The 72,089-nt window shown below is 40.8% G+C and overlaps 1 protein-coding gene and 1 long non-coding RNA gene across 2 annotated transcripts; one reads left to right on the plus strand and one right to left on the minus strand.

Annotated features, from left to right (window-relative positions):
• Positions 1-4,292: 4,292 nt before the first annotated feature.
• On the plus strand, positions 4,293-34,255 carry INO80C (INO80 complex subunit C). Its single transcript, XM_079300271.1, has 5 exons — positions 4,293-4,508; positions 24,327-24,437; positions 27,336-27,447; positions 29,153-29,220; positions 33,564-34,255. The coding sequence occupies exons 1-5, from the start codon at positions 4,380-4,382 to the stop codon at positions 33,693-33,695; spliced, it is 552 nt and encodes a 183-aa protein (XP_079156397.1). The 5' UTR covers positions 4,293-4,379; the 3' UTR covers positions 33,696-34,255.
• Positions 34,256-44,462: 10,207 nt separating this feature from the next.
• Positions 44,463-51,559, minus strand: LOC306799356. Its single transcript, XR_013773588.1, has 3 exons — positions 51,396-51,559; positions 50,761-50,866; positions 44,463-46,027 (listed from the first exon to the last, which is right to left on the minus strand). It is a non-coding gene; the product is annotated as an uncharacterized lncRNA (long non-coding RNA).
• Between the last annotated feature and the right edge of the window lie 20,530 nt (positions 51,560-72,089).

A 72,089-nucleotide genomic window follows, 5' to 3' on the forward strand; every position in this document is an offset into this window, starting at 1 on the left:
AATAAATACACAGTTCCAGATACTAGCCTTTTCCTTTCCATGGAGCAGAAGAACACCCATGCATTCGGACCAAAAGCATCCAGCACATTTCCTCCCAGGAAGCCTGAATGTGTCAGTCAGGAGGCCTCCCACCACAAGCAGCCACTCCACTGGGCCAGCTCACCGGTAGGAAGAGCTGGCACAGCTCTCCTCTTGCTGGGAAGCTGTGCTTGGGGCTGGGGCAGGGAGCAGCTCTGACTCACACGGCTCCTGGGGACCTTGCTCTCTCCACTCTGCTTATCCTAACTCATGCTGAATATATTCCTGCTGGCTTTCCAAACATTTCTTTCTTCTCCCAGCACATTCTTCCTTCATGAAAAAAAATTGAATCTTAAGTCATGAGGCACCTACCACCCTTCACATGCCTCAAAAAGCTTCACACTGTACTAAACCCCTCTGCATGATGAGAAAATTATCATGGTCAATTTTCATCCAGCCAAAAAGTAAAAAATAAACCTCAAAAACCCAAACCAAACAAAACCTCACCACACAAATATGGGATAGGAGCCTGAGATCATCTTCCCTAATTCAGGAGATACCTGTATTTTGCCACAAATATTACTAAAAAAGTACCAGGGACCTTTCCAGCTCCCTAAGACTTTTACAAACAGGAAGGTTGGTGACTGTTCACATCAAAAACATGCAGAGTTGTTGCTGAGCTGTATTTGTCTTATTAGCAAGGTAGCATATAAAAATATACCTTGCAGTACCAGTAAGGGAAAGGTTTTCAACTCTAGCCAGATTCAAAATTAACAGCAGGAAGTGCCTTGTTGCACTTAGCCAGGTTAGGAGTTGCAATTTCCACTTGTTCAAATGAGCCCTTGTCTGTATCCCAAAGTGAATGCTTATTTGTGTAACAGTAACCCAGTAAGATATATATGACATTTACTCAGCAGAAAAACACCTCTTCATTTTCAGCAGGGCTGAACAGCCACTCAGAGGAGTGGGGAAAACGTACCATGCAACTCCATAGCCCTTCTCTCATCCCTAATTGTATTACTCACCCCCAGCAGATCCCAGAGGGTCATAATCAGTGGCACATAATCAGGGTCCAGTTGAAGGCCTGTCACTTGTGGTATCCTCCAGGGTTCAATACTGAGCCCAGTATTGTTTAATTTGTTCATCAGTGACTCAGATGAAGGGGCAGAGGCCTCCTCAGCAAGTTCCCTGGTAATACAAAGCTGGGAATAGTGGCTGATACCCCAGAGGGCTCTGTAGCCCTTCAGAGGGACCTCGACAGGATGGAGAGATGGGCAGAGAGGAACCTTGTGAAACTCAACAAAGGCAAGTGCAGGGTCCTGCACCCAGGGGGGATAACTCCAGGCACCAGCACAGGCAGGGGGCTGACCTGCTGGAAAGCAGCTCTGTGGAGGAGGACCTGGGGGTCTGACAGACAACAACCCAACCATGAGTGAGCTCTCCATGAGCCACAGACAAGAAGGCCAATAAGATCCTGAGGAGCATTAGGAAGAGCATTGCCAGCAGGTCAAGGGTTCCTGCCCTTCTACTCAGCCCTATGAAGGCTGCCTCTAAAGTGCTGTGTCCAATTCTTGGTTCCTCAGCACAAGAGAAACATGGAGCTCCTGGAGCAGGTGAACATCTCTGAGGAAAGGCTGAGGGAACTTGGCCTGTCCAGGCTCAAGAAGAGACAGCTGAGAGGGGACCTCATGAATGTCTGTCAGTACCTGAAGGGAGGGTGCCAAGATGATGGATTCAGGCTCTGCTCAGTGGTGCTGAGCAATAGATAAGAGGTAACAGTGAGAAACTGATGCACAGGAAGTTCCACTTGAATATGAGGAAGAACTTCTGTACCATGCAGGTGCCTGAGCACTGGAACAGGGGGCCCAGAGAGGGTGTGGGGTCTCCTCCCTGGAGATACTCAAGAACTGTCTGGACACAGTCCTGTGCCATATTTCTGGGATGACCCTGCTTGAGCAGGGAGGTTGGACCAGATGACCCACTGGGGCCTTCAGCCTGACCCATTCTGTGATTTTGTAAAGCACTTGGTACAGTGTAAAATTCTGTGTAAAATACTGCAATACACGTGGGCCTTGTGATTTTTTAATAAACCAATTGATAAAAATGGGTACAGATAAGAAAATGCCTGGCTAAGCACTATTTAAAAACTTTCACTGATGCAGCACGTTAAATCTCTGCATGATTCACTTGCATTAAAGATGCTCCCCTCAGTAAAAACAACCAGTGATAAGGTATGCTTCCTATTTAATTGGGCATGCCTGGGAGCTGAGCACACAGCATGTGCGTGGGAAAGGGATGGGACCCAGCCCTGGGAACAAGAAAAGGCTGACTAAGATAAGATCAACGTTTTGAGCACACAGCAAAGCAGATCTGGCTTTATCGAGGGACACAACTCCCCTGTGATTCCCAGTGCCCCTGCTAATTCCACACTCAGGTCACCATTTTGAGCATGCTGTCAATTGAAGCAAGAAAAAAATGCAAACTGCAGAGCACGCACAAGCCTGAAACATTCACTAAAGGCAAATGCAATCCAGTTTACCAGTTGGCTTTGTGGTACTGCTGGCAGCCTGTGTGCTCAGACAGAAAGACAGCAACTACAGTTGGGAAGGAGAATATGGGACTTGGATGTTTGTACAAGGCCCTACTTATGCCCCTGGAAAGCAAATCTTGTCCTGCTTTTCTGCTACATACACAGGTGCCTGGAACACAGCCTGGAAGTCCAGGCTTTTGTCTTCAACTCTCTTTCAGGCCACCTTCAAAGTTTTTGTTCTACACAGCACTGCCTGGCACCCCTACTGTGCCCAAGCTCAGTCCTCATTACAGCACCGTCTACAAACGTGACCTAATTTTTATGCCTGAATATCAACTTCTTGGACCTCTGCCTCCCCACAAGGCATGTGCTGGGACAGGACTGCTTGCAGCTGCAGCTGGAAACCCAGCAGACTGGCACTGCACAGCAGTAGCTCAAACAAACGTGGCAATAAGTTGACCAGCATGTTGAATGCAGGTGCATGCGAGCACAAAGCTCAGAAGATTTCTCAGTCATTAAGCAGTTTAAGAGCTGTGCAACATCACCTCATCACCAACCACTTGTCTGGGGCATGGTGTAAAATAGCACAGACAGTAAGAGGACTGCAAAAACTCTTTAGAGCACAGTCCAAATGCCCTCAAATCTATTCTAGTATGTTTCTCCAGTGCAAAATTATTCCAGATCCCAAAAAGAGGAAAAACCACTGGACCAGGCCACTAGCAATGCCAAAACATTGTAAAACAAAACAAATCTTTAGAAGTATGAATTACCGATACAGGCAATAGGTATCAGCCAGCTGTAGTTATAGTCTGAAAATTTTCATGTTAACTGTAGCAACTTGCATTTTGAAAGGTTACACAGTTGGAATCATAGAATTGTCAAGGTTGGAAGAGATCTTTAAACTAAGTCCAACTGTCAACGACGCACCATCTTTGTAACTTCTTAACACATTACCCAGGGCCGGATCCAAGCACTTCTTAAAATACCTCCAGGGATTGTGACTCCACCATCTCCTTGGGAAGCCTATTCCAATGCCTGACCACCAAAACAGTAAATTTTTTCATTCTAATAGCTAATCTTAATCTCCCCTGTCTCATCTGAAGGCCACTTCCTCTGGTCCTCTCTCTGCAGTGGAATAGGCAGACTCCACCTCACCAAGGCTCCTTTCTTTCAGGGAGTTGCTGCAGCTCAGCGTGGCCGATCACACTGAGCGCTGGTCCAGCTTGTCACAGTTCACCATCTGAGAGCCAGGGAGCAGCTAAACCCCTCCGCAGATTTTATCGAGGCAACTGGGAAAAAGCCGGACACATCTGAGACTCGCACACCATTCTCATCGCACGAGGGCCTTTCACACAACCTTTATCTCGCCTTGGGCAGGAACAGCGCAGCGTTCGCATGGAGCACACCGAGCTCCAGCGCTGGCACGGCGCGGGGACACGGGGACACGGCCCAAACTGCGGCCCGCGCTCCGCCGCTGCCACGGCGCCTTTCCAGGCCCGCTCATCCTCTACGGTGCGAAACCCTAGACCTCGACACACTTTGCTACCCCCCACGCACACGGGCTACCCCGGGGCCGAGGCTGCCACCGCAGCCAGGTTTCTAAAAAGGGGCCCACGACACCGCAGGGCAACGAGGAGGCTGCAGAGCTGCTTCCTACGAGTCTCGCCCCGAGCTCGAAGCCGGGCAATCCCCGCTCTCCCTCAGCGTCCCCGACCAGGCCCGGGCGGGGGTGGCGGAGCCGCGCCGCCGCCACTGCGCATGCGGGGCGGCAGCACGGCCACGGCAGCCAGGGAAGGGGAGCGTTGCCGGCCCGGGCGCGGAGCGGGGCGGCATGGCGAGCCTGGTCCCCGCCGCCGCCTCCTCTCCCGCTGGCGCCGCGGCCCGCGGCAAGAAGCGCCCGGCGAGCCCGGGCACCGGCCCGGCCAAGAAAAAGAAAGCGACAGCGCCTGGCGGCTCGCAGGTAATGGTGAGATGGGGGCGGCCGGCGCGCATGCGCGGTAGCGACTGCCTTTCCCCGCCCTTTCCCGCCGTGCTGGAGCGGGTCCCACAGCCCCCTCCCGCCGGGACCGGCCCCGCTCCCGGTACCGCGGGTATCCCGGGACACCTCCACCTCCCGCCCCTCTGCCTCCTCCCCTTCCGTCCCGCCGGGAGCTGCCGAGCCCCCTGCGGTGACCCCCGGGCGGGCGGGGCCCTTCAGAGGTCGGGTCTGCCGGGCATTCCTTCATCCCGCTGTGGCGTGGAGGTCGTGTCCCCTCCCTGTGCCCAGCTGGACCGGTGGCGTGCTTCTCCTCCCTTCCCCGGCCGGGTGTGCGGCCGGATGAGGCAAAGCTTATCCGGGATGCCGTGGGAACTGCGTTTGTGACCACCGAGATAGCGTGTTTGGTGACACAGGTGTGCGGTGGCGCTTCCTGACCAGGCCGCCCTGCAGCTCTGTTCCTGCGCTCGCCTCCAGCAGAGCCCGTGCCCCGCTCCGTGCGAACCCCCGGACACCAAACTCTGACCCTGCGAGATGCTGATTCTAGTGCGGGGCAGCTGAGCTGTGGTGGAGGAGTGGAGGAGGAGTGGAGGAGGGACTAGCGCTGGACAGAGCTTCAGCAGCTTCTAGATCTGCTGTGTGCCTTCTCTCGGTTGGACTAAGTGGATGGATAGAAGAGTTACATGAGAAATGAAGATGTAACCTCAGAGCCTGAGTTCTGGGGAGCAGGGTCAATCAGGGAGGGAGAAGGGCTATTAACGTCAGTTTATCCTCAGTTCCAACCCTCAATCCCAGTGGGTGGTGCAGCCTCATTTTCTGCATTGTGTGACACCAGCACCCATCCCCATTTGATGTCATCCGCCTCTTGATGATGAGGTGCAGGTCACACCAGAATATTCTGGTGTAGGTAACACCAGAAATAAGCAATCACTCAAACCATCCTGTTCCTCATCTGCCTCTTAATGATGGGATGGCATCTCATACTCCAAAATTAAGTCCTGGAATATGTTCAGAGTCAGCGTGCACATGGCGTCTGTATAGACTTTAGATGCTGTTATGTCTTGGAAATGGCAGACTCCTTACTTCCCCCTAGAAATGATTCTTCTGGGGAATATTTCATGAGCTATAACAGTAGCATAGCTACAAAGTCTGCCCTACTGCTAGTTAGGTTGCTTGTTTTCACATGAGCCACCAGATCAGGGGAATGCTTATGCATTTTTCAGCAATCTTCTCTGCAGGCAAATAAAAGCCATGGTGCATGCACGAGAGCACAGACAACAAACTCTTCCTCATTTGAGTGATGCTCGTTTTCACCCTGTGGCAATTACATGGCTTCTTTTCTGGTGGCTTATCCTAGGATGGAGTACACACCATAGTGCTTAATGTTGCTAGCAAACTGCAGCACAACTATGAAAAATTACTGCCTGACATGATCATGTTTGACAACTTTTTCAAGGTGTGATAGAGATCATGATCTGGGTTTTCCAGTGTGGAGTGGTCTGCTCTGTGCATGTGTGTATGTTTGTGTGTGTGTCTGTATGCAGGCATAAAGCATTATATATTGATATATAGCTTAAATGTGTATAAAATAATTTATACTTAAAAGACTTCCCCACACCCTTCAGCCTCTAGAACCGTTATCCAAAGTTCACACCAAACTTAAGCTTGTGGACAGCTTCCAGTGTTATGAGACAATCTATGATTTCTTACTCAAACTGGGTTTCAACAGTGTGTGATAAACAGTTTTTGTAATTCTTCTCACAAGTCATTTCAGTGGAGAAAGAAGCAATTTCTCAACACTACATCCAAGTCATTGTACGCATTCATTGACTTCAGCAGTGCTGAAGATCAATCCCACAAGGAAAAGAAAAAAAAGGCCTCAGAAAATGTGTGACTTCAGGAATAGGACAAGAAACATCTTATTCTAGCAGTCTCATTCACTGTTGCTGGCTAGCTCTGGAGCAGAAATGAAATGGGGGCTCTGCATATTTTGACTTACAAATGTTGATTATGTTATAACTCACTAGAACTTATCATGCCATAGCTCAGTATTAAATGGTTTGTGTTTTAAGTAAACTGACATTATTTCCTTAGTTAACTAGCAATCTACAGGTAAGAGAATCCCTACTGAGAAATTTAAAACGACTTGCAGGGGTCAACTTAGATCTGGGGACCTTCCATTGTATTAAGGAGTAACTTCTGCTGAGAACCTTGTGCTGGCCTACGTGAAAATACACTTCACATTGTGCCAGCTGTGAGCACGCCCACGTCTCTGATTCCATCTTTGTGAATTAAACAGAAAGGGATTGTTGTTAGTTCTGCAAATTGCATACTTAGTTTTTCTCTCATGTGCTCTATGTCACAAGCACCTGTCACAATGCTCACCCTGAAAGACACGCTGGTCTGGTAAAACTGGAAATTTATAGAACGTGTTCATTTCTTTATATAACAAATTTACTTAAGCATAGCAATGTTAACAATTAGTTTGAGTAACTGTGTATATCCTAAAAGAAGGCACAATTATCACACAGCATACAGATTTTTATCAACCCCATTCTGATTTTGTTTCTCCAACATGTGAATTGCTATTTTCTCTAAGATACACCTTAAGAACATTACCAAAAATCATTCTTCCATCTTTTTTTTAAGAGCATTGTGCTAATAACACCAAAGTCATGGGTTCAATTCCCATAAGGGCCATTCACTTGAGAGCTGGAATTGATGATCCTTGTCAGTCCCTTCCAACTCAGGACATTCTGTGTGATTTGTGTGAGTTACAGACCCCAAGGTATTGAGTCATATTTGTTTTGCAAGCACATTGCTCATAGGGCTTGTCAGTCATGTCTACAGAAGGAGACACATGCTTTTTGGACATCATGCCTGTATTTACCAAATGTAATAGTAAAAGTGAGTTTACAGGAAAGCATGATTGCAAATTGATTACTTCACTTTCATCAGCATTACACAATTATTCCTCCCATGCTGTTGTGCCACTGCTAAATACCTCAGTCTTTGCTGCAGCCATGTTGAAGATTATTATGTGTATTAAATTGTAACATTAATGTGTCAAAAGCAGTGCTGTGTAGTGATTTACACACCACCATTCCCTTAGGTATCCCTGCCCAGTGGTTCCCAGTAGCTGCTGATTCAGCTCCATCCCTGGCTCTTGTGCAGACTTGTTTCCAGGTCTCTTGTCTCATTAATTGCTTTCACTTAACCTGGGACAGAATCTTTGATACTGATCTTAAAATGCCACCAGTTGCTCTACCTTAATGTTCACACCATTATTTTTATAAATTATACTGCAACAGGAAGCTTTTAAAAGAGTGTATTCTAGATCAAGATGTTAAGTAGTGAAGTAAAATGCTTTTCCATGACAGCTAAAATCTTTAAAGACAGAATTTGCAATAAGATAGAAGAATGATTTGGAAAAAATGTTCTGATTTTATCATGTGAAAAATTAAAGAGAGAAAATATGCTAAATAATATGGAAAACTAAATTTGCTTACATTATTTGTGAAATAACTTGAGACTTAAACTGGTAAAGTATTTATATTGATTTTATCTATAATTATTATTATTGCAGCAGTACTACTGATATGTCTACTTAATGCTTCCTGTATTTCTTGTTCTATGCTTAAAAGCAAAAACTATGCAACATTAGAAAACAAAATCAAAATGGTTTAGTTACTATTCTGTTAAACTCCTCTAATGCACCACACAAAAATAGAGTGACTCTAATACAATTAGAACTCCATTTTTAATTTAAATATATCTATATTATGATGTTTTTATCTCATAAACTGAAGAGCAGCAGATTTCACAGTTCTGATAGACAGCTGTAAGTTCAGCAAGTGGACTTAAATAGATACATATTAACATGGTTACTGTTATTTACTCAAAAGCTGCTCACTAAAGGCAGGGAGCTTGTCCTAGCACATAATCAGCACAGATTTTGACCCTAAACATCAGGAAATTTAATCATTTCTCCTGTTATGCTATTTTACCAAGCTTCACACTCTTAGTAGGAAATCATCGAATCAATTTAAAAATAAAATTTTTGAAAGAGCCCATTTGTTCTGGCTGTTAGTTCTTGAAAATTGAGGTTAGGGTGAATGAGTTTAACTATAGCATTGGCAAATACCAATGCAGCTACTGAGCTGAGCTGCTGCTGTCACCATATTCTGGGACAACCTCTTAGAGGACCTCCTTCAGTGTGGCACAGTATGACAACTTTCTGAGTGAAAATTAAAAATTAACTAGTTACCACTTGACACCTTATTTACTGCAATTAGTATGTTACCAAACTTATTCTATTTTAGTATTATTCCATGTCAGACTTTCTGCTACAGAAAAGCATGATTCTCTTTTGTAGTTGGAAATTTAATAAACAAGTAGCATTTCTCAGCAATCCACCTGCCCTGAATGATTGAAGGAACCTGTCACAGATTATTAGTGGGGAGATATAAGTACGTATCTATTTGCCAGTTTATTAAAAAGCTACCATGTCATTATGCTCTAGACTACAGTTTTTGTTTTAAAACATCTCTCATCCTGTAAGATTGTAACAGTGACAAAAAATATACGAAGTTAACCAGTGAAGCAGTTCCAGTCTGAAGCTGCTGCTTGCCTGGAATGATGTCTTTAAAAGATACAATGTGTTCCCACAAGATGTTAATTCAAACCTAATTAAATTGATTTAAATGACACTTCCATGGGATAAAATATAGATGCCATGATATATTGCAGTTGATTGCTAGTTACTGATAAAAACTGCTAAGGTAAATGAGCTCTTTGAGTTCAACCACTTGCACAATTATACCAAACCCTACCCAAGAGTTTTGGCTCTTACAAAACTAGCAGCCAGTTCAGAACAAACTGCCGTGTTGTAACAAGAGCTTTAGCAGGTAGCATTTCAATTGGCAGGGTTATCCCACACATATTAACATATCCTGGCACCACAGTGCATGTCACCAGGCCACAGAGCAATGAAAATCCCCCAGACCTGCAGTTCTCAGAATGAAGCTCTCAGAGGATCACCACTTATATCTAATCCTTTCAGACTCTGCACCACAAAGATACTTCTGCAACAAAGCTGGTAGTGAATAGCTGGAATACTCTTCCCAAAATACATCTTATTTTCAGGCAGTCCACTAAGGAGAAACGGGATTATCCCAAAGCACCCGTTTTTGTCACTTGCACATTTGAAGTTAAATCTGTTAAAGAACCAGAATTCTTTCAGTCCCTGATGGGGAAAAATGGTAATTAAAAGACAAAAAGCAGATTTTCTACAGAAATCTGGCAAAATTTATGTGTGTTTTAAGCTTAGCTTTATTTTAAAAAGGGATTTGCTTTTATAGAGCAATCTAGGTTAAAATGGAAACTGTCAAAACAGAGCTAAGAATTAACTTTGCTTGACATTTATCACATTTTGAAGGCTTCATATGATCTGTAATCACAAAAGTATGTGAATTTTTAAACCAGCCTATGCCAATCTCAGAGAATTACCTACCTCCCCCAACCAAATGTGAATAGATTTTAGTTTTAGAGTAAACACAGATGTGTTATGTTGTAGAAAGACAAAAGCATATGTGTGTTGCCTTTTACTATGGGCATCAGTTTGCTGGTGTCAGGGTTTTTTACCCTTCTTCACTTGTCCTAGCAGACAATTTTAATCTCTCCCTTAGCTAACAGAAAACGGAGTCTTACTGTGATCATACATAGTTTCAGGATTCATAATAAACATTTAGGAAATTTAGGAGACTTAATAAAGATAGTTCACCACTTCTATCATAAGGAGATAAAATAGGATATATTATTCTTTGAAGGAGAAAGAGCAATCTAAAATGCCTTATTCATGTACTTTAGCATGAAATTTTCTCTGAGAGGTAGCACCCCTAAAAATGATGTCAGAATCCAGTTAGTGCTGTAAAAAAATCAGATTAGCAGAAGACAATTTGCAAACTTAACTATCTAGATATTGCAGACATGAAGAGGTTTTGGAATGTTTTTTACATTTTTCTAAAGTGCAATAATTGTGTTTGATAGTAGCTTCAATTCTTGCTGTAGCAAGGCATTGATGGTTATATCAAGTATATATTGTATCCATTTATTCACTGTGTTCATTTTGGTTTAGAAAGACTAATATAAACATTAATTTACTAGCCAGGAACGGTTGTGAACATATTTTTCAAACAAACCAAGAAAACAGAATGGAGAGATTGGCTATTTATTTAAACCTGCAAAAAGCCATAAAAGCTGTGACAGACATACTGTGTTGTGAAGTATGCCTGGCCCTGACACAAGAATTCATATCCATTAACAGCATGTCTTGCCTCACTGCAAAGCACACCTGCAACTTTAAGGGGTTCAATTAGGCAAATTTATTAGTTTCTCATTATCACACTCCCAGGCTCCTCCTATCTTCTTCCCTCTTTTCCACCTCCACAAGTCTCAGCTGCCTACATCATGCCAGCTTTGGCTTTCCTCAGACCTGTTCCCACTGATAGAGGTCAGCAGTCAGGACTTGCCAGACATTCCCTCTCTCCTGGAAGCTGCATTGCCTCCTGCACTGGTGAACTGGTCTGATTCACAGGGAAATCCAACAGCCCTGGGGTGTAGCACAAGGAAGAGGCACGACCAAGAGGCAAGGAAAGCCACTTTTCCACTACAAGCAACCTACTTCATGAGTTTACATACTCTTAATTCCAGATTTCATTAGTTGACTGTAACAGACTAAATGAAATGCTCAATCCAGTGTCCCTGCCTGCAGGAAGGACTGTCATTGCTTGTCTGTCAGCCTCTAAGTCCCTCAGCTGATTCTACTAACTGAGATGCCACCAAAATAAGCTATCAAGAAATATGTACTAGTCCTAATTATACTTCTCCCTGAAGATTTAGGCAACTTGTTCTACTTGGGGTTCAGACTCATGAATGTCTGCCTTTTTGAAAGCGGGTATTAAGTCTTTTCTTTCAAAAGTAGGGAGCACACTTATTCACTGATACTTGATTTTTGCATCTTCTGCCCTCCACTTGAAGTTACCTGTTCCTGCCAATGCCTGAAGGGATTCAAACCCTCTTTTTCCCAAGCACACCCTAACCACTGGACTAAAAGCAGGTCTAGTGTGGGAGTGTGGAAAGGTTGTGTGGGAGCCAAGGAGGGAGTTTTTTGTCTGTTCCAAAGAGAACAAATCCACAGTTTGGTAATGAACATGGTTATTAGAATAATCTGCTTATGTGTTTTAGGTCTTTATTTCTGTTACATGTTTTGTCTTATGATAATTTTAATACAAAATATACAGTTGTGTGAATAGGGATCAGAAATAATTTCCTTTCTAAACTCCAGGTAAAAAGTAAAATAGTCGTGCCATCTAATAAGATGTTTACATTGTAGTAAAAATGCAGTACTGTTAATTCAAGAAACAAATTTGAAATGGATAGAAGGAAGCTCTTGTGAGTAATACATACTTACACTATAGACAGAGGCCATCAAGGGTGAATATCTGTAGCTATATGTCTTGTAATTGTCCTGCTCCAGAATGTAAGTACTGGCTGACTCCGGAAGAAAAACTTGCTGATTAAAAGACCCTGCTGTGGATAAGATGTATTTTTGAGAATTAAAAGAGAAAATTCCTTTTATAAAGCATTGTAGGGCACTGCTGGGATTTACCACATAAAATGACTCCTAGTATAATATTTGCCTTTTTATAATTTATTAGAGAAATATGATTTGTTGTGTATCATATGTCCTTAATTTTCAGTAAACACACAAAATTCCATGCTTCTGTGTACAACCTATCTAATATATCTACCACATAAAATCTGATGTAATTTAAAAAGATATCTCATTTTGCAAACATCCACAAGCCTAGAGGTGAAACCTTCTACAGAGTTTTAAGCAACTTTAGTTTCTGAGTTTCTGCTCTCAGACTGGTGACATGCTTGTAGCTTTACTTACCTCAGTGTTCATAAGGATGCAGTGCACTTATCATGACAGCCTTATTTATTGCTTCATCAGATTTTTACTTTTCTGAGTTAATAAAGAACAAGAAGAAAAGCAGGAAAGGCTGAGACACCTATGATAGTATCTACATAAATTAGACAAGGTTTGGAGGTGTGGCTAGTGTCACTTAAGCAGTATAGCTGGAAAACACAAATCAAATTTCGGGCATGTAAGTATTTTTTCATATTTGAAACAGCAACTCCCCAAGCTAAATACAGAACTACTGCTTAGAGTTTGGTTAGATATGAATCAAGGAGACTATATTTGAAGAAAAGGTTATTGGCATCTCAGGGGTATAGGGGATGTTCATCAGGCAAGGGAGAAGGTGTTGTGAAAATACTCATCATTTAGGATAAACGAGAAGGCAGTTAAAACCCTCTAGGAACCTGTGTGAAAGTTATGTGCCATAAAAGTCTGCTGAGTCTCTGGTGTATTGATATGCAGTCCATCCAGAAGCTTGTCTTAATTTTCCAGATAAACAGGTACATTTAATAAAAGATGACTCCTCTGTCTAAAAACTTTGTTACATTTATGGCCTGAAATCATCAGGACTACAGCAAAATACTGTTGAATTGGAACATGCAGAAATTAGGGCAGTAATTAATGTGAAGTTGCATGACTGCCTGTGACCAGAAAAGCTCCTTGTTCTAGAACCTGTATTTTTTATTTTATGAGATATAGATTTCTAGCCAGGGAGATGGAGAGCTGCACGGAGAGTTGTGCAATCTCTGTGCTTGGAAGTGTTTGGGGCTTGCTGGGGGAAAGCCCCAGGAATATAGTCCAAGGTCAGTTTTGACCCTGCGTGGAGCAGGAGGCGAGCTGGTGGCCTCAGAGACCCCTTCCAGCCTCAGTGATTCAGTGTTACTGTGTCAACTTCCAGATGTGTGATTATGTGACTAAGATGGGTGTGTCCTCTCCCTAAACAAACAGTCCGACACTCCTGTCCTAGGCAGGTTCAAACATGAAAATTACCACAAAAATCAATGACTACATTTGGACTATTAAGTTTCCCTATACTGTAACAATGGTTATGTTTTAGTAGAAGTGCTCTTTCCTTGCAAGGACAGTGTTCTGACAGCAAAATCAACTGTTAAAGCCAACAAGCTGGAACAGAAGAGGGCCACTTTTCCTTGATGTATGCACAGTATGTTCAGGCTCCTCAAACCAAGTAGTAATCTGGAAAGACCTTATTCTTTAAGTTTAATATCTTTATTTACATAGTCTAGAACTAGAAGTGCTAGTTTGAGTCTCACATTAATAACCTTGAATGTTCTCAAGTCAGAAATTCCATTTTTGTTAAACCTATTTGTCGCAGCCAGAATTGCCTTTTTTTACAGATACAGACTTGCCCTTTTTATCCTTGTCCTCTTTTTTTTTTATCTGTCCAAAAGATTTATTTTTCTATTTGCTGAATAATTAATTGTGGGAAATGTCTCAAAATAGGATCCTGTTAAACTCACCTCAAAATGTTAAATATTATGTTTCCCTCTCACCTACAATTGTAAATGTGATACCAAAACTTCACTAATTCTAATGTAGTGGGAAATCAAGTCTTTTAATAGTTTTGCTCTATTTCAAGCAAAAAAGGCAGTTAGGATAGAAGTTTATTTGAAAACATGGAACTGTCTGGCACTTTTCAGATCTGCTGCAGTTCCTCAACTTCAATATATGGTATTGAGCTGAAGTGCCACAGAACTTGCATAGCTGAGTAAACAACCACCTACTTGTACAAATGTTTCTGCAGAAATATTTCAGAAATTTGCCTTCAAATTAGCTCTACCATACAATTCTCTCTTCCCTTTTCCTCTTGAGCTGCCTCAAAATAGCCTTCAAGAGATACTTACATTACCTTATTTTCATCTAAATTAGAATTTGCCATATGTTTATTTTCTTTCAGTTGTCAGGGCTTTTTTTCTATTAACCAGTTAAATGTAGTTATCCATAGGATAATGTACATACAGTTTTGTTGAGTATGGGAGACTAGTGTGCTATTCAAGGTTGGAATGGTTAGTAGTGAGTTTACTAGGTAAAAGAAAGTGAATGCAGTATTCAGGGCATGTGCAACCAGATTTTTTTTTTTTGCCCCATAATATGAGACAAACAATAAAGATTACAGATTTAGCTTGAAGAATTTTAAAATCTAAGGTATAGTTTCTTTTCTTGCCTTCTTTGCCAGACCTTTAGAGCTCCTGATAAAATTACTGCTCTCTGGTACATTGTGCTTTTGATAACTTCTTGAAGATTTGTAGAAAGAATGTTGTTATTCTCAGCTCTTGTAGCATTGCAATGTTCCATAGATCAGTGTACCTAACCTTTGTCTTTTTAACATGGTGTTTCAGTATGGCAGTCTTAAATACCTGAGCACAAATTGAAAAACCTTCTAAGTAACTTTAGACTGCAATGCACCATGGCAGAAGTAGTGTGGTTAGCAGAACAGAGATAAAACTAGAATTTTTATATACTTAAAGTGACAAGAAAGACAGAATCAATTGCTAAAATGTGCAAAAAAATAGGGAAAATGGAAAAGTAAAGTTTTGTTTTCTGTATTGGTTTACCTGGTAGTCCATGACATTTTGAAGATAAAATTTAACTGTTATAATCCAGGTGTGTTTTTTCCTAAGCAAAATAGAGTAGGAGCTCTGAAAGATGTACCCTGTTTTCAGTTGAAACTATTTAATTGCCTTTCCTTGAAGAAATGTTTGACTTTTCTTTGTTACTCAAGTGTTACTTCTCATCAAAATTGATAATGTTCTATAGAATAAGCTACAATCAGGAAACTGAGGGTTTTTTTGGTTTGGTTTTTTTTTTTTTTTTTCAGAATGAAATTACTCTCCCATCAATCATAGGAGCTGATAACTTTTTGCTTTCCTTGTCCTTGGTTCAGTCATGTGTAGATGAATGGACTTGGATCCTTCTCCTGCCTTGGCTGAAGGCTGTTACTCGGCACAGGGATTCTGGTATGCTCCCTGAGCAGCATTACAATGTTAATGGCACATGAGCATATTGTAATCCTCCACTCTTTTCTCCACAAGTACTTTGACCTTAACTGTTCTGCATCAATTGATGTATTTTAAACTTGAAGATGCAGTTTAGCCAAAGTCCTTGACTGATTTTTTTCTGATAGATAAAGGAACATTCTGGCAGATTTTTATAAAAATTCAATTGTGATTTACTGTAGTCTTTTTTTGCTAGTATGCTTCCATCCATTTTCAGTCTTAAAGCCCATCAATTTAGGAGACGTTTTTTATTTATAGGGATCAAAATATTCTGTTATCTAAGCTCACTTTTACCCTTGATGAAAGTATGACCCAACAGGTGCTTTTGGATTTTAAATATACTGAAACTTTTAGCTCTTGGGCCACTTCAGCAATGCCATTCAGCTTATGTATATTAATTTGTTCAAGTTACAATTTTCCTAATAAAGAAAACTGTCAAACTTTATAAACAAGGAGTAATCCCAATCCACCAAATGAAATCTAAAAGTGAAAGATCCCTTGCAATTATTTAAGTCGAAGGGAGCTTTGTGGCAAATGCAAATTAAGCCAGGCTTTTCTGGGATACTGTGAAGCTATTCACAGTTGTGTCCCAATTACATTTTATTTCAGGCTTTTCCCCATAGGAAATAGTAATTTTTTTCCCCTTTAAATATCTGTAAAATATAAAACTTTGCCTATCATAGTACTTAAAAGTCTTTAAATGGGAAAGCATGTTTGGCATTTGAAATCTCTTAAGAATAAATTCAAGCTTTTTACTGAGGCTTGTTCATCTTTTTCTGTGTTTGACCATTTAATAATTTTGAAGAGAAGAAAATTAACTAGAGTTTTTTCTTTTTTTTTTTCTTGTTTTTTTTTCTTTTTTTTGTTTTTGTTTTTTTAAGTGAGCAGTACCATTATGAAAGGAGATCTTGTGCCATGAAATTGCTATGTCTTTTCCCCCCAGGTTTTAAGAAATGCTTGAGAGGTAGGGAATGCAATTAAAATCTTATTCTCCCTTTGGTTGCATTTTTAATTTGAATTCTAACCCTCACACATCATAATAGAGCTTTGCATTAGGGTGTTTTATACCTCTATCAAAGTGACTAAAGTAATTAGTATTTTATACATTTTGGTAAGTATTTTGTCACTGGACCCACCAGTGCAGGTGAATGATAATGGTTTGAAGCTCAGGCACTGACAGGACCCTAAATGAGAATGTCGCCTTTTAATCAAGAACACTTGGAGTCTGTGGTATTGAAATGCCCTACAGAGAGCATAGAAAAGCCATCCATCACTTTGTGACAGTCCAATCTTTTAGTGCATGAGTAAAATTTTATTCAGCCTTTCTGAGGCAGTTGGAATGTGAGATGTTTAACTCGACTCAGAACAGCAGAAGTTCGAAAGCATGTCGAGATTGCTATCTGGGCAGCTTATGTGTCTTTGTGTATTATCTTTATTTATTTAAATTGCAATTCAAACATTTTCCATGTCCTGCTTCAAACACCTTCCCCCGTACTCTTATATACCCAATAGCAGAGATTATATCTAAATTTTTGTCATATGTTTGGAGTCAATTTGCACAGTTGATTAACTCTTGATGCTGAGTGGAAATGCTCAGCAAGTGAGAGGGAAAGGCAAGTTTTGTAAGTCTTGTACAGGTAAGTAGCTTGACACATAACTCAAATCCTCTGGGAAATGGTTAGAAGTGCATTTAGTGACAGATGTACTTGGAATTGTAAACTATTATTATAGTCATCCAACAATCTAATTTCAAGCTTTGTGCTGTTATGCTTGTTTTTAACAGCCCTCTTTCAGCTTGCTTTATAAGTGAAAACAGCAGTAGCATCTGAGGACAATGTGGTAATTTAAGCAAAAATATTTTTGTTGTCAGGCCTTTGGGATATTTACTTGTGATGTCAGTGGAAGCAGAAAGCTATACCAGGACCCTTGTCTTTTAAGATGAGTTGACAGTGATGAAACCCACTGGCTTAAATGGATTTACTCCCAATTTAAACTGTATACATAAATGACTTGCCAACCCTAGTAGCTGCTTGAAATCAAGGACAATGATCTGCACGGTACTTAATAGCTGGATACTGCTCAGGATTTTGGGTTTTTAAAGTAAATTCAATTTTTCAGTGCCCCAGGGAACAAAATTTGCTGTGAATATGCAAGATTAGCATGTGGGTTTTTTATTTTATTTTTTTTCCTTCTTGGCATTTGAACATTTTCAAGCTGAAGTATTTTTTGTCCTATGGCAAAATAAGGTAGGACCTTCTGTGAAGGGAGGACATTCCTAAAATACTACCATGTACCTGAATGCTGAGAGAGAAAAGGCTGGGGAAATTGTACTGGGCTGCATTTTAGAGAGTGGAAAGGAAGAGGGAAAAAGTTTTTCCTGCTGAATCCAAGAACCAGTAAAATGCAGCCAAGTAAGAAGATATGTTTATGCATCTTACTGAAAAAGTCTTTTCAGCAAACACTTCTGTCACAGACATGGATAGAATTAATATTTTTCTAGACACTATTTCTTCAGTCCTGCATTGTTACTGAGTCTTCATTAAGTTTGATTTCAGAAATGTACCATGATTATAATGTTGGCAACGAAGAAGTTTTTAACCATCATTTTAACTTGAGCTTAAACACATCTAATTCTGACACCTTTCTCAGTGAATTATTCCCAGCAATGTAAAGAGCTGCATTTTTGTCTGCCAGAGGGTACATATTCAAGTTTTAATGGCCCCTGTCATGTCATCATGCAAAGTTAAATGATTTAAATATTCAGGATGTGCAAGAGCCTGGGCCAGCCTTGTTACAGTGAGAGCTAATATATTAATCAAACAGCTTAATATATGTTCCAGTATGAGCAGTATTAGCTAGCACTCTGTTAAATAGCTGACATTCAGGATCTACTCCCAATTTTAAAAAGTCTGCTCATATCATCACTGCTGTCATCTAGTGACATTTGTGCTCTGTTTGCACATGGCATTCTCACTCACTGTAATTGTCTGCTAGTGAAAATACAGGTATTATCCATTGATTTTATAAATCACCATTTTCTTCCCTGGCTGCATGCCACAGCTGTCATGATATCACAGAACTTGCACATAACTAAAAACCAAATAAGTTGCTACAAGTTGGATATTGCTACTTTAGAAGTAACCTACTACAGGAATAATTAGACACAGACCATTATTGAAGCTGAATTAAAGCAAAATTGTAGTAGTATTGTGATTATGAAAATGAGCTACTAAAAGAAAGTAAAAGTAATTTAAACTATTTATTGAATTTCACATAGAAAGGTTGAAGATAAGTGGGTTCTTCAGTAAACTAGGTGCTTGGGTTAGACCCCTCTAATTACTCATTTTTCAATACTGACATGTAACCCTCATTTCAGAAGTACTGAATGCAGAAACAAAACCAAATCTAAATCCAACATGTGCAATCACCTTCATCTACAATTCCTGTACTCAATATATTGTCAAAACTAACAAATGAATGATTTGTACAGAGAGAAACAGTATTTCCAGTTTGTTTTTGCATTCTTAAATTTGAAACTCCCTTTCCAGTTCTCATAGAATTTATTTATGCATTTAAGTTTTGATTTACCAACACACTGTTCAGTTACTGCCTGGTTTTAGCATGTAAAACTGTTAACACTTAGTGAAACTAGGCACTGATGGTCATAGTATACCTTCAGTGATGTGCAAATCCAGGTTTTTTCTAAGCTGTGAGATGCGTGGTATGCAGTGACAGGATGCCAGAAATGCACCTATTTACATCTTTTACTTTATGTTTCATATTTTCAAGGGTTCTTTTATACATAGTAAAATCCTATTAATCTAAAATGATAAAAAAATGTTATAGAATATAATCAGAAAGTAAACAGGTAAAAAATTTTACTTCAGTGTATATCAGCTATATACTGATATATGTATTCTGATATATACTGATGTTGCACAGTTTTAATCCTTGCTGGGGGAATTAAAAAGAAAAAAAAAAAAAAAAAGAAATTATGAGTGAAAAAACCACTTTCATAATAAGCTAATTTCACCTGGTATTTAGTGCAATTGCAGACACACATCCAAACCCCACAATGCTGATTCCACCTAGAAATAGCCAAAACAAAGAAATCAGCTTCCATGGTCTACAAGTATTGCTTGTCCTCTCTAAATAAAACCAGACAGATGGCGCAGTCTTTGGAAATCATGTGAAAACATCTGCGGTAGGGAATTTGGAACAAAATATATACAAAAAATTAATAGATCTACCAAAACCAAATACTGAAAGTAGTATGTGAATAGGCAGCCTCCCAGTCTGTTTTCTCCCAGTACAGACAGTGTATACACCAGGGTCCAAACTAGGCTCATTCCTGGGGTTTGGCTCTACTCAAAAGAAACCAGTGTGAAGGTTGTAAAGCTTAGGTCAGGTCTCTTCCTCAGACTTGGCTGCTCCTAAAACAAACTTATTAGGACTCCCAAGTGTTTGTTGCAGGTTTTCAGTCTCAAATATTTGCTACCAAGTCCTTTGCCATCTTCCTCCCTTGGGCCACTGTCACCCAGTCCTTGGACGTAACAGGGAAGGCAGTGTTCCACCCAGCAGGGATGCTCTGAATACTTGATAGATGGTCTTGTGAAAAGAACTGCAAAATAGAAGCTCATCCCCTCACTATTTCTCTCGTCTTTCCCAGGAGGGATAGAGGTTGCCAACTTGCCATACTGTGGTTGTAGTTAAAATTCAGCTGAAGTACATAAACACAACTTTACAGACGAAATAAAATTGCACAAGTGCTCCTGTAAGATATATTTAACCTGCTGCCTATGACTTCCAATACATGCCATTCCAGTCAAGGTTGCTCAGTGCCTTGGGGGTACTGGGAGGAGGAGAAGAACAGAGAGGGGTAACATGAGAAGTGGCAACATGGACTTCAGTGGGGCTTGATAGCCCCAGAAAGAGGTGCTGGGAGAATGAGTTACTGATGGCTTAGCTGCAGTCTTTACTGCAGTGTTTTTGTCCTTGTTTGAGGTAAAACTAGCATAAGCATGTTCAGCTGTACTGACGTCACATCTTTGTTTTTTCCCATGGAGGTGTACCCTGTAAATGTAAAGCCACTCCAAAATCTTTGTTGCTATAATCTTCAACAGAATATGGAGAAAAACATGCTGCTTAGTGACTAATGTAGCACAAATTCCCTGTAGCCCTAGTTACATAAACTACCATTTAAAAGACACAATTTAGTTATAAAGTGCATGTTAAAAGCTGCTCTCTCCTTGAAGTATATGTTGAATTCGCCATAAAGATTGTTTACAAGATCAGTTAAAAAGAAACTTTAAAGAAGTTTTTGAGCGTTTCAGCCCATGGTTGCACCTTCTTTTTAGCCTCACAGCAAAGCATTTGGGATTATCCCAGGAGTCTGAGAGAGCGGCTCAGTAGGGAAAATGTGCTGGGGATGGGCTGTGGATTGGGCAGGAAGGGGAAGCTGCCCCACACGTGACTGGGGGTTACAGCACACATTGAGCAGAGCATGTTCCCTGGTGACAGACACTTCCTCACTGTGCTCACGACACCACCATCACTTCACAAGACTACAAAGGGCATTTGAATTCTTCCTGTTTGTTTGTCCCAACACATGACAGTGAAGAATGAACTGTCTTCCAATCTAAACGACCAAGAAAACAAGCACATTTGTGAGAGATTTGTTCAACTGATGTTAAAAGTTAAAGATTACCTTTACTGTGAAGTAATTGTTCACTGAGGAATCTCTTTTCAGGCTGTAAATAATGGTTTGTATTATCACTGTATTATTCACTTTCAGGAAACATGTGTTTTTAGAACAAAGTTAGATCAATATCCCCTGTCTTTAAAAAACTTTCAGAAAACAAACCTGAAAAATTATATGATGTTTCTTATGCTTTAAATTCTGACATTTAAAACATAGGCCAGAAAGATTTGTAGATTCTGGAGGCACTATCAGTTTGTGGCTATAAAGCTGCTGAGTATATCAGCTGAGACTTCTGCAGGCTGCACAGGAAGAGCTTTTCAAAGCTCTGCACTGCAGAGTTCATGCCTCTGTGCAATAGCACATTATTTGGGAAGCAGTGCTTCTGCTCAGCTCTTTAATGTTTTTCCAGAAAGAAAAGCACATTAGCTGAGTGTTTCCCTGCCATGGTCCCATTGCTAAAAACCAGAGTTTTCATACAAGCAGTACTGAATGAGGGAACTGGCATGCTCTACAGTACATCTTTATCTCAGTTCCCACCATTTTACTGGAATCTTAATACTCAGTCTTATTTGCTTCCCAGTCTGTCACAGAGCTCTGAAATCATGGTATCAGCTGCATGCCTCAGTGGTATGAACTGCTTTACAACCCTGCACCCTTTTGACAGGAATCCACTGCTCTCAAACTGTCTGTGACAGATCCAGAGGCTACTGCTGGCATTATGTCTCACTGGCACTGCAGGATGGCTTGGGTGATCCCATGAACCTGATGCCTTGATGGGCAACCATCCCTAAAAACAGCAGTTGCTGCTCTAGATCCTGCTGCCACCATGCAAGGGATACTGGTACCAACAAAATCAACATGTCTTGTAATGAGAATTAGCCCAAGTCTTAGCAGCTCTAATACCTGAAATCCCTTTGGAGTTGGTATGGAAAAGAAATTACACGTAGTATTTACATTCAGGAATTGTCCTACCAGGAACAATTCGTTACTTTCCCTCCCACTGCACCAGCAAGATCAACACTGAATCCACACAGAAGAAAAACCACTGAAGGCAGTGAGGGTGTGAAAGTATATCCAGCTGCAGAAATTACAGACTGTATGTATGAGGAAATTTCTTCCCCTTTACTATTTAACTATTTTTATTAGCTGAATCTCAAAGTACTAGTAACTGTTTTGAGATACTGCTGAAATACTACTCAAAGCCTGTTTCATAGAAACCAGATACTTAGGAGAAGATCACTGAAGGGGCAAAAGTGATAAAGTAATTATCTGTAGAACTGGATTTAAAACCGACCAGATGGTACCAAAGAAAAGGCAAGAATGCTTTGAAGAATAAATCTGAGTGCTGATTCTTCCACTTAAGAGAATTTACACTGATAATGAGCAGTATCAGAGATAATGAATTCATGAAAAATAATCTTGTATCTCAGGCCTTGTCTTTCTCAAAGCTGCTAATATTTGCTGCTGAAATCTGAAGTGCTGGAAGCATGCATGTACAAGAATATACTTTGAAACCTAGGAACCCAGTGTATAAAGCCACTTTACTCAGGATTGATGAAGATATCTTCTCTGCTCACTGCCACATAATGTACATGTTTCTAAACATCCATCTGCATTTGTTCTGTTTCTCTGACAGTCACTGCCTTTTAATGTTTTCTGTCCTCAATGGAAGAATCAAGTTTAAGCTACAGGCTTTAATGTTGCTTCTGCTAATGTTATTACTGCCTTATCCTCTGTAATATGAACTTACAGAGGACTGTGTTGCTTTGAAAACAGATTATTTCTATTCATATTTAAATTTTAGTAAGGCACTAGAAACACTGCTTTTTTTACTTTATGCTTCAAATATTAAAGACCTCTCTTTGCTATGTTGAAAACAGTTACTGAAAAATGACTGAAGTATTTCCCCTAAGAAGAGTTCAACTTGCCTAGTCTCTAATCTTGTAATTACTTTTGCATGTATTAAGAGTAAAAACACTTCCCTTGAAGTCACATGGAGAAGGATATGCTAAATCATGACCTTTTTTCATATAGTCCAGTTTGTGGAGGTACTCCAATAAGCTACAAATAATAACAGTCCCTTTTTTAATACTTAGATGAGTATTGGAGCAACACAAAAGGTTTTTACAGGAAAACACTTTTTTTCCCCCAAGCATTATCTCTCTAAACATAACATAAGAGAACATTTTAACCATCCGCTCAGTAAATACTGACTTAGCTTTTAGTCAAGCTGTTACTCCAAGTCAAAAAAAAAAAAAATCAAGGTATGAATTCCTATTGACTAAACTATCAAACCCAGTGGCAAAATTTGCACTTACTTTGGGGTAGATGAAGGTTTCTAGAAAAGAAACATTTATGTATGTAGCATGGGCTAGTTCTGGTAATCTGGAGACTTATAGGTCACTGATAAGTTTAAAAAAAACCCCATAAACTCAGCTGTGCAGAATTATCAGAAGATTTCTTAATTGACACACAACTTTTTTTGATTTTCAGTCACACACCTCTTTTCTGACTGCTCTTCCTGCTAAATAAATAAACAAACCATAAAGAAAACCTAGAAAATACTAACTAGCACCCATGTAGATTTTGTGAAGCTTGCATATAAAAATATTATATTAAAATACTTTTTTCTCAGTCTTCACTCAAGCACCGCTGGCGCCAAGGGTGAAGAATAAAATGATCAATTAAATTTTCTGTAGAAAGTTGATGAAAGGCCTTTTTATAAATGGTATATATTCCTGTTAATACTTTCTATAGAGTATTCTAAAACAGATCCAATGTACATTTCTGCTGGTTTTGGTTGCACATGCTGTCTTGCACTTTATAAAGTGAGATGAGGTGGTTTTCATTAATACTGCAATAAAGCCTATGCGGTTTTTACTCAGAGGGCCACTCTATTCCCCTCCTTCTTTTTGTGTGTCAGTTGTAAATTGATTGAAAAATACTCTGTTTCATGCTTCCCCGCTCTTGGCATGCAACCTCTTTAAAGATTCAAAAGAGAAAGGAAAGCTAAAAAGGCAACAGGTAGGTAATAGAGCAGATGGCTCCATCTCCAGTTAAACCTGCTCAGGGTAACAAGCAGTAAGATTGTATTTTTTCTGCAGAGTGCAGGTGGAGAGGCTGTGAGTGAAAATAAATTTCTGAACACAGACTCCAACACAGGATCAGTGGAAACCACTGCCAAGCCGTTACCATTTAAAGACCCAAACTTCATCGTAAGTATATTATTTTAACAATTCAAAATTTCAAGCTTTTCCCATGAAAGACTAACTGGAGTTCTAATTTACCATGTTCCTAGTGTAAATATTAAGAAAATAAGCTTCATAGCCAAATAAAAGGTTGACAGTTTTTAAGAAATTCACCTCAATCCATGTCACGCTACAGTCTAAATTGCAAACTGTATTATAGAATGAAAATGGCACTAGTCTAGAGGCAGAACTGTTATATTAAGTTCTGAAACAGAGTGGGAAAACCTGTTAGGTGCAGGTAAGTGTGGAAGTTTTATGATGTGGTATCTCACAAACTACCACAGCTAGAGAGGAAAAATTAATACTACAAATGTAGGAATCACATGTTCCCATTCCTAGCCAAGGCAGGCTGCAAAGCAGTTAAGCTAGAAATTAGCCAGAGTCATTAGCAAATGGCATTTTGCTCCTCTTCTGGTCCCTGAAACTCTTAACAGATTTGTGGTGTCTTCTTCCAACCATTGCTAGATTTAGAAGCAGAATGTGCTGTGCTCCCTAGAAGTTTGGCCTGCCAGCATTCAGAGTCATGTAAACACTGACAGCTGATGAAATGCAGGCTCCTTACACTCTGAGGGTTAAACTAGGAGAGAAGGTGAAGAAGATTAAGTTAGTAATGCTGGGTTTGTTTTTGATATCTTTTTATCTTGCTGTGCCAAGGCCAACTCATTGGCACACTGTACAAATGCTTTCTAGACAAGCAAACCTCTCAGACTGCTGGTCCTAAGCCAGTACTTAAAAAGAAGGATTTTATCCCAGATTTCACTCTGTATGAACAAGATACGATATCCCCCAGCACATAACGAGTAATCGGGCAACGCACGGCTCACTAAGCACAGGTTTGGCAGGGGGTGTGAAATTAATCTCTGACATGTGAGTTGCTCTGCATCTGCTTCACAGACAACTTCAGTCATGAGAGGGGCATGCAAACAGCCATATACTTTGCTCACTAATCCTTCAGCAAGCACCAGCATCTTTGAGAGATGGGGCTTATTGCAAAAGCTCCTTTTGTGCCCAGAGGCATCCCATGTAGTTTTCACATAGGATTTAAATATCCATGAGGCCTTGAGCTGATCCTTAGTTCTTAGACGGATGTCACCATTTCCAAAGAGGCAATACGAATTTCTGCATGCTTGAAATAATAATGAATTTGGTCTTTGGCAACCACTGCAGAAATAATAGGCAGTTATAATAAAAACCATGAAATTGCACCCTCCAATAGTGTAACTAATTTGAGAAGAAATGCATTGAGTGTTAATCAGCATTTCATTGGTATGACCTGGTAGTAACAATTTGGATGGATTTTTGCATCTTTCCTAATATGCCTTAAAAGGAAGAAAATAAATCAAATATTGTCTATCCCTTATATATATGCCCAGTTCTGAACCATTAGCTCACTGCAAAGGATACATTTGAGAGAAGAAAAGGAGGAAGAATTGACCTTTTGCTAAACTTTCTGATTGGAATTTACGTTCTTTGGCAATAGTAAAGGGGAAAAAGACTTTCTGACACTTGGGTAGAGCAATAGCTGCTGTAGAGCAGTAGCTCCACTTGCCTAGCTTCAGCTTTCTCTGAACTTTGCTTGATTCATTTGTGCTTGGCAGTCATTGCCTTTTCATTGTAGGTGTGCGAGGTGATGCTTAGCCCCATTTTTAGGAGGCATAAGTACATATAAAAACAGAGGTTGGTTTTGGGAATACTGAACAAAAAATCATTATGCAGTGATTTGGGGGAAAATTAATGCATTGAATTTGAATTAGTAGCGTAAAAGTGCATGTAATTTAATCTCATGCTGCAGCAGTCTCTATTACACAATCATCTTTAGATGACTAAGATGTTACCCTAAGAGCAAATATTTGCTTCTGTTTTAAATCAGATATCCACTAGTATATCATCAGCTCATGAGCATCTTTTCTGAATATATCTTATGTCTACAAAAAAAAAAGCTTTTTCATTGGATCCTTCCTTCTGTCATCCTCATCAATTTAACTGGTTAATTTACAAACATTCAAAGCAGAAATGTGTTTACAGAACTTCACTGAGTTTCAATGAGACTCATGGGGCAAGTTCTAATTATTAATAGAAATAGCAACTTCTCAATTGTAAGAACATTTTCTTTTTCTGAAGTTAAGATGTAAATCTGTGTCCTTTGATCATTTAGAAGGAGTACAGTATGTTGTGCAGCTTCTGTCTCTGGAGGGACATAAATAAATTACTCTGTAGCAATCACATTTGATAACTGCAAGTGCCATTATAGTACCTGTGGCAAGCCTTCCATTAGTGTTCCTTTCAAAATGCAAAATTGTCTTGGCAGCCAACATTCTATTTATTATTCTCTTTCTATTATTCTGTCTCCTAGACTTTGAAAGAAAAATAAAATTTCCAGAAAGTTTATCATAGTATTCATTACATTTTGCAAAATCAGTTGTGTTTTCTGCAGTTACAGATAATTTGTGAAAGAGCTGCACCTGCAATGTGGCATTAAAAAAAGAGGGAAAATTTAACTGTATAATCACAATTTTAGAAACAACTTCCTAGTAATAAGTTCTAATACGTTAGGAAGTACATACAGAATCCTGTAATCTCAGGCTAAGCCTAACCACATTGATTTTCTATTTCCATGTAAAAAGCAGATTTTAATTTCCTTCAGTTAATCGGAAACATAGAAGCTTTGACACAGTCCAAAAAGCTTTGTTTTTGCTTGCAGCCAAGATTAAAGTGTCCAGTATAGTAGCCTGCTGATGAAATAAGTGATAATAACAAATGGTTCATGACAAGATGAGACATATCAGAAGGACTATGAACTAGAAGTGTCATACTCTGAAATAGTATTCCTTTTTTTTTCTCTAAACAACATATTTTTAATTCTAGCACTCCGGCATTGGTGGAGCAGCAGCTGGCAAGAAGAACAGAACATGGAAGAACCTAAAACAAATTCTTGCTTCTGAAAGGGCATTGCCATGGCAACTAAATGATCCTAGCTGTAAGCTGCTTAGACGCTTTGCATGTATTTATAAATAATAGAATCCACACAAATAACTTTCTTTAAAACTAACCTAAATTATTTCATCAGTGCATGCAGTATCCTGCTTGAACAGAGTCCAGTAGTGCATTTAAGATTACTCCAATCACACTTGTCAGCCCTCAGTGGAAAGTAGGGGGAAGCAAACAATTTGGAGTATCATGGCAAAGTTCAAATATATTTGTGGGGAGAGTTTAATAAGGAAAAAGTATTTATCCAAACCAAGTCAGAAACCCTTATTCCCATAAGGTTTTTGTCACCCTTTCACTGGTTAGGCGCCTTCTCCTCTGTGTACAGTCAGAGGTCTTTTGTTGGGTGGCTGCTGCTTGATTAGCTATATTTGAGCACTTTTCAAATAGTTTCTGCTAAGCCACATACCTGCAGTAGCTTAGACCTCAGCCCAAGCTCTCTATCCAGCTCCTTATCCTAGATTCTTAGGAGATTTAAATCCTACATCCTCTCTTTAGAGCAGCACAGCTGAAACTACACTATTAGCAGTGCTGATTAGCAGTCCTAGCTGGTTACATCCACAGAAGCAGAGTTACAGCAGTGGTCTTAATCTAGATAGTCTTCAAGTCTGCTTGTAAAGTCGGGTACTATTGAATGTAGCTGCCGGCAGAATACAATCCTTAGATTTTATTTAAGCAAGTGGAGGCATTTCAAAACTGAGCATATGTATATACTTTTTGTCAGACTTTGTGCTGTATCCAAAAATAGCTTGCCATTTTTTGAAGTGTTTTAGACACAACTGTTACAGAAAAATGCAGACTACTGTGTGTTCCTGGCCATTGTAACTGACAATCTGCTGATGTTGCTATTTCTACTAATCTCTGTTTGCAACCAGAAATTTACAGGATTTTTTGTAGGAAGGAGGAAAAAGAGATTCAGTTTCATATTTAAAGCCAGCTGTCTGTGGCATTAGGATCTTTTGAATTATTAGATGATGAGTTAGAAATTTGATATGGATGGAGTGTTTGAATTGAACATAGCATCTGAATGAGTTGCAAGGGAGATCAGGAAAGAGGAAAGAAATTAGTCAGTTACAAGATATTTTTGTAAACATCCAAAATTGATGATTTAACTACTCAGGCATACCAACTGTATGCTAAAAAATGTTTATGAATGATAATTGCTATTTAAAAGCACCAAAGAACAGCAATTTTCAACCCTCAGCTCAGTTTAAACTTTCAGACAATTTTCTAGGTCATTGAGTGGGCTTAAAGTGGTACATGCTTAAAGATTTAACTGATTTAAGAGATTACTTTGCTTTTCTGGATTATAGTATTTCAGAGCTGCAATCTTGAGCAATGTTTCATGGTCTTAACCTACAGTACGCATTTGATAATGGCTATTCTTTGCACGTGACTGACTGCAAGGGAATTCATTAAGACTTGGAAGAAATGGACACATTTCAAATGGCTCTGGCATCTTCCTTTTGGGGAGAGCAGTTCTGCTTGCTGAACTCTTAATAGGTGAGCAGGATCAGGCTGTGATTTACAGTGCTAACAGGCTAAATGTTTTCAGAGGTGATTCTGCTTCATATTTCTTTGCCTAAGTGTTGCTAGTTAATAGAGACCTCAGAGAGTAGGTTTATGTTATAGAATATATATATATATATGCATATATATATATATAAAAGATACTGAGTTTATGTCTTTCTCTCTAGATTTTAATATTGACGCTCCTCCTTCTTTTAAACCTGCTAAGAAATATTCAGACATCTCAGGACTTCCAGTAAGTATTTTTTCCCCTTAAAACTGGCACCTCATTTTCCACTATGAAATAGTGCTGGTGCCTTGTCTTATAAAAGATGTATATGCTGAGGTTCCTGTTCAGAACTTGGGCTTAGTAATTATTCAGTGATTTAGGACCAAACCCTAAATACTTGTCAATACATCACAAAATCTTTAGGTTGTCAATAGATATCAAGACAGACTAAATACCTTGTCCTGCCAATTAACTCCTATGATACCTCTTTCTCACCTGTAGAATCTACATTGGTGCCTATAATTTCTAATTCCGAAGGTAGCTGCAGGGAAAGTTGGTAGTCCACAGTCTCCATGACTGTTAACTTTGCCAAGGTATACCCACACTGACTGAAATTTTCTATGTTGTTTGCCTGATGTGGATTTATTTCATTGTATCTTGTAGAGGAAGTTCTAAAAAGATGGCCCAGCAATCTCAACAATGAGAATAGGCAAAATTTTATTGTTTGGCCTCTTTTCCAAAAGGTTAAAAAGAAAACACAGGCAACCCTTGTTATCATTGCTTTCAAACTTTTCCTCAAACAAATCAGCCTGAAACAGATACTTGGCATAGACTGTTGAGAGTTTCAAATACTCCTATTCTTCAGAGGTGGAAGTTGGAGTTTGGCAGATGTATAGCTTGTGTGTCACAGATGGGCTCTTTTATGTGTTTTTGTTAAAGAAAGAGGAAAAAGGGGGGGAAAAAAGCAACAAACCACATTTGACTAAGATACAGTTTGCACATGCTCCAGAAATTCTTGGTAGTTACAATTTGGTGCTTGAATTCCCCAGAGATTCTGTTGCCACAAAACAGGAACAAAGTCATTGAATTCTGCCCAATAAAAATTTTGTATCTCCTGTTGAGACTCTTCCTATATTACATGAATAATTTTACTTAGAACAGGTAGCAGAAACAGCCTGTCTTTTCACTTTTCACCTTCAGATGCCAGTGATTTATTTTATAGAAGCCTGTGCATTCCTTACAATTGAAGTTGAATGGGAATGTTGTCGTTTGGAGTAAAAAAAATGCTAAGTAATGGTTGTACTAAGTAGCTACAATAATGAAAACTTTGTAATGTCAAAGAACCTTGCACAGAATTTCTGTGTCACTTCTTGTTTAATCTGTTTCTCACCCATAGGGCACTAGCCCACCTTCAAAGGCTTGATATCACCTCCTGCAGATGTCCCTAAATGTACAGATTTGTTATGCTGATGCAGGTTAGCACACCAACTTGCGTTCTGTGCACTGAATTAGGCAAAGAGTCCTCATTAGGACAGAAAATGGGTGAGCACTTAACTAAGGGCTGCCTTATAGTGGATATTTAGTGTAAGGCATCAAAGAATAGCTATAGCACCAAATGTAATCTTCACATCCTAGCATTTGATCTTGATTTGGTAGCATATGTTTTATTAGACTATTTTTTAAGCAACACATTTAAATAAGGCACCTAGGAGTTGGCATGTGTCCAGCCTGTGCCTCTGAGTGTGGTTTAGAAAGGGAGTGAGTTGCTCACATAAAGACTGGTAGCCCTTGCTGTTCAAGAGGTAGTGGAAAAGCAACATCTCCCTCACAGATGAACTGGCAGACAGCAAATGGAAGAGACTGCTCACAAACCCAGGGGAGATAATTCCCTTCAGCCAGGTAGACTCCTGCCCCATCTCCAAGGAACCAGATCATGCTTTCCAGCACTTTGATGTATTTCAAAACTAATCAATCGTTGCACCTATAGTGAGCTGATGATGCAGGGTATAGATGGGAGTGGAGACAACATTCCTACCAGTTAAGGGTCAGTTAAACCTTAGGAAATCTCAGTTCCTCAGCTTTTCTTTACCAGCACCTCTTCCATCAGTGATTTTGTACTATAACTATTCTAGTTTAGTATAGATACTCTCTATACAAATCGACCTAGTACTGCTTTTGTTTTCTTTTCTTCTCTTTCCATTTTTTTTTCTTAATTTTCCATCCTCTAATTGCATTGTGAGTCAAGTTTCCTATTTTACCTGGCCTGCAGGGTTCCTCCAGACTACGATAAAATTACCACATTTTAAAAATCCCTTTTTTTATTAAAATAGCTGAGACAGTGCGTCCTTTAAATTGCTAGGCTAGAAATATTTCATAAGAAGCACTAAACACACTTTCAAGATCATTTCCTAGTAGGAAGATATGTGGGACAATAGAATACTGTAGAAATGTAGTATTAGAAAAATGTCCCTGTATGTTCTGTGTAAAATATAAAAGCATTTGTGTAAGAATATGTTTTCTGTGGGAATATTGGATTTCCCATGGGGGGAAAAAACTCCTTAGCATTATCCATTTAGGGAAGAATTAAATTGTCTACTAGGTACAAAAAGAGAAGTGTATTAAAACATTCTCAATCAGCATACTTGCTCTTATACTAGATGCCACAATTAAATTCTACTGATCCCCTTCTCTTTCTGCATGTAGCACAAATGGAATTAAATTTACCAATGGTCTCAGCAGAGTAGCCAATTTATGTTTGTAAGGCAGCCTAGAATTCTAAAGCTATTATCTACTGTATTGACACTGCAAAATAAATCTATTATTTCCAAACTTGCAAGATGAGTATTTAGATATTTTTAACCTGCAAAACAGAGTAATTTATTGTAAAGCAGATTAAAAAAAACCCACCCAAACCTCCAAATATTTATACCTCTTCTCCTTTTCTGAAAATGGATCAGCCCTGTTACTATAGAAACAGATTGAGATACCTAGTTTATTGTATTTTAAGAGCATGTCTCCATGGCCTTTGACTTAGTTTTTAAACACAACAGAGTTTTTTCTTTGTAAATTATCTTAATTTAATATCCTAATTTGAATTATTGGTGGAGTATTGGTAAAGTTTGTTTTCAGGCTGAAGCCATGGCACGAATGGCTGGTTGCCATATATTAGTGTCTGCAAACAGAACAGCCCAACACACAATACCAGAACAGTGAAGAGATGCCATAATATTTTTAACCTAGATTGGTACACAATACAAATTGCAGATATTGCTTGGTTACTCTATTACAGAAGCATGCACATTTGAAAAACAGTCTAATTACTTCACTTTTTCTTACATGAGGCCAGATGTAAAGAGTGAAATAAATGTAAATTTACACCTGCTGTAACCATGAAGTTACCAGCAGGGATAAATTTACTCTTAATGTTCCAACTTTGCCATTTGTTTGAAACTTAATTAATGGCTTGAACTGTTAGCTGACTATGTTTGATTAACCTGACTGCATTTCTTTGAAAAGAACCCCAAGCTACAAATAACACTAAATTTTCTAAGTCATATTAGACCAAATGATTGGCTGAATTATTACCATGGTCAGCAGGTGCTTTCCAAGATAAAAATGTAGAGATCTCCACTATAAAACTGCATGGCATGGAAGACTAGTCCAGCTTTTCCTGCCCTTTCCTGTTTTTAGTAGCAATGTCCTGAGGGATCTCAGCTGGCTGTGCCTTGCAGCCTGTCACCATCTCGTGCTAAAGAAAGGCACAGAGGACACTTCCAGGCACTGGGTAATCCAGTGTTGAAGAGGCAGGGGTTGTCCTGGAGGCTGAGTGTGAGAGGCAATGCCCTGCTGCCTGCCTTCTCCCAGTGCAGCCTCCTGGCCTACCCCTGAGCTCAGCTGAGCTCCAGGTTTCTGTAGCAACAAGGAAGGGGAGAGGATGGAAGGAAACTGGCACCACTCCCAGGCACCCAGGGTCCAAATATAGCAGAGGATACAAGCGTAGCCCAGGGTGAGCTGGCCAGACTGCTCTCCTGAAAGCAGGCATCTGGAGCAAACCACAATGCTGGGTTCAAATCTCTTATCAGTTCAGCCACAGAACCATAAGCTGAGACTCCCTAGCTTTAACAACCACTTTAAAGTAAATTAAAAGCTAAGTTGTATGCAGCAAGAGAAAGGCAGTCCAAAGCTATCAGAGCACCCATAATTCAGCCTCTTTGTGGGTAATTTATTGGCAGCAGCCTGACTCTTTGGAGAGCTGCCTTGAGAGAAACTGCACAAGGCACAGAGTTGCTAGGGTGAGTTTAGAGAGTTGAGGAATTTCTTTTGCGCTGTTTTATAGGAAACTTACTTCAGCCCTCTGTTATGTTTAATGCATTTCTAATCTGATTTTATAGGGGTCTATTAACTTCTCATAAGTTCTCACATGAGGAAAAAAGAAAAAAAGACAGATTTGTGGCCACATGGTAGAACAGCAGTGCTGTTACTGTCAAGAGAAACTCACTGTTTTGTGGTCTTGGAATTAAGATACTTCTTTTACTATTATGGTTAGAAATTGTATTTGAATCATATCTCTACCATTGTTTATTTTTCAGGCAAATTACACAGATCCACAGAGCAAGCTAAGATTTAGTACTATAGAAGAATTTGCCTATATTCGGATGCTCCCTTCAGATGTGGTTACAGGATACCTGGCTCTAAGGAAAGCAACAAGTATTGTTTCCTGAACAGACTAAATATTCTTGTATATTGCTTGTGAACAGTGCTCATTTGGAGTATCATTTGGAAACTGACTTTAAAACTATCTGTGGATTTTTACATCTGGAAGTAGTTGATGATACATGCATTTGAAGAACATATGGATTTAATTTTCATAAATGCTGATATTTGTTTGTTCACCAGTTTGTTAGCAATTTGGTTTGCTGAACAGAATAACTTAGACCTTAAGGATATGTATCTGTTCTATAATGTCTCATTTATATTAATTTCTGTAAAGACAAGATTTCATCTCCACCCTGTATATTTTATATACTACCTTGGTTCAGAAGAAACTGTCATTTGAATTGAAGAAAAGGTAACAAGATACCCAAATATCTAAACCTGCCTTACCAGATGTGCTTTCCACTTGGCTATGAGTCTGTCCCATCTGCAAAATGAAGCTAAAATACCCACCAAGTGTTGCTGTTTTGATGACTTTTCAGGATTCTGTGGCACTGTGGAAATGAGGACACAAATGTTTGTATTGAATTAACGACCAGCATAAATAAAGTTGGACGTGCTTGTAAAATACACTGCTTGTTACATGTTTATCAGGGAACACGTGTAACAGGACCCAATTAAATGACCTTGTAACTCCTAATCATGACACTTTGCAGTTTTGAGTGCTTCATTTCACAACCTGACATTCTTCTATCTTTCCTAGTGATTACAGTATTTGTACTAATTAGTATGAAGGAAGTATTAATTTCCCAGTCTTTTAAAAAAGATGGTAAGAAGCAGAAGTTCCACTCTCCTTTGGCATTCTGACACACAGACAGCCTTCAGCAAGACAAGACCTTCTGCCTTAGAACACTGAACTTCACACCATGGACGCCAAAAAAATACTTGAGAGTAGTGAAACATTGTCATACTTTAGAAGAAGGAGTCTGGAAGAGAGTTCAGACTGTTGCTAGGGGGATGGCTGACAGGTACATGCCAACACATCAGGATAAGAATGACTATTCAGTGTCTAAGCTGTGTTTTGAAGGCTTATTTCTATAGAATGATAATAATTAAGATTTTTTTTTTTCTGATTGCAAGAATAAGTATCCAGATTATTATTAATGCTAGTTTAATTTCAACTGCAAAGCAGGAAAAGCAATAATGGGATGCACTGTTGGTGGGACTCAGTCCTCAGTTTTTATGATCTAATATTGCTAAAAACAAATTCTAAAAGTCTTTGATATGTTTACTTACTGATCCTTCAAAGCCCTATATATCTGATAATGCTATAACTATCACAGTACAAAGAATAATAAGACAGGATATCTCTCTGCATGCCAGCAAGCATCCAAGCTGCATTCTCTGTGCATTGAGTTTTATAATGGATATTTTTAACTTACATTACATACTGAACATGTGTTTATAAGATAAGCTTCACACTGATATGAAAAGGAAACACATAGAACTGCTGTAAGATAATTTTTGTTTTAAATAAACAGACAGCAGCTCAGAAAATCGATTTCACAAGCTTGTTCTCTCCCACAAATATTTTTAACATTCTTTGGGAATGATTGTGTAGGAGCCCAGGCTCCTCCACTGTCAGAAGTGTTCCATGCACTCCTGTACTCTATATTAAGATGTTGCTTCTCAGCTAATTTCTCCCATGCAGTGTGTATGCATTCTGTTTTCAAAATCTAAGTGTCTCGCTGAGTAAATCAGCATCAAAAAAGCAAATACATCTTAAATTTGGCAAAAACATTAGTGACTCTTTTCTCAATGCTCGGTGTCCTTATAACGGCTACAAGATTCCCTTTTCTTCCTTTCCATGTTTCTTCCCTTGCTGGCCTTTTGTTCCTAGTCAGTAGGTCCTCCTTTTTACTCATTGAGTTGTGCAGTGGTCAAGCAAAGAGTGATGAATCAGCCACCAGCACCATTCAGCATTTCATCAATCAACAACAGTTTACTATGTGGAACAATGAAACCAGGTTTCATTTAGCAGGAAGCTGAGGATGGAACAAGTCTAGTGGTCAACATGTACATTGGTATTCAGTCCTGCTGGGTTCCTTTTATAAACAGCATGTGAACCTGCTGCTCTCATCAGTACCTTCTATGGGAGAACTGAGCAGTACCTGCCTTCCTTTATTTATGAGAAAATATGGATGAGTTAAAAGCCTATCTGTGCCACAGAGCGGTTCTAAAATGTTTTATTGACACCTTTAGAAGAGGTGAAAATTGAGGAGCACATTTATACGTAAAAGTACTTATAGGATATTATCTAGCTAAACATACATAAGTTGAATTATAATTGAGAAGAGAACAGAAGAAAAGCTTTTGAAAAGAGAAGCAGCAATGAATACCATTTCAGACATGGGGAGAATGTGTTTTGGCTAATAGCACTGCCATATCTCTAGAACAGAAAGCAAGCAGTCAGGGTGAGGACTTACCTGTTAGAGTGGAACCATTACTGTTTGGGAAGCATTACCTGAGTGCATTACTTCACACAGACCATGCATGGCTTCAGCCTCACACGTTTGCATTGTGATGTTCCCCACCATCCCCCTGTAAGGGCTTACAGCACACCAGTTGCTAAGTGCCCACAGAAATCCCACTGACATTAATGAGAAGTGAGCTTGTCCAGCAACACTGAAGGTGTGGTCCAACTGGCAAAGCTTCAGCCTCAGTGTTTTTGGCAGGTGGAAGGCAGCTTTTCAATGCCTCATTTGCTCTATCCCAGAGGCCAAGCTCCTGTTTTCCTGTGCAGCTTCCTGCCCAACATGCCCCACTGGTCCAGTAAACACTGGAGATGGGGAGTTGTCTCCAGCTTACAGTGGGTTTTTCTGTTTTTGTTTAAGACTGCAGCAGCTTTGGGTGGATCTGTTTGCCTCCAAGGGCTGGAAAAAGCAGAGAGCTGTTGCCCCAGGGCAGCAGAACCTCTAGCTGAACTGCCTGGTGTGACCTAAGCCCTGGTGCTGGGAGGATGCTGAACTGGGGCTGGGCCACGAGGGGTCAGGGACTTTGGAGCCAGTTGCTCCCAAGGGAAGAGGTCTGCTGTGATCTGTGAGAGGAATGGAGCAATCAACAGCCACAGCTGCTGCCTCCACGCTCTTTAGAGGAAGGGAAAACAGGGTGCTGGAGCTCCAGGGCTCTTCCCTTGATTATTCACTGCTGTTTCAAACAGCAGGTGTGTGCCCATGGAAACTTCCTGCCCCAGCCCTCCCCTCTGCTGCATCTGAAGTAGGAATGACCTTGGCCTCACATCCTAGAAAGCTGCAAAATTCAATTGAGAGAGGCTTTGGGCCAGCTCATTTTGGAGTCCCTCCATTTCACTGTCCTGTATTTCTTGGCTTTCTCCCATCATAGTGTTCTAGATCCCTATGGAATTGCTATATATGGGCTTCCATGGAGAACAGGAGTAGCAGTCCTACTCAAGGAGATGTGCCTTAATCTCCTTTGTCAGAGGAAAATGAGAGTAAGCAAAGGGGAGGCCTTTTTACTGGTATAAAATATCAAACTAAAAATTAACCAATATAAGCTTAAAAAGGTCTTTACAAGTCCACCCTTTTAAGAAAAAAAAAAAAGCTTGAAAAAGCATGATTGCAATAATTTTTCTGAAGGGCTAAGTAATCTTTAATGAATTCATGCAACAATAATTTATTACTAGAAAACTAACCAATGGATTTTAAGGTCTCTTATAATCTCTAGCAACGTGTGTGGTTTATATTCTCAAATAGCACATAGTTTTTCTTCCTGAATCACTTCAAGAAAGAGTTTCACAGACTTGATGTCAGGTTTCAGGAGGAAAACCCTGACTTAGTGCTCTTTTAAGTAGGAGTCAGGTGGTATCTGTATTGTTACTGAACATCCAGTCACACTATGATGGTCATACCACTAATATTACAAGTCACAGAAATTCCTTTATAATTTTCTTTTTTAGTAAGTGTTCCAAATAAATGACTACTTCATCTGTTGGTTCCACTGATGGGTGGAACATAATAAAATAATACATCTTCAGGCAAGAAAAACATTTTAAGTCCATTTGGTATCTGTAAGCATTTCTTGACTCATTTTTGTATTACCTGAGAACCTTAACAAACCCAGTATTTCCAGGTGATTACACTACTGAAAATCATAGCCTACAGACAGCAATGGCACTAAGCTCTCAGGAGAGGTAATAACAATAACTAACAAACACTGTTTATACTACATAGTTGTTTAATACTGCTTGTGTAATTGCACATGGTTTATGACTTATGAGGTCACTTGTACAGACCATTGCTGTCTCTTGACACAGTAGTTTAAAATCAATAATCTCTACACAAAACCCACAGAAGTAGTGGACTAGGCAGTAAGCTGGGGCTGGCTGTGGCATGTTTACCAGCATGTTCTCCTCTGGGCAAGAGCCCCCTTCAGGTATTGCATGCTGAATACTGTGGTTCTGCTGCTTGACTCCAGTGCACCCAGCATTGCACCCAGAAAACTGCATCTGGCTCATGGACTGCCTGGAGTGTCCCTAGTCTGAGATGTAAAAACTACTCATCTCTCAAGTGAAGAGCTCATTTATAAGTCAGAGCCTATGTGAATAACGCCCCTTTTCTCAGCAAGCCTTTAATCCAAAGCACAATTTATGATGCAGGAGAATAGGTGCCCCCTTGTGTGGGTACCTCTGTTTCATTGCAGATCATACACAAGCAAGTTCTCAGCATCAGGTTTTGAAATTTCTCAAGACAGCTGCCTACCAGTGGGAAGAAACTGTTTCCTACCTCATCATACTGTAATAAATGGGGTGTGAGTGCATTCAGTGCCACTGTATAGAGCTGATAAATGTACAGCAATAAACCCTTGAGAACAGAGAGGCAGGCTGATACTTGGTGTGAGCTGGGCACTGCACAAGCAAGGGTAATAGGGAGGTTTTGAATTTTTGCTGTGATCCCACTTACATCCTGGGGGACAGCAGCTTCTCTTGATTCTTTTCTCCTAGGAGGGAGAAATGCTTTTAAAAGGACACCATAAACACATATATACTGCCTACATACTATGTGTCTGGTCATTAGTTCCATGACTAATGGATAAAGACAAAGCAAAGGGGACAGAATTAAGATCTTCTAATAAATTGTCTGTGAGCCCAAGTCTTCTTGTACTTGCTACAAAGGTAGTGTAGAATCTGATAATAATCTCAATAAAGAAGAATCTCAAGAATTTCAGCAAAATCTGGACATAGACTAAGGTGGAAGGACTGGAAGTGGGACTGTAGAAGCAATTGCCATGACAATATAAGGCTATGTTGAAGAGAAATCGTTTATGAAACACTCTGTGGTGTGATCTGTAATCCTCTGAAGTAATACATATGGCATTATGGTGGCCTTAATATTTGAAATAAAGAATATAAGTAGAGCTTAAATGACCACTTCAAACTGTGCCTTTCAAAAAGTTGTATATATGTCATAGCTGGTGATATGAAGTCAATGGCTGACATCAGTCTCATGTGCACAAGTGGCAGCAGCTAACAGGCACAAACCTTATTCTCCTCCAAATAAAATGGCTTATGTTATTGAAACTGGTGGTAAAGCACAATCAACAAAACATTTCTGGCCTCTAACAACCAAGAATTTGTTTGTTATGCTTCATCTCTTCTACCAGGCTGTAAAAAGTCAGAGAGCTAAGAAATAAGTACCAGCAACTTTTCCAGTGTTATGTGAGTCCTTCCCATGAGATATGTAAACTGAAAATTACTATCACCATTTTAGTGAGGTACAATATGCTCCACGTCCATGGGTTTGGCCCATGCCTCCTGAACCCTTGGGAAACAGCACATTGATACTGTGAAACACAGCCCTGAAACACATGTAACAGCTTTTTCCACAGGGGTATAATTTACTTAATAATGAATTGGAAGCCAAATTCTCAGTGGACCTTGAAATGTCTTTCTGAAGCATCACACTGTGACAGAGAGTGCAAATGCCATTCTTCCTGTACATTTCCTGTATACAATGCCACTGGGACACATAGACCTCTCCAGAGCCTTTAGGCAGCCCAAGGTCTGTTTATGTGTTTCATAAAGAGTAGGCATAAGCCACAGGGATGATTTCTGCCAGAAGTAATGGAAACCTGCTCTTCCACCTTTCACACACATACCTTGCTCACTGTACTTCACAGATTCTTGATTAATCCCTCCAACTCTACAAATCAGGATTGCACCCACTGCAAAACAGTTAATACACCACCCTGGAAGTTCAGACACGCCCCAGAGAATGGGAGAGCTTCTTTGAATCTGTTGGCTGAAAGAAGAGACTGAGGCTGTATGAGAAGACCAGACTGAGTGCAGGGAAGAATCCTTCCCCTGGGTGGTGGGGTAAGGAGAACAGGACCTGCAGCAGCTGCAGCAGCATCCTTGCTGTACTTCAACCAAAGGCAGTAGGCACAACAGCCTTTTTGCAGAAGCAGTCTGGAAGAGCTGCACCTGCTGCTGGGGGACAGACCTGGCACTGAGCTGCTCAGCTCTGCTGCGGCTGACATGCCTCTAGGCATGCTCAAAGGCGAGAGCTTCAGATGCTTGGTAACCACCCAGGATCCAGTCAGCAGCTGGGTGAGGATAGAGAAATGCAGGTTTGGGCATGGGCTGTCTAAACTCCAGCCCAGATTCTATTGGGGTCTGCAACTCTCTGAAGATTTGGGAATTAGTATTACCAATTCAGTGGATTGTGACTCAACACCTTTATCATCTGACCAGCTCACACAACACACACTTCTTGTCAGCAGAAGGCACCTGATACTGTTCCCAGCACTGGATCTGAAGTGGTGAAACATGAACATTAGAGGAGTAAAGAAAATAATCGTGGTCAGACAGGAGTTCTCGTATCGCTCTCTCAGGACTTCTCTGCCTGTGAGGCCATGTCCCCATTACTTTCATGATCTGTGCTGCACTACCCTCTACCTCCAGCTTTTGCCATGTATAAGACATGGACAAGGTTAAAAATCCTGTCCTACAATGTACATTTCTAAGGAGTTCTCAAAAGACACCCAGAATCCAGCAGAGGTATCCTAAAAGCACTCCTTTGCACCTCTCTGTGGCTATAGATAGCAATGTTTTGTTAAGAGGAGGGCTGCAGGCATGGTAACTGTTGGAAGGGGTTCAGGGACTGTTAAGACTCATAAGAATTAAGGATGCAACTCCCTGAAGCCCTACAAATGAATGTTTGAAATAACAACTGGCTTTTTGGGTCATATAGGAAGAGAGGCTTTCTTTTGTCCTAAATAGCACGTATGAGTTTGATCAAGTACTAATTATATCTGAGCCATGAAGTAATAATCTCCAAGGCATAATTAGTGACAGCACCTTCCCTGAGAGATGTGATTCCCTCCATCTCTCACTTCCCCTCTCTGCTGCAACAAACCAAATAGGCAGCCAAAACCTTTTACTAACTACCACAACTCTATGATGCTCATCTTAAGAATGAGGACTGAAAAATACACACACAATTTAATAAAAGGAAGAGGTTTATACAAAATTACTAGAATTCACCATCAGATCTGCAAAAACTGCTTGCTGGAAAAAGAACCACTAGAAGAAGAAAACTCCTAAGTGAAAAGCAAGAAGAAAAGCTGAAACCATAAGAGGAAAGCTAATGGCCCATGTGACCAAAAGGGACAGACTTCTACAGAGGATAAAAAAATTTCCAGAGTGGGCGAAAGTTGAAAGCTTCACCTGAAAATAAAAAATGGCTTGCCATGGGGCCAGCCAGCTGTTCTAATACAGGACAAGTATACTTCAGCAAGTGTATTTCTACTGCCCAAGGCTAGCAGTTACCACTCGAGAAACTTAAACCATCTTAAGTAAATTTCAAAAAAGACACATGGACACACTGAAACCCTCCAGACTTCACTCAAGAAGGCACATGGACACTTACTCTGTTCTTTTACTGCTCTTGTCCTTATTCTGTTTTTTTCCTGCCAATTTGTGTAGATAGGGATATTTGTCACACCATAACTATATCTACACACCCTGAGTGTAAAGGTATATACAAATCCTGTATATATACATTGTAAATATTTTGCCAGGAATTCGATAGTGCATGAGCACTTCAGGCTTATCTCTAGGTAAGGACTTCCATTTGATTCTGCTTAAACTAATTCTCATCTAGACCAGCCCACATGTACCAACTTCCAGCCTTGGCCTCAGACTCCTGTAGGAAGGAGTGCTGGGGATGGCACAGTGACCACAGTCACAACAGTGACAGGGTTTACTGGGAGATTTATTTTTCTGTGCTCCAACTTCATACATATCACCATACAGAACCACATCACATGACATTTTTAATGGTACCTGTTATATAAACATGACTGGAAAAAGCATCTGCATGATATAGGGTTGCACCTTATAAATTATTTATTGTAGTTAAACAAAAGTTAGGGGATAAACTTTGATCTTGTTGGCTAAAATATAATACCTGTAGTTGCTAATAAGCCACTAAAAGCTATTCAAGAGACTGCCTATTAAAAAAAATCTTTCCAAGACCAGGACACTCAAGCAGTTTATGGCCATCTCAGTTATCTGTGGAAAGGTGAAATTGGTCTAATGTTGTTGAAGCTCTGTGGGATTTTGAGAAATGCAGACATGTATTTTAATATTTGGAAAATCCTGAGATCAGCAAAACTATCGTCTGCAGGATTTAACCACAACTTGGACCTGCCTCTTACTAAGTCTAAAAGTCTTAAAATTGCTGTTAAAAAAACCAACAACAACAAAATACCTCATCAAATAACCCCAACCAAGCAAACTAAGAAACCCCAAACAAAACACAATCTTTCTTTTTAATACATACACACAAAAATGGGATTTATGCTGTAAAACATTTATCTCTAAATGACAGAGTAGAATATCATAATTCATGCTCTCTTCACAGCCAAGTTAACTGGATGTGTCACACTGACTGATTTAAGTGACTTGCAGCTTTTTGCCCAGTTGTCTGCAATGTGTGAGAGAGGTGAGATACCTGAAAGGCTTGCAAGGCTCATAGGCTCACACAGCTCTCCTCCTGCCTTCTTGATGGTTCTGTCACCCAGCTACCATCACATCTACCTCTCATAGTGGGATGTTTTGTAAACATGAGCTATGTGGTTCAACTAAGAGGTGCTGCAACCAGTGCTTTTTGCTGACAGGCACAGTTTTCAAAGTTCAGCATTTTCCCTCTTGTTACTTGTCCTTCCATATTTGAAATTCAGGAAAGATGGGAGTGTAGGCTCAACTCTACACAATATTTAAGATTTTAGTTGAATGGGACATTGAAGCAGCTCCAACACTGTCAGCAGGGACTTCCAACTAAAAACATAATAATGCAATGACTTCCCTTTCGTCGTAAGAATCAATCATGTCAAGCACTCAGATTTACACGTACTTTCATATGTACTAATCTACATCACCATAACTGCTTTACACATTTCTACTATTTACTTTGGCTTCCTACATCCTCTGTTAATCAAGTCTTATTTTTCCATGACACAGGCAGCTGTCTTGAACTTTTCTAGAGGCTGATATGACACACTCTGCTTTGGAAACTACAATAAATCATGGATGAATAGCTAATGCAATAGCTACAGTAGAGTCACTGCTCATTAAAAAGTGCAAATAGGTGGATTGTGCTGTGTGGTGCAGCAGTGCTGTGGCAGCAATACAGCACTGCTCCAAAATGAGAGAAAATGCTGAAAGTGTTAAAGCCATTTATGATACTTATCTCCACCAACAATGACACTAATTTCAGGTATTTGGAACAAAGAACACAGTGTACTTTACTATTTTTTCATCTTTCTGCTTCTAGACTGGGCAAATTAACATTGTTTTCTTACCACAAACCTCTGGAGACATCATGGTTTAAGAATGTTTTTCTGAACTCTCATGCTAAAAAGCAATCAAGCAGCTACTGTGCTTTGCAAGAAGGGGGTGGCATCTTGGTTCATAAACCCACCTTAAAACAAATTATCCTCCAGGGAGCCAGGCTGGGTGAACTGAAGCTAGGCAGAAGCACTGCAAAATCTTTTCCCTTCCATCCATAGCTCACTAAAGCCAATATTTCACACACACCATACTGATGTTCTTAGATTGAAAGGCACACACATTTCTTCAGTGTTCCTTATTGTTACCTAAACCACCAAGTACATGCTGTCAAGACAAGTGGAGAGGCACGTTTTCCTTCTCTCCTCTCTCTCCATAGAGGGGGAATGCTTCTATCCCACAAAGCTGGCTTGCTGCCTGCTGTCCTAGCCCAGTCCCAGCACAGCAATATGTGGTGGAGGCTGCCTAAATCCACAGCGATGGGAACCCTACCACAGAAGAAATGTATGCGCACTGCTAAGAGGGACAAAAACGGGAAAAGGAAAGCAACGTGACTGTCATCTAATCCGCGACATATTTTTTTTAGAAAAAAGCCAATTTGTTATAGCAATCACTATATTTTAGTTTTTTTCCCTGCAGCTCCCACCCCGCAGCTCCGCCGCTTTCCGCCGCAGCCGCTGTCGCACCGCCGCATTCCCGCCGGACGGGACTCCAGGAAGGGACACGTTTGGTTTGGACACGGCCACAGGGACACACACACACACAGGTGCCTCCATCTCTTGCGACACAGGGTCAGCTCACAGTTGTTTCTCTAGGGATCAGGAAACAGGCCGAAAAGCAGAGCCCTTGTTGGAGTGAAATTCTAGTGAAGTTCACTCTGTGAGTGCATTTCTTGATAAAGCAGCCCAGACCCACAGCAACACTTTGTGGTAGCAAAATCTCATTTCTGTACTACATTTGAGGAACATTACAATCCAGACTTGGAAGGCACTTTCTGGCTGGCATGCATTTCCACTGCATGCTTGGCCAAAATCCCACTCCCTGCTGACTCCTGTGGCAGAATATTTGGGTCTGGCTGAGTACCTGTGCCCTGAAGTAGGAACTCCCTGACTGAAAGATACACTTGCTAAGATGTAAGGCACTTCTAGATGTGTGCACTTTAAATGTTTCTCACGTCTTCCTGATTTTTGGTGGAGCACCAATTTTAACGTGTTTGCTGCCATCTTTTACCTGGTGGTATTTTCCCCCCATAGTTTCAATGTTTTAAACATATTTGAGGGAAAAGCAGAAACTGAGTTAAGCTCTCTCTAAGCAACACGGGTTCTTTCCTTTTCTGCATGGTCTACACATGCTTCATTGCTGTTAATAATTTTATTCTGAATAAAATTAAATTGAGATCCCTACCTGCCAGGCCTGAGGCAAGCAATTTAACAGCTTGAATTGGCCAGCACATGACAGGCATTGCTCATAATACTGATTCTCCTTTGCCAGCACTGTTTGATTAGGATGCAGGAGAGAGATGCTCCAATTAATGATGGCAAATGCTGTATGAAAAAGCATATTTCAGAAAGGGAAACAAAGCACAGTTCTTCCAAGTGGGGACTGGGTAAAATAAGGTTGCAGAACTCAGTCTCAGTGGTCTTTTCTCTTCTATTTCTGTCTGCAGGCTCTTTGGCCAACACAAGGGTGATTCACAACTTGGAATTGTGTCCCCCTCACCCCCTGTCTCTTTTTAATCTCTGGTCTGGCAGGGGAAAGGCTTCCCGCATGATACTTGAGCCAAGTCCTGCTGGAACTGCAGTTGTCTCATGGTGGTTTCATCTCAAATATCTTAGCTGCTATGCTGCCTTCTGTAGTTAGGAACTGCTCAAATTTTATGTTTTCTTAATAGAATGCATCTCTTGATAGGCACAGTGAATCTGGGACCGGGAGCAGGACTATGGCCTGAGGAAAAAAAAAGTCCAGTACTGCACAATTGGCTCACATCTCTTCTAAAGATTTCATTTGTAATGCTCTCCTGGAGTTAAAGCAAATTCACTGCCAAGTACAGTAACTGAAGTATTCAGTAAGTGTAATCTGTGGTACTTGATACTTCTGACATAAATGGATAACATTTTTTACAGTCTTTTCTTATAACCATGGGGTGAAAAGGTTCAATAAAATTGTTTTTGCCTATTGGTTGCTGAATGGTACCAATATTTCCAAGCATTTTTGTTTAGGATTCAAACATGCTGTGTGGCCAGTCACCAGTGTTAGACAATATGGTTTCTATTTCCTACCCAGATTCTTATAGAGCCCAGGACTATCTGGAAAATTTAAAAGGGCTCTGAAAGGAGATATAGGGAGAGAGTCAATTTTTGAAAATTCAGCATTCTTCCCTCCTCTTACAAAAGAATGTACCTCATACAACACTGGACATGTGCAGTTCAGACTTTGAAGACACCCACATTCTTTCTGTGCTTGCAGATACACCTTCCAAGATGATGCTTTAGTCAAGACATCTATTCCAAATCCTTCCTTGTACATGTATACCTCGAATTTTTTATGGCAAGAGGTGCAAACAGGTGAATTTATGGCTTTGAAACATAAATGCCAACTTGAAGGTTCACACAGATGTTTACTTTCATATGACACATACTCTAAACTGCTTAACATATTTACTGAATGGGGTTGTCTGCTTTATGTCATGGTGTGGCTGGCTAAGTACAGCACACCAGATGTGTAAGGGGCATAAGAGAGTCCAGGAGCCCAGGGGCCTTCTTGGTCACTGGGAACTTCAGACCTTACCTAGCTCAAAGTTCTCTTCTCACATTGACTTTTTGCCACCACAAAGAACAACAATTAGCTGGAAGCAATTGAGGCCCTTTGATGTTCAGAGAGAAATCTCCAAACTGGTGAGAAAGTCAAACAGGGGCAGACTTGTCTCCTGACATTTCTGTCTTCTGTGTTTTTCTGCTTAAGATTGTGTGTTTAATGCCTGAAGGAGAGGAGACATACCATGTGCTTGTAGGCAGAGGATCTCTCTTTCTCCTCTACCACCCACTCTTTATCTTGCTTTTGTGCACCCTGCTATTCAGGCTAACAAAATTTAAAAGACATCCTATGATGTATCCATTAGATAACAAGATTAACACCCAAATTCAAGCAAGAACAAAGCCAACAAACTAAACTGTCAGCCTGTCCCAAAACCTTATCAAAACAAACTGTTTGCTGTCTGTGGCTGGAGGCAACTTTATATTTCATCTTGTCATGCAAGCTCTGTGATTTCTCATTCTAAAGACTGTCTAGGATATTAAAACTCACAGCTTCCATTGGGGTGGTATTTTTAAATCTACCAGTCAACTTAATAAAAGCAAAAGGAAACAAAACAGCCAACCCAAAACAAAACAAAACAAAAATACATCTATATTTTGATTGTTAAGGCCTGCATTTATGACTGGTGAATATGTTGCTAATTAACCTTGAAGCAATAACTAATTCACTTTCAAGCAATTTCATAGAGTCATTAAGACTGGAAAAGATCTCCAAGATCATAAAGTCCAGCCTTCAACTGAACACCACATCCCCCCTAAACTACAGCACAGTGTCACATCTCCTTGTTTATTAAATACCTCCAGGGACTCCACCATTTCCCTGGGGACCCTGTTCCAATATTTAACCACTCTTTCAGTGAGGAAGTTTTTTCCAACCAGAACATTGCCTGGTATAAAAAGATTTGAAAATTTCTACAGCATGTATGCAAGAAGCCAGCATTGTTGTATAGGATAGCTTCCTACAGCTTCACAGAACAGATAAGGAGCAGCTAATTTTGATAAAACTTCTGTTAACACAGTATTGCTGTTATTGGTCTCTAAATGGCAGCTGGCTATCTGTAGTAACACTGCATCAAGCTCAGAGAATATGGATAAAGTTTAAAAACCCGTGTTTATTTAAACTTGCACAAGCATACTTACAATATAAGCCACCCCTAGCTTCATATTTTTTATAATGAAAACATATTTATGCTTCAAATAAATATTTTCCTCAAAATACATAGGCTGCTGCAGAACTTCAGCTGTAAGGATGATACACACAAGCCCTCAAAAAGTGAGGCAAATACAAATGAGAAATATGCAGTGCTGAGAGTCAAGCACTGAAAAATATAACCTCAATAAACCTTATTTTACATAACCAGCTGTTGGAAAAGCACTTCATATGTTGAAAAGAGATTGAATAACAAAACTGAATCCTGCCTGCCTTTGCTACTTATACAGGTAATCTTCTGGGGGCTCAGACGACTTAAATACTGTGTTATATAAATGAAACTGGAAGTTTAAACACCCGACGTGGGTTGCACAACCTCTATAATATGCTAAATGCTTTTTCAGACAAATAACTTGATCAACCTAGAATATTATATCATCAAAAATTACATATTTCAAATGAGGATTTGGTTAAAAACCCAAACATAATCTCTTCTGCACATCAGGTAATAGAATACATAAATTAAACTCTTTGAGAATCGTGAAAGAAGGAGAAACTAGTAAGCATGCATATTATCTGTGCCACAAATTCAGTGACAATACAGCATGTAGAATGAATGCAATCCATTATCAAAATGCTTTTCTTGGGCATCAAAGCTGAAAGTATGTTATCATTTGCTGGAACCAGCATAAATAAGTATCTTCCAAAGATTAAAACAATCTACAAGGGGACAGTCCTCTGTCTAATGGGACTATGTGTTTAACAATTTCTCTTTCTTCATATTGGTGTTTGAACTGGGTAATATACATTGCTCTTAAGGTGACACTTTGGAACCTATTTATAGACACTTATCCTGCCTACAACATCTTGTTTCAATTAAAATTTGACCTTGAAACAGGCAGAAGGATGGAAGTGGGGGGACACTGTTGTACCAACTACTGATGATCTATTACAATTTTTTTCTGCCCTTTGAATGGAAGACCTACAGGAAAACACCAGCACAGAAACACTGCCCTGAAAACCTGCAAAGCCTCCCTCTGTGACAGGAGAAGGACAGTCCCAGATGCCTCCTCCCCTTCCACCGGCATCACATGCTGCTCTGAGCCTTTTTTTAAGTAAATTTTTGCTCTACAGGCCCTGTTATTCACAAGCCTTTTGCCTTTTTATGCAATGCTTTTTGCCCCCTTCTCTGGGTTTTTCAGAGTGTGAGATCACTGTCTAGTTTAGAACAAGCTTTTGCATTTCAGACTTTCATTTATCAAAGGTCTTTGTGGATTTCTGCTTCTGGGACACAGGTAGGCTCTTCTGAGTGTCACTGATCTGAACCTTTCCAATAATAAAGCCACTTCTCCTTCCCACGGGTCTCCTCCCTGATGTGTTACCTCTGGCTGACTCCCAAGTCCCCTGGGTCCCCCTTGAGGAAGACTGAGATCTCCACATTCTGTCTGGCTGAGACTGACACAAGTGCACATGAGCAGGGTCAGGGATGAGGTAACACAGGAGGAGGAAAAATTTATAGAAACATCAAAAGGCCCAAAACGATAATCTGTACATTTACAGCTATGGCACCCCCTTTGCAAGAGAAAATAGCTCACTTCAGGCTGCATATGGTCAAGTTCACACTTTAAAATAGTTGTGCTCTTTTGAAAAAGGCAGGGAGGCCTGCCTTGGGGCATCTGGAACTCCCTCTGATCGAACTCCATTTCCACACAAGCAGACAGTACTTTAATATCTAGTGACCCTCTGCCCTCTCCAGTGAGGCTGAAATCAGCCAGCTGGCTCAAAACCCACTGGAGAAATGGTAGGAAAAACTTGCACAGTAGAAATGTAAAACAAACCCCTCAACACTGCTGCTATCAGTGCCTTCACCAAGCATTGCCAGTGGGAAGCAAGGGGATTTGGGAGCACTGCCCTTCCGAGCACAAGCCTGGTCTCAAAACAACAGCTGCACCTCATGACAACAGGCACTGAGAGCTGCCAAAGCACAGAATACACATTTCATACCAGGCCTGAAGAATGGACAGACACTTGGGCATCTCTTCCTTCACTCCTGGGACTCCTGCTGCCCCACACCTCTCCTTGCCTTGTGCTGCTCTCAGCCCCCAGCTGACCTCACAGCTCCTGCATCCCACAGGTGTGGGGTCTCACCATCCCAACCCTCCCTGACAATTACACCCATCCCACACTGACCCAAGTGCTCTTGTCTCCTCCTTCTGCCTCTTGCTTTACCCCAGACTGCAGTATTCCCTCCTGCATGCACACACACTCTTACATTTCCTTCCTCCATTTTTCTGTCTCTGAAGTTGGACAATTTTAATGTTTTTATGTTAATTGCTTTTGAATAACAGCCTTTCTGGAAAACAAAAGGTTTCCCAGAGTACTAGTTTCTTTGGAAATGTTCCCATAGCCAACTACAAGCTGAAATAATAACAGTAATAGGAAAATTTCCACATAGGTGTACGAGACTTTTTTTCAACAACTGATGAAAAAAGTTGTGGAGTTCTTTTTGGTTGTTTGGAGTTTGGCTTGTTTTTTGACATTTTCAAGTCAGTTTTCCCCTCCAGCCTCCCAATTCCCCCCTCCTGCCAGGACAAGGGCACAAAGCAGAGTCTTGTTGCAGTTTGCTTCAAGAGAGGGAGAGGCAGTGACCTTGTTTACCGAGAGCAGCCTCGGTGTGCACGAACAAGGAGCTGTGTGGAGAGACTGCCTGCCTTGGCTGGCATTCCTCTCTTGTTAAAGACCACAGGAAATGATGGACATTTCTAAACAGGAAAAATTTGCAAGCAGGCTTGGGCTAACCACAAGAAAATAAAGTGCTCGGCAAGAATCGCAAGGCTCATGGCAGAAGAGGAAAAGCTGACAACTTTTGATTCATGTGCTGTTAAAGGTTATGATGCTGCCATCTAACATTATGGAAATAAAACCACTGTTTTGAACACTAAGCAGGTAGCTGCTTCAGCAAAAAAATGCAGGGTTTGCTCTTTTTCATGTGTTTATATGTGAGTTGGTGGTGGAGCTGGGCTGGTCTCAAAGAGACTGTGACACAGGGTTGGAGAGGCCAACTCATATGCAGAGCACTACAAGCCCCTCACTTGCTTTCCTGGAGCCAAACCATTTGGAGTACAAGCCTGCTACAGTCTGCCTTAGTCTGACTTCCACCTCCCTGAACTTCTGGAGTCTTTTAATGTCCCCTTCCACCTTTAGAAAGTGAGGGTCCAACAGGCAGGGGCACAGAGCCAGCAGTGCCACTACAGTCAATGCGAGTGGGTGAAAGATGAACAACCACATGGACGCAAACCTACCTTTTTGCCTTTTGCTCTGATAGCCACAGACTTGAAGATTTGCCTTTCAGTTGGCTCTTCTCAGCTTGTCTTGTCTTCTTATGTAATGCTCTAGTTCTGCAGATTTCTTAAAAACAATAAAAAGGAAAAATAATTTAAAAGGTATTGTAAAGGAAGGCATACATTGCACACCATCTCATTTCCATGTAGGATTTTTCTTACAGCACACACATGTTTGCTAACTACTAAAATATCACAAAGAGTACAACCATCTCATATGTTGTGTTGGCAGAAAGAGAGGAAAAGCATTTCAAATCTTAGCTTACACTAAGACTGGCATACTTTGGGGCTTGGCAAGGAAAGGAGCTACTGAAGTGCAGAGATTTCCCTTGAGCTGGGACTGGCATGGCTGTGCTGGGGGTTGTCTATACATGGGGCTGCCAACAAAGAGGGGAGAAATCATAGAAGTAAAGGACCCTTAAGATTATCTATTATCCATCCCCCTGCCATGGGCAGAGACACCTTCCACTAGACCAGGTTGCTCAGAGGGAAGAAGGCTTTGGTCACGGATCTACCTTCATACCAGTGATTCCATGGCATGCACAGGGTGGAAGAAGATAAAGCAGAGAAGCACAGTGGTTTTCATAAATCTTTACCTTCTGACAAGGCTGAAGGGCCTCACAAAAGTTTCCAAGCACACTGACACATATGCATGCTTCAAAGAAAGTTTCTGTCTCCTCCTTTTCTCATGATCTGTTCTCTTAAATCACAGAGGGCATTAAAATGAAAGAAGAAAGGAGCTCAAAGGGGAAGAAAGGACAGGAATACTTGCAAGATGTGAGAGAGCACACTGGCAAACAACAGCTGTTACCAAATAAGCCCAAAAGGCTGCAGCTGCTTGTTTTTACCTAGTTTTAAAGCAACAGCTTGCAGGAAGGCTGCTGGAGCTTTGCAGGGGGCCAAAGAGCCAGGCAGGGAACCATCAGCTATTTTCAGTGTGGAATACCAGCACAAGCACAAAAACCAGAAGATATCATAGAATGGTTTAGTTTGGAAAGGACCTTAAATATTGTCTAGTTCCAAATCCCTAACCATGGGCAGAAACACCTTTCACTAGATCAGGTTGTTCAGGGCTTCATCAGCCTGGCCTTGAACACTTCCAGACATGGGGAAGTTACACCTTCTCTGGGTAACCTGTGATTTTACTCCTTTCCAAAAGTATTTTCTGTGCTCAGTGATAGCCTTGGTCTGCCTGCTAAGTAAAACTTTCATGAGGTCTGTGAAGGTGCCCATCTTGATTCCATCTACTGTGAAAATGCAGCAGACTTCCCTGTGAGTCAGGTGAAAATATGGTTTCTAAAATGGGGATCTACACAAACAGTATTTTGAGACTAAGCCAGTTGTTAGAGTTTCCATTTCCTTAGACATCCAGTGTTTGCACCATCTTAAAATAGAGACAAACAGCTTGTAGTGAGGCTGCAATGCTTATTTGACACCCACTGCCTGTGTGTGCTTCCAGACTTGAGTGCTGACAGAAAGGAAAGGCACAGGAGGATCACCTGTGTCTTACCAGCACCTACTGCAGGGAGCTGTGTTAGAACAACATCCAAAAGGCCCTCACTAAAAAAATTCCTCTGCCATAGCTACTGGCCTGTGCTGTCTCTGCTTAATCTGGTAGAACACAGGTATGGAGAGGCAGATATGCTGCAGACTTTGGTACTGTTTTTACAGCAGACAATTTACACAGACATCAGGGTCTATATTCCCAAAGGTACACACTGCAGTCACAGGGGGAAGCTTCCCATCTGCTGCAGGTCCCTATTGCCATAGTGGCTTTCTCCTTTCAGATTCCAAAAACCAGGAGGTTGATATCAATGTATATTTTACATATCTCTTAGTATCATTTCCAGTAAAGGTAGATCCTCAAGATATGAAACAGGTAGATGAAAGTTGGAGGGAAGAGTCAACTGAAATGACAAATATTTGAGAGCCTGAGGTTAAGAGCATGCAGCTGCTGAGTAAAAAAGCTTTATTCATTCAGAGATGGAAAAAAATAAACAGAAAAATCAATACACCATACATCTCTGCTGCACATAACCAGATTAAAATAATTAAAATGCATGTCTCTTCCTCCTGTGCGAATTTAACAGAGCATAAATGGACTGTGCCCTGTACTCTGGAGACATGGAGGGGGGATGAATTACTGTCAGACACCAAAATGGGTGAAGTAGCCACTTCAGCTCTGCAAGCCAGCATGAAGCAGTGTGAGACAACCACCAGCCATGAGTAAGCACCAGGCTGCCTCCTGGCTGAGTCCAATTCCAGCATGCAGAGAGCACAGAGGGACAGGCTGCTGCTGCTGCAGGTGGATCTGCACAACAGAGATGCACACTCACTGCAAGGCAGGGGGATGCTGGTTGGGCCTGGAGATGTGGAGAGATTTGGAGCAGAGAGGGTAATGATCCCCATCATTGTAGGGTTTTGTCCTTAATCTCCCCCACTTGCCAAGAGAAGCAGCTCAAGTTAAGTTGGGGCTGTTTATGTGCTGTCAGCAAACTGTTTGAAGTTCTTGCTATTGAGGGATAAGCAGTTCTTATGCAGAAAAACCTGGCACTTCAAAACTTTTAAAAATTTAGACATCACACAAGGAAGCCTTTAAAAGCTGCTACTGATAGAGGATATGTAAAGAACAGCTGCTTTTCTCTCAAACAGCAGGAAGGTAAAGAAATGGCACTCTCCATTCCTAGTGTGCTGAAAGCAGCTATGGGCTAAACCTGTCAATTTAAAACACAAACAGAATGTAAATGCAAAAATCCAAAAATGTGTACAATGGCATACATATTAAAAAAAGGTTGTCTATATTTTCTTCTAATTATTATTGTATATGTAAAGTAATGAGTGCTCAGCCCTCTGAGACTGAATTGTCTCAGCTTTGGACATCCACACAACAGTGTGTTATTAACTATTGGTTAGAGGCAGCTTGAAGAGTGCCACAGGACAGATAACTCTGACCAGCTCTCCTCTCAAACATGTGGGGAATAAGCAATGTCCGCTCTCTGCCCTTACCTTACTAGAAATCAGTCCTTTATTAGTCTGGGGAAAGCCCAAATCTTTTCAAGGACACACATGAATCATGCTTCACCTGTGTGCTACATATCTATTCTGCTATTTAATTTACTGCACTTTCACTTAATATCAACAGTGTGCACATATTGCTAACAGGAAAACTGAGTCAGGAAGTTTGGGAACTTCTTTTATGTCACAGATTAAAAAAATACTTAAAACAGCACATCAGTCCCTGCATTGAACAACAGACTAATAAATTCTAGTATTGCATATGCTATATAGTAAAATTTAACAATCCTTTATTCTTTAGATTAAGTGTCTCCTCACACAAAGTACACCCTGAAGTGCTCAGCAACAATATTTTTATCATCTATCTTATATGGCTCCCATCACTGCAGCACCTGCTTTTATGGTAGCTGTGAAATACAGAGCCATAGAATCTAATATGGAATCAGAACCAGGAAACATTGTTTGTCCAACTACTATATAAGTCAACAAAGAAAACTAAACTAGAATTCCAATGAGCTCTGAGCTCTTTTTATGAAGCTGGATCAGCTGACTTTTACTTCATTGATCACAAATTGCTATTGATAAGATTAAGAATCATCTGGAATAAAGGATTTTTTTTTGTGAGAAACTTCATTTTGCAGAGAAGGAAGGAAGAGCATGGTTCCCATTTCTTCTCTTACAAACCCCTCAAAACAGAGAATATTTGTCTTGCTGTCAACCATCAATTGGTATGAGTCACTCCTAACTTTGCTTCTGAAAAAAAACAGGAAAGGAGAAATGAGAAGTGCACACAGAAAGTAAGTGCACGTACATCCCATCTGTTATGACCTGCCTCTCAGAACAAAATGGTATTATCTCCTCAGGGAAGGACCACTTCATTTTGCTCCCACAGTCATTAACATCTTCAGAAAGTAAATACAAGGGACAGCATTGGGCATTGTTTTGTACTCTGCAGGGATATGATGGATGGTACAAGACTGTGGACGGATCAAGACTGTGAGAACATAAAGCTTTCAAATGCCTTTTTCTCTTGTAAATGTGGTGCACTTTAATAATGAACATGCTCAGGTATTCTAATCTCAGACAAAAACAGGAGTTTTACTTCTGAGGAATCATTCATGTGAACAGGATAAAGCAGCCAATGTGTGGGGCTGAGGTGCAGCACAGCAGACAGGGACCTGCTACAGAGAGTGGATGTTCACAGGGATTGTGTGGAAACTACCCTCAGAGCTGAGAACAAAGAGGATGAGAGGTAAAGTTGGGTGGGGATGTGTCTTTGGCAATAGGGAGGTGTAGGGAACTGTATGTGCAAGAGAGAAGGGAGGTTGGGAGTAAAATGGTCATGATATAAAATCAGCTTGGAAACACTGATTGCCTAGAGAAGAGCAGCTGCTGTGCATATGGAGATGCATTAAGACTTCCCCTGGGAAAGGTTCCCCAGGAGCCTCCACAACAGGCTGCAGCAGTCAACCTCTGACCAGCACAGGTCAATGGAAACACAGAAAGTTCCACTCCCAGGTTCACCCCTCTCAGGCATGGATGATTCTCACAAGCACTATTACTTTGTCAGGGATCAGTCTCATCTTTCATGAGTGTCTCAGACAAACTCTTGGTCTGCAAAACACAGGAAGTCTAGACAGCAAGACAGAGAAAGAGCCACCAAAGCAAAGGTGAGATCTGGGCCAGGAGGTGTTTAGCAGGGAACAATAGGAAAGGTCAGAAAACATGCAGAAGCAAACATGGGGCTTGAGACAGAAACAGTGCTTGTGCTGTAAGTGCTGGATTTGTGTTTCAGACAAGACATTTCTCACAGGCTGTGGTGAGCTCTAGGGCTATCATCCTGAACATGGAATTTGACTTACTTCATTAAAATAGAGGCAAAAATCTTCTTAGTTCATCCACTGAAATGTCAAGCAGCAAGTGGAAAAGGAGATGTTCCTTCATAGGACAGATATCTGACAGTGTCACTTCACAAAGATGTCAAAATGAGACAGTGAAAACACCTGCAGTGGTGTCTATTCTCTGTTTCTGAGGCAGGGGAGAGAGGAGGAGAAAGGTGACAGATGTAATTTTGAAAGCAGATTTTCTGTGTCTGAGTTACCAGGCCACCCATGGGTGTAGGGGATGCCCACGCTGACAGTGCTGAAGGGTGAAACCAGGGCAGGAGGCACAGGTTCTGCAGCACCCAGGATCACCTAGAGCCAAGCACTCAGAGCAGAACAGAAGCCCAGACACACTGTGGCTGTCTGAGTTCCCTTGTCTAAGGAATTAGGTCCCACCTCTGCTGCAGAGCTATGGAGGGTTACACTTAGAAACAGCCCTGCACAGGCGAGAGGGCAATCCACACAGCTTACCCAAAAATCACCATTTGCTATTCTTTAGCTTGTTTTTGAGGCTTTATTGTGGCACCCTAAGTGGCTGGAGGGGTGACTTTCTCTAAAACCCTGGTGTTCACTTATTTACCTCCAGTTCTGACCTGGCAGATTCTGAGTGGGTGCTTTGGAGAGGGAATGCTGGGGAATTCCATCTCCACTGCATGGTGGAGAGGAATAAGCACATGGGAGTGAGGGTGGTGGGACTTCAGGGGCTCTGATACTTGTGTGGTTTGGGTCACTGCTTCTAGAGAGGAGCCTGTTTTAAAAGCAGGGGCATGAGCTCCCTCCTGCCCTTCATGGGGTCTGATCACTCTCTCAGCCACATCAACTAGGAACAGTGTTTTTCTGACCTCTGGTCTTAGCCTGTGTGACAGAGGGGACATCAAGTCATAGAAGTTCCTACTTCTTCCAGAGCTCAGCTCAGAAAGAAAAGAATTAACATCCCTGTGTCTCTCTCCTGTGCACTGATGCTGGCACCTCTTCTCCCTGGAGAATTCAGGGAGAGAGAAAAAAGATCAAAATAGTCTGGCTAAGCCTGTGTGTCTTTTTACCACAAACACCTTCTGTTCTGGCCTATGCAGTTGCTTTCACAGCTGGAAATTGAATATTTTTTACCTTAAATAAAAGGAAAAAAATGACTGGACTGTTTTCAGTGTGCTCTAGAGAGCTTCAGGAAGCCACATGAAACTAAAATGCTCTCCATCATACCTCTGGCACCTCTCCACAGCTCCCTGGGTGTCACTGTGAATTAAGTTATGTTGGCTACACTTCCAATTTTTTGCAGGACATAACTCATCGAAGGTAAACACATGGAAAACCTCGAGCTTTGGTGGTAATTAACAGACATCTTGATGGTGAAACCACATGTTCTTCCCTCAGGCCTGGCCTGAGGCACTCTGCCTTAGTGTGCCTGCATCATGTTCCAAATTTCAAGGTGACCCTCGAAAGACACTTTCTCCTGCCTGTGTCAAAGGCTGTCTGAGAAGGTCTAAGGGGAAGCTGAAAGCTCTTAGAGCAGAGGTTCTGCTTTCAGTGCAGGAGATGTCAGGCTCAGAGCCCTACAAGGACACAGGCAAGAGGGAACAGAAAGTGTGCCACTCTCTATAAACACTCCTCAGCTGTCAAGCATTTCTTGTGATGTTCTCCCACCAGAACAGCCAATGCTCACAGTAAGCTTGGTGACCAGCGTGGTCCTTGCAGCCAGTTTCTCCTCACTGGCTCTTCCCATGCAGAGCCCAGCTCCTTTGTCTGCCTTCTTTCAGAGAACTGTGCAATGTCCAGAGAAGTTCTTTGGGTTTTATTTTCCTCCCTTGCTGGCATCCCCCCGTGGTAGTGGCTGGGGCTGTCAGCCATTCCAGCCCCAGGAGCATGGGAGCACAGACAAGGCTCTTGTACATGGACTAAACACTGCAACCAAGGCTCTGAAAAATTCATGTGGCTTATTCCTGGGGAAGGTGAGGCAGGGAAAGATGTGGCCATGGCTGCTCTCTTTCCATATGGATATTCAAATAGACAAAATTTCTTTCCCCATGCAGATGTGTGAACAGGGTTGTTAACATGGTCTTTGTTAAGACAGGGCTGGGGACTGAGCACTTTACATTTTCTCCCTCCTTTCATTACATTATTTTTAAGAGACAAGTGTTTAATATACTGGGACTGACCCCAACCTTATAGCAGTACAACTTGGACTTCATTGTATTTCTGTTTATACTGGAAGAAGAAAAAACAGAATCACTTTCTACTTGTGGCAGCACTATGAAGATGAGAAGAAAACGGACTGTGAGTTGCTCTAAGACTAAGTTGTCATAGCAGCATAATTACATTTGAGTCTACTTTGTACAAAAGCAGACTGCCAGAACCTCATTTTGGAGGGAGAATTGCTGTCAGGAGAAAAGGGGAGGGCTGTGCTGCTCTGACTAAATCGTGTTAGACAGCAAACAGCAAACTGGATCTGCATCTCCCTACAAATGAACCTCCGTGTATGAAATCTAGCAGGCCATTCTCATCTGTTGTGAATTCAGAAAGAGATCACATGAAACATTTCTTCATGGACTTTGAGAGAAGTATATCAAATTTTAAACTACAGAGCATAAGAATCTATTAATTATAGATGCAAGCAGTGTTTTCCAGAGGTTACATTGTCACTGAATTAAAATTTAAACAATGATGAATTGGTGAGATAAGTAACTGTTGAAGAAATAATTTCAGTAATCATGTAAAGGATGGCTTCCCTGACCATAAGCATAAAATTCCCTTTTTAGATGCTCTGATTGTGTAAAAAAACCCCAAACAGAATATCCAGAAAAAGACAAATCAAACCAAAATGCACCCTGACTGCTCATTCTCTGGTATGCATATAGGCTGCCTGCCAGTGCAGGTTTTCATGGCATGCCTCAAAGCAAGATTTGTCATTGATGCCAGCTCTGGCAATTTTGTACCTCTTTGCATCTTGGCAAACTATCCTAAGGAGAGGCATTTTCCCACTGTAATGGCCATATTCACACCACATGCACAGTGTTTCTTGGAGGTTAGGAGACCAGCTTTACTGCACACACCTAAAATGAGCATCTCGAAACCCTCTGGCAGTGGCTGCTGGGGTGGAGGTTGCAGGCAGCATTGCTCCCTTTCCTTCTGAAACCTCACACTCTCCTGTACTGGTAACCCTGAGCCAGCAAAGCAGGACAATGGATACTTAGTGCTGTCAGGGCAGTTTCTTTCAACAACTTTAGAATCATAGAGTCACAGAAGGAGAATCATAGAATGGCAGGAGGGGATCTGAAAAATCAACTAGCTCCAACCCCTCTGCCAGGGGTAGGGATGCACCCACTAGACCAGGTTGCTCAAAGTCCCATCCAGCTTGGCCTTGAACACTTTCAGGGATGGTGCATTGACAGCTTCTCTAGGAAACCTGTTCCAGTGTCTAACCATGCTCATAGTAAAGAATTTCTTCCCAATATCCAATCTACACCAACTCTTTTTCAGTTTGAAGCCATCCCCCCTTGTCCTAGCACTGTATGGCCTTGCTAAAAACTCCTCTTCAACTCTCTGCACACCCCCTTTAGGTACTGGAAGGTGGCATAGGGCCTTGACAGAACCATCTTTCCTCCAGACTGAGCAACCCCAACTCTCTCAGCCTGTCTGCACAGGACAGGTGCTCCTGCCCTATGCTGATCACCTCAGCCCTCCTCTGGACTCACTCAGAGTTTATGTTTTGTATGATTAAATTGCAAATTGTCTTTTTTATAAAGAAACAGACATAAGAGGCATAAAAAATGAAACATGCTCCAGATGGCACAGGATTACTAACCAGAAATAAGCAGACACACAATTTCTGCAACAACCTGGAGCAGAGGAAAGCAAAACTATACAAAGTCTGAAGTTGAAGGTCAAAGAAGTAAAATAGCAGAGGCAGTGTCAGCAGTAAAGCAGAAAGAATATATTTGCTAGCAGAGAAATTATTACAGCTAGCCAAAACTTCCATCCAGAGTAAAATAAAATTCCTCAGTAAACTTTTTTCTTTCATTTGACACCATAATTTATTTTTCAGAATATAAAGACTTTTTTTGGTTGATGGTTTGTATAACCTTTCTGCTTTGCTTGTGAGGATAATCTTTATCATAAAAAAGGTGTAATTGATGTGGTGTCTGAAAACAGCACCTATCATATGCTGAAATAATATTTCTGAATCATAAGCAGCTTCATTCATCTCCAGAAGACATTTGTGCTGAAGCTTCTCTGTGACCATCTGAATGTCAACATCATTAAAAATTTTGCAGCCACTTAAAGTTTACTTTCAAGAGAGAAGTATCCTACCAATCTTTCTTCCTATATTGATGGCTGCATCTATATTTCTGAATACTCAATACTGTCTGTGCTATATTTTATTTTTGTGGTAAACACTAGATAAAATGAAAATGTTATTAGTTTTCTCTTGAATTTACAAGTCTGGGAAAATACCCTGACTCACTTTAGAGATAAACATTCACATTAAAACACATCTTATGAGCTCCTACATTTTTATTCTTGTCATTCTATAGTAATTAACATTATCTACCTCTGAGTTAAACTTCATTTTCTTAGGAGTGACATTCAAAACAGAACTTTAAAAGTTTTGATTGGTTGGTTTGGTTTTTTACAAAACATGGAACTGGAGCTTGATTCTTAGGTTAGATGATGTGCTGGGGTGAAGTAGGCTGATATTAAGAGGACAACACCAGCACCCAGCACAGCTGTCAAAAGAAGGCAAGACCTGATTTTCAGCCTTTTGGTTCCTTTTTCAAAAATGCTGCAAGCCCAAGCTCCTTTCAAGGGCTGATGAAAACCTTGGGAAACCAAGACAGTGAGGACAGCCACTCCTGCTGCCCCACAGAGCCCTGGGGGCAGAGGGGAGGCTGTGGAACCACATGAGACCTTAATGCCAGATTTTCAGTCAAAGCATTTGCTCCCATCTGTAGACAAGATTGTTCCTATACCTTCCTCATGTCTTCTGAACCTTTATCTGATCACCTTCTCTCCTTTTTGTTTCACAGCATTAAGAAAACACACTGAAACCATCATTTGTGTGCCCAAGCAAGGAAGAGCAGCTCCCCACCACATCCTGGGGACAGCAGAATAGCCCCTGTCTGAGCACAGCTGGGAGCATAGCATGCCCTCCCCCCTTTCAGAAGTCCTGATACACCAATCTCACAGCTGCAATTCCCAGGCCATGGCAGGGAGACAAGGGGATTTATTGAGAGGTCTTAGTTGCCATCACCACCTCCCTGTTTGTATCCAGAGCTGTTCTGAAGAGCAGGTGTCTGAGCATGTAGCTATTTATTATTGGCTCTCTCAGATCTGTGTGTGCTCATAGAGCTGCTCCACAAGATCCCCTCTGGTCCCAGGATGAGCCAGAGCTGTGGCAATGCCCTACTTTCCCCTGCAGCCTAGATCTGCCTGTAGCTCCAAGGACACAGCTCGACCCACATGTCTTCAGGTTCACTTTGTCCTCTTCTCTGATGACCTCGTTCTTGCCCCTGTGCTGTGTTCTGCCCCTAACTGTGCTTTCTCAGCAGCTCAGCATATCAAATTAGGAACCTGGCTCACCTGGGAGAAGAACACGTTATATTTCCCTGTTTATTCTTCACCTGGATCAGTTTCCCAACTGGATGGATACAGGAATATTCTGCTAGCCTGAGCACAGGGGTACTCTGGAGTCAGGAATGAGCAGCTGGGGGCCAGGGATATGTTTTGAGACAGATCAGCTCCTTGAACCAGATCTCAAGACATCTATCCCTGCATCAGCGCCTGCCCAGTGGAAGAAGCAGGAATAAGGAGCAAGGGAAGAGGAGTCTGGCCAGCTGCTTGGTCCTGGATTCACTTAATTAAACCAACTTTAATTACTAAGGGAAAAGAAAAAGAAGAGACTTACCAATTGTTTACATTTATTCTATTTTCCAGGAAATTCACTTAAAAAGATTGGGTAGCTGGACACACTCCAGTGATCATGACCTTGTAAATCTTCAGGGTTTTTTTTCCTATTGCTGTGTCAGACTTGATAAACATCCCAAGGCTTGTCTATCTTTCCCTTTTATATTACTGGATGTAACAGAAGAGGTTATACCTTTATGCAAAGCCGATCTCTGTGCTACTATTCACACTGATCAAGAACACAGTAAGCCCATTATTCCTGTGGGCAGAGGGACAGTTCCTGACTTAAGGAATTCAGGACTTAAACAGACTCTGAGGGAGGAGGTCAAAATATCAAAATTTGATATTTTGAATATCAAATTCCAGAGAACAGCAGCAGCAATTGAAGTCACAGCTCAAAAATGGCCAGAAAAAACTATAATTGCTCATTTTGTGACCAATTTAAGGACAGAGGTTTGACAGACAGATCACTATGTCAGGGCTACCTAAGGTGTGCTACTGCTGCAGCAACCCATGGCATGGGACTGGCACAGAGAAAGCACCCTAAACCTAATCCTAACCCAAACAAAGCCTCCCCAACACTGGTCATTAATGGGTCTCAGGGAGAAATGAATAGAGAAAAAGCCTCCCCAACACTGGTCATTAATGGGTCTCAGACAGGGAGAAATGAATAGAGTAATGGCCTGAGCTTTCTTAGAGACCCAGATGGAACTGATTCTTGTTTGCTGCAACCTTGAATTGGATCTTGAAGTAACTAAAATACACCCGGTTTACCAAATGACCTCAATTAGCGTAGCTAATTCTGAGCCTCGTGGGTTTTTCCAAGTCAAGCACACTCCAACATCTGCTTGCAGTAAAATCAGATGGCAGTGCTTCTACATGTACAGTGGAAGCTGCCTCCCCCTTAAATAGGAGCCCTCCCATCCATTAAATAGAGTGTAACTTCTGATTTACTTCCTCCAGATACCAATGGATGTTACTTAAAGAGTTTGAGATCTGAAACAAAGGAGGCTAAAGATGATCTTCTAATATCCCATTCTATTAAAAGTGGGGATCTGCGTACAAATGTCAGAATACTCAGGTGGGTAAAATGTGGATAAAAGTGCATGGAAAACGTGCCCTGCTCCACAGCAGACAAACCCACCCACACAGCGGTGAGAAAGGGTTTGAGTGCCATAAATGGAGCATGGTTATTACCAGCCAGCTTCAGCCTGCCTGATGCTGAGTTAACATGCCATTTTCCCTGTGCTGTCAAAGCCTTTGTCACGGTAATAGCCTGTTTCCTCTTTTTGTTAATATCTCTGTCAAGAGAATGAAGCAGCAGAATTGAAAGTGCCATGGTGTGCGATAGCACCGTTCTGCTCAGGCTGCGCTGGCAGCCTGCTGTGTTTTGATTAACTGAATGTTCCTCTAAAATTTGCATGAAATTATTTTTCCATGGAAGCGCAGGGTGATGAAAGGAAGAAGTGGGGGGAGCTGGAGGCTGGTTGTCTGGTCACTCAGGAGCAGGCAGGGCTGATCAGGCTGTGCCTGCCTGCATCTGCTCCTGTGCCTGGCCCCTGACCTGGGTCTGCTGAGGAGAAACTACTCTTGTCCTCACAAGGCACCTCCAGTTTCTACTCAGCTCTCCCAAGAACAGTTTGTCAATAATTGCAAATTGTGACCTGACACACATGGATAGTAATTTGGAATGAAACCTTTGAAGCCTTGAAGTACAAAATCTTTAGATTTCTGGCAAGCATAAATCAGCCTGTACCTTCAGACACTGTCGTCCCCACCACGCATAAACACCACAGTACAGGGGGGAGCATGTGCTAACTTACAGTTCTGCAGATTTCTCAGTGACCCCAGATCTTGCTGAGGCCCTACAGCACAATACTGCTGGTATGGCATGCCTCTCCTCTGCCTCTCCTGCCAATAAAACCAACAAGGATTTTGTTAATGCAGGGCTTAGATTTCCTTGCATGTCTGCCTGGGCTTTGCAGCACACACCAAAAGAAACCCACTTCACTTTGCCTTCTCTTGCCCTCTGTAACTGAATGGGACAAAACTGATGAATAGGGAGTTCAAATTTTTATTTCCTAGGGCACCTCACCACTCTGGAAACAGGGATCCAGAATCCAGGATCCCATTTCTAAGATTAAGCAAATTTACAAGAAAGGTGCAATGAAAGTCTCATGTAGAAATTGCTGGTGTAAATTGTTTGTGTTACTTGCTGCAACTCAGAGAAGTGGACAGAATAATCCAAACTGGCACATTTTCATTCTGCTTTAGCACCAAATGACACAGGATGTAAGATAGCCAGGACTCAGGCATTCCTGTCATTGATCTCTGGTTTTACTGCCTGATTGAAGTTGTGGAGGGCATTTCTGTAACAATCTGATCTCTTTTCTGCTCAGAATTCATGAGTAAAACAGTTCTGACCTGTGTGATGTCCATATAGATTGTGGTTTTTTTTTTGTTTTTTTTACTTGTATCTACAGCTTTGTAACACCATTGCTCTGCAATCATTTGAAAATTGGTATGAAATTAACTTTCCCACCACTTATAAACTCAATCCCATGTTTCACAAAATATTTCAGGTTTTTTAAATGAGTTGGTTTGATTCTTCAATCTGCATGCTTATAATAAATTTTTCAGAATAATTTATGTATTTTATGTATTAATAAAAATGTTATTCCAAATGCAGATTTGGAATGTATTTGTGATTACACCTGTCTCACTCTTCTTCCTCCTCTCCCTTTACTTATTACACATGCTTGATATACTCCCTCTACTTCAGCAGCTTTGTAATACAAAAGAACATGGGAGAACCCATTGAGACAAGGGTTTTGTTTCAGTAACTTAAAGAGCCATATTTAAAAAAAAATAAAAATTGAGGGGATTGGGAAAACACCAGTGAAACCTGATGTCTGACTACCTCAAGGAAGTGTGCCACTCCACACAGGCAACTTCCATCTCTCCTGTCTATGGCCAGTCCCCCCACACCCCTCCCCATGCAGAGGACTGAACATATGTTAGAACTGTGCAACTCACCATAATAGGAAAAATTATTTTATTTTGTCACCAATTCCCATTCCAATGCCTAACTCAATTCAAAGGAGAGCGTGCCTGCAAAAACTTCATTTCCTACCTATAACAAAATGCAAGTTGTTGCTCTGTATGAGGTTTGACTACTGCTAACTTGCAATAAGCAAGCACTGACAGCTGGTTTTGGTTTTCTTTGTTGTTTTTTTTTTTTTTTTTTGGGGGGGGGGGTTGTTATTTTGGTGGGGGTTTTTTTGTTTATTTTGTTTTTGTTGTTTGTTGGAGTTTTTTTGTTTGGTTTGGTTTGGTTTTTTTGGGTTTTTTTTAACAGACAATAAATATTGGCACGGGATGAAAAAGCAGGATGCCATTTATATGACACATTGTGCTAAAACAACTTTTACCAGAATATTGAGACATACATCCTGATGAAAGAACATGCCTGGAAACCCAACCATTTCCAAGTCAGATAATATTGTACATTTAAGGACAATCATTACTGTAATGCTTGTAAACTACTGCTTCTTACTAAAGATTAAGTGGGCAAAGACAGAAATGAAAAATTGAACAAGGTGCAATGCAATAAAAGCAAAAATAGCTCATTGCCTCTGAAAGATACAAGAATTACAGGTGTGTCAAAAATTAGATATGACATATAAAATGTAGGAAAAGAGGACTTACAAACATCAACTCCAACAGAGGTGCAGCAGAAGGGAAAAAGAAAGAAAGGTTTGCAAGCAGTGGGCAGGTTTTGCATTTCAAAACACCAGATAATTGTGCTGGGTAAGAGGAAACAAAAAAAAATTATGGGAAAGATGTGGGAAAATGACAAAGGAAGTTTTGCAAGAGGAAGCTGCCTTGGCAGGGGATGTGGAGAGGATAATGTGTGTCTATGGAATATAATAGTTTACTGCCACAAAGCATTCAGTGCTCACAGCCAAGAGCAGCAAACCTGCACGGCTGGGACAGAGCACGAGTGGGTATTTTGGGTCACAGCAGGAAACACCACACACTGTATTTTGTTAGGCTGCTGCAGTGTTTTGCAAACATGGAGAGGAGGGGGGATTGTAGATATGAAAAGGCAAGGCAGGTTGTTTCTTTTGTTTATATTAAAAATAAATAGCTTTTGAAAATATGACTGAGTCAGTGAAGAGTATGAAACACAATCCTCTATTTGTTATGATTTAGCAAGTGGAAAGCAGAGAGAGGTAAAATCCATGCAACAAATGCACACAATAGCTTTCAAAATTCCCCTCAGTCCACAGAAATTCTTTCAAGAGATCATGCCAGTATTGTTCTAAGACCAGCTTGATTCAAAGTCCAGCAAAAATAGGCAGGTTTTATAAAAGAAACAACAGCTCCTGCCCTAGACTAGGCACAGCACACACCTCAGGAAGAAACACTGCTTAGCATGATGCCAAAGGAGCTCACTGGTATAAAGCCTCTGGCAGTGCATTGGGTCACTAAATGAAACCAGAGCACCCTGAGGGACTGCAAAGCCCTGTCCAACTACCTACTCCCTGACCTTAAGCTTTGTGTTGGTTTTGGAATATAATTCTCAGGTTATTTCTTCTGATACCACTGTAGCTTTGCCTAATCTCAAAAAGTTATTCTGTCTGACCTCCAAGTGGCAGAGCTGTGATAATCTCCGGGTATAAGTGAGGTAAAACGCATAGGGAGAGATAATATCTTTTATTAGTCTAACCAGCAGAGCTAAAGAAACCTGCCAAGAGTGGACAGAGCCTACATTCATTAAAAGCAGATACAGTGATTTCCAGCTTTGTGTGCTTCAGGAATGCTGAGACTGCAGTTTATATGGGTCACAGGCAAGCAGGCCAGCTCAAGCATCCCACCCAACCTAGCTAATGCCTTGAGGAGCCTCTGCAGCCAAAGTTTCAATGGCCAGATGGCTGCAGATCCTAGGCTGGGTAGGTCAAGCCTAAGCTGTGTTCTCTGTATCCTGTGCATGGGCACTTTTATCCCAGAGGAGCAGCAGCAGCTTTATGCAGTGATGGGTCCTGCCTGGCCCAGACTCCCCCTGCTCCTGACCCAGCAGGACTGAATCAAGACTGGGGCAGGGGCTCAATTCAGCAGGGCTGCTTCTCTGAACTCATTCAGCTGCCTCATTTATTTCCTCATTTCATTTGCACACCCTTCAAGAGCACTGTAAATGTACTTGTCACATTTCACAGCACTCAGCACAGGAGCAGGATGAGGCTGGAAGCTCAGGTTGCAGTGATCTCTTTTCCCAGAGGATGAGCATGGTGGAGGCTCTCTAATAGTTACTTCTTAAGATAAACCACTTACTGGAGGAATAAAAAGTTAGAACCAATTTTCATTAATAGAAGCCTTTGAAAAACTCCAGAGCTGGGTTTTAAGTCAAGACCAAGAAATATTAACAATATTTTGCTTTGTTTTCTTTTAGATTTTTTTTTTTTTGAGGTGATGATAATATCAGTGCTGGGTGATATATTCTCTTTATTTTCATTATCTGAAATCCATAGACTTTCATCCTTTTCAATATCTTTTGCTGCAAATATATGTATACAAACTTGCATATATTTTGACATATAAAGTAAAGCATATTTCAAGAATAAGCACATAGCATCACACAAAGGGATGAGACCTGAGAGATTTTTTTGACCTGAAAGGTTTTACCCTGTCCTTTGAAGTACCAGCTTTAAGGGGAGAATTGCCCTCAACTGCCTTTTTTCTTTAACTTTAAATTAGAAAGTGCAGATAAGCTTTAGGTATGTCTACCTAGAACTGCCTCTGGTACTCCTAGGAAAATTATTTCCTTCAGGCACACAAATTATATAGCTGAAATCATACATCTCATATATTAACTTGATGATAGACCAAGATCTTTGTACTATGTTCACATGAAAATGGATGAAGAATTTCCCACAAAAAAAGCACTTGAGCAGTAATCATACAATTGAAAGCAGAAAATGAAAGTGCTCAGTGTTACCAGGCTTCAAAAAAAGACTGAATCCTCTGTTTGAGGTCCATTACACCAATAAATGATTAAATTGTCCTCAAACTATGGGAAGCATAGTAGCTGCAGTTTAAAGTAGATAAGTCTCACCCACATAATTGTAATGGAGTAGAAGCAAAAAAGGGGCACACTATATTCAGAACAGTGTGATCACTTAAATTTTCCTTTATAAAAACTTAGTTTTACAGAGGTCAGCCTAAGGAGCAGATGTGTTGGTTATGGCTCTCACTCTGACTATGAAATTGAGAGCACCCTCCAGATTGGGAGAGCAATAAAAGACACTCTAGAGCTTTCTGCCAGCTCATGGAGTTTTTGTGTACCAGGTACATGGAGATTGTAGGAGTCTCACTATTGATTACTTTTGCTCCTCAATGCAGGCAGAGTCTGCTGCAGTCAGCCAGAAACTTGTAGCTTTAATTTTTTGGAAATCCTGGCCTTTGGGGGATATCAGGATGAACAAATTTTAAAATCCTAAATAGAATTAAGGTCAACCTACTGCAAACATACATATGTGTATATAGATATACATACACACACAGGACAGACAAGGCTGGAATGACTCTTTTTTAATTGCTTTCCTATTTTATTGTTACTAACACTATTACTATACCTGTGTAACTTTAATGAATGCTATCACTGAAATGAAAATAATTATGAGACTCCCTCCTCCCTTTTAATATTCTTCTTTTAATACCTGGGGTTTAGAATCAATAATGCAAACTGTTTATTGGAACATGGCCATAAATTATAAATTGCAGGCCCTGCTTACTTTTAAGACCAAAGAACTGGGGAAGGTAAAACATGTAGTTTTAGATCCCCATAGGAATGAGCTCTTGTTTTAAACACAAGAATACTATATCAATACCCTCACCAATCCACTAACAGTGATGCAGCTAGGTACTTCTATCAACATTTCATCCTTCAGGGAGCAACACATCATCATTTGTGCTGTTTTGCAAAAAAAAAAAAAAAAAGAAACCAAACAGTTTTGTCTCTCACAATAACCCTGTGATTATCACTGAAGGTCACAGAGTTCATGGATGAGGTCAATTCTTCCCTTGAAAATTTTTTCAGAACAACACACTGAATAGTTTGCAACCCAGGGGCTAACCAAAACAACTGTAGACCTGCTTTTTCCTGTCTTATCATCCCTCTTCTTCCTTTCTTGACATTTTAATGAACTATCAGATGTTCCCAGTTTCCCCATGTCAGCTTAGTGGCAGCATTCAGAAGCATCTCACATGTAGCTTTAAAAGCATGCTTATTGTATTAATTTAAACAAGTTCATTGCTTGATCATTTGAATGAATTCCAGGGTCTTTACAATAGAGATTTGGTGTCATACCTACCAGAAAAGAAAGTGCCCTGTAGTCAGGTGGAGGTTGTTCACAATATAATCCAGTCCCTCTTATTCAATAGGTTTAATTACTACTCAGATCCAGCTGAGAAATGGCTAATCTACTGTCCAGATATACAAGCATGTACATATGTACTTCTTCTAGCCACTGTGTTTCTCAGCCTAAAAAATTCTAAAAAGTCAATTTGATTGCATTCTTCCCTTTAGTTACATAGGCACAGGAGAAACATATTGAAATAAAGAAAAAAACAAAAAAAAAAAACCAAACCTAAATCAATTCTCATAAAACAGCTGTTAACTAATAATGCCTGGCTAAGTAAAAAGACCCAAACCCTTACTAGATGTCTGTTTCTAGTATAACATGCTTAGAAAGAAGTCCTGCTGTTTCTTGTCACCCCCCTGGAGCAGATACATGGCTTTATGATCAGATTCATCTGTTTCCATTCACCACAGAGGCACCATACACATCACTTAAAGTATTTGCTGCAATCTGGAATTGTCAGTAATATGGTATCTGGAAAGAGTTAAGACTCCATCTAGGATTTCCCACCCTTGCTGCCCTTATCTGCTACTGTGTCTCTGCAATGAGATTCTGCAGCTGACAGAAAATTCTGCAGCTGCTATTCTCTCCATGCTCCCAACTCTATAAAATGAGTTTGTGCTAGAAGAAGCCTTAATGAGCAGAAGAGTTTTCAAGTTGGCAAGATGTTGTCATCCTGACAAACACCCCAAGATCTAGTTAAGCTTTGTTTGAGCACTGTGCCATAAGATGAAGGCAAACTTCACTTTAATCCATCTGTATCATTTATCATTTATGCTGCTTATAGCTCCAGCTGTGTACAGACCCAACACACTATGCCTTTCTTGAGCCATGGTCTGTTAGTAGGAGACAGAGCTGAAACTCTCAAGTTGTTTTATCTGTTGAAGGGACTTCACCTGCCTGGAAGCCATCAGTACCTCCTGATGCAAGAGGGACTCTGTGGTAAAGTGACTGAGCCAAGACACTGAGAAGCCAACACCCACTTTCCACCATAATGCATTGCAGAAAAACAGTATGGATCAAGGGGATCAATAACTGATTATCAGATCTGGGATTGTGTGTTTGACATGTTTAAAAGGATCAAGTCTTTGTGATGTAAGGAGCATGGCATAAGCTGCCCAGCACACTGAGAGGAAGTGCAGAAGGTAGGAGCTCTGATAGGTGAGTGCCACTGCTCAGGAAGCCTTGGTGTCTCTGTGAGATAGCTTCCTTAGGGAATTCTAATGGAAAAGCTTTGAAATTTTGAGGATAAAACCCACTAGGAAGATTTCACTCTAACAGAAATAAAAGACAAAGATTTTCAGTAAAAGCCACTGGTTCTTGGCCAAAAAATCCTGCCTCACATCCCTTTCCCTTTATCTCAAGGTCCCACCATGGCACCACCTCTATGCTCACCTGCATCCTCTCTCTCCCAACATCACAAAACACAGTGCTTTTCCCTTTCAGTCCATTCACTACTCTCCCTCATAAAAGGCCAACATTCATGGCACAACCACTGCTCTCTCTTCTCTTCTGTAGCATGCTCTGGTAGTACATGGGCTACCTGGCCAGAACCTCTCTCCTCACAGCAGTCCTCCTCCTTTGTGCTCCTCCAAGTCATGGAAATGACTTGGCCTTCCACAAACTGAGTTTTTTTGGTGCCTGTGAGCATTACTTTCCTCTGCCCTCTCAAAACAAACCAAAGGAAGCCAAGAGGATTAGGAATAAATAAGAAAATAAGCAAGAGCCCTCACTCAGCTGCTGACATCTCCCCAGCATAAACAGCAATAGGGTTTTGTAGGGCAAAAGAATGGATTAAAAGTGTTTCCAAAAATGCTAAATTGCTTTAGTTTACTTTAGGTGTGGTTATAATCTAATGAGATACATGGAACAAGAAGGTGGCTCCAGAGGAGCCTATTTGCAGATATTGGTTAGCCAATGTTAGCTGCTCCACTGAGCCAGGGTCAGGCAGAGTCAGTGTTTCTTGGGTTTCAATCCTTCCTTCTCCAAGGCCAGTTGCTAGCTCAGTGAAATACTCTTTGGGATATGAAGGACTGGAAAAGCTCAGCACAGCTTTGTTGGCTGACCAGGCTGCAAATGAAATGCTTTATTTGCACATCCAGCACATTACACACCTGCTTCCAAAGCTGTCTGACAAGAATTTATATTCTTTTGATTGGCAAAAGAAATATTCTAATATTGTTTTTGAAGGTTGTTAAACGCACAACTGGAATCATCATGTTTTAAATGCTGTGGTATTAGCTGTTACTGTGTTCACTGTCAGCAAAATACACAGACAAAAGTATCTCCTTTCACCCCTCCAAAGCACATTTCAGAGAACAGATGGAAGCAGCAAGGTCGAAAATGGTGGAGAAAAGCCAGTAGTAGACCTAGCAGTCTCAGAGGGCAGCCTAGGAAGCATTTTCCCCTCATGAAAAAAGGATGATTTCACTGAGACCCTCTCAGAAACTGTGAAATCCACCTTACTAGGGAATATGCCCCAAAAAAGGCTTGAAGCTGTCAAGGATACCTGATCTCCAGAAGGCCTTCAGAGAGGTCAGCTACCTCCATAAACAAGGGGAAATCTCAAAGTAAATAAAAATGTGAACTTCTATTGCCTTTAACTAGAAACCAAATTGTTTACCCCCACTTCTCCACCCTTTTTTTTTATGTGGGAAGGGAGGGGCAAATAACTAACCTTTCAGCCTTTCCTAGTGAGGAAAATGTTTTTCTAGCACACTTCTGTGCTCTGTCTTCCTCCAAAAGACTGTAAAAACACAGAGAAACAGGTTGGGAGGACCTATCTTTTAAAGGGTTTTTGTAGGTTACAGGAAGAGGCACTTAATTGTTGGCAGGTGGAAAACCTGACTGTGGGTGATCCAGCCCTGATGACAGTGCAGGGAAAATACAGGGGAATAGCTGGTTTGCTCCACAGCACATTTCTGTTAGCCATTTCTCTAAGGATAAATGATTAGGATTTAAATGAAATAAGTCCAATCAATATTTCTTCACAAGAGAAAGATTTTGGTACTCTACAACTATGACCCACATTGCTTTTATCTCATATAAACTAACCATATGCAATTGCTTCTTT

Source organism: Erithacus rubecula (genome assembly GCF_903797595.1).
Source record: "Erithacus rubecula genome assembly, chromosome: 3".
NCBI lineage: Eukaryota > Metazoa > Chordata > Aves > Passeriformes > Muscicapidae > Erithacus > Erithacus rubecula.

Bases quoted from the DNA above. Each gene is read 5' to 3' on its own strand.
- INO80C (XM_079300271.1), top strand. From the start codon at position 4,380: ATGGCGAGCCTGGTCCCCGCCGCCGCCTCCTCTCCCGCTGGCGCCGCG. The intron at 27,448-29,152 runs GTAAGCTGCTTA...CTTTCTCTCTAG, and splicing joins GCAACTAAATGATCCTAGCT to ATTTTAATATTGACGCTCCT. The intron at 29,221-33,563 runs GTAAGTATTTTT...TTTATTTTTCAG, and splicing joins CAGACATCTCAGGACTTCCA to GCAAATTACACAGATCCACA.